General features: G+C 29.5%; 1 protein-coding gene and 1 long non-coding RNA gene across 3 annotated transcripts; both read left to right on the top strand.

Annotated features, from left to right (window-relative positions):
• Positions 1-13,836: 13,836 nt before the first annotated feature.
• On the top strand, positions 13,837-29,415 carry LOC147803305 (uncharacterized). 2 transcript variants are annotated; one of them, XR_015429026.1, is made up of 3 exons: positions 13,837-14,483; positions 22,007-22,249; positions 27,967-29,415. It is a non-coding gene; the product is annotated as an uncharacterized LOC147803305 (long non-coding RNA). The 2 variants fall into 2 exon arrangements; XR_015429025.1 differs by lacking the exon at positions 27,967-29,415 and having other exon boundaries at positions 22,007-22,670.
• Positions 29,416-41,364: 11,949 nt separating this feature from the next.
• eIF3m (eukaryotic translation initiation factor 3 subunit m) lies at positions 41,365-69,445 on the top strand. Its single transcript, XM_087150831.1, has 9 exons — positions 41,365-41,615; positions 43,268-43,403; positions 45,856-45,994; positions 48,110-48,233; positions 51,155-51,249; positions 57,000-57,083; positions 59,861-60,042; positions 67,869-68,012; positions 69,205-69,445. The coding sequence occupies exons 1-9, from the start codon at positions 41,574-41,576 to the stop codon at positions 69,414-69,416; spliced, it is 1,158 nt and encodes a 385-aa protein (XP_087006957.1). The 5' UTR covers positions 41,365-41,573; the 3' UTR covers positions 69,417-69,445.
• Positions 69,446-72,089: the final 2,644 nt, after the last annotated feature.

The following is a 72,089-nucleotide window of genomic DNA, read 5'->3' as shown; positions in this document are numbered from 1 at the left end:
TAAATTCTCCGATTTAACTTTTTGAAACCACTCATTTTGGACGAAATTATTTACATTTGTAAATTTTAAAATGCATCAAGGAGGTCATGTTTTATTTAAATCATGTTTTATTTAAATATCATGTTTTATTTAATGAATATCATGTTTTATGAATATCATGTTTTATTTAAATTCTTTGAATTTGGCACGAGCAGGAAAAAAATTACTTTCAGATACTCGAGAATTTTTTTTTTGTTTCTATAATTCCTAATAAGTCGATTTCTTTTTTTTTTCTTTTTTTTTGATAAAGTTGCGGCCCGCCATTTGACTGGTGTTTTTTATTGCTGGTCCCGGCCTCATATAAGTTTGAAACCCCTGCCCTCGAGCGAAGAGAAGCTACCCTCCCTGAAATGCGTTATTATTGTTTCCATAGCATCGGACGGCCACAGACATTGTGGTGAGGGGAGTTCTTACAGTAGACAAACTATAAGGAAGCTATCCGTATGTTGCATTTAAGTTCCAGAATATTGCAAAAACAAGGAATGATAATAGAAAGAATGAAGAAAGCATCTGACTGACAGCATTTCTAAATTTCAAATTCTAACGGAAACAAAAGGTGAATAAATAATGCGTCATTCATGCGTTATAAGTTCTTTAATGCGTCTTTAATGCGTATAACAAACTACATTGACTTTTTTTTTAATTTAGAAAATATATTTTCGAAACTGTATGTCAAATAATTTAATAATTATATACAGTGTGCGAAAAAATAATAATAATAGTAATCTGAATAACTTTCAATAATGATTGAATGATAATGGTCATGCTCAATTTTAATGGTTCAAGAGGGTGACTTTAAATATGCTAATTAATTAGTGCAGATGATATTTTAAAGCACAAAATTAGGCACAAAAAAATACTTTCTTTGAATAAAAATACCTTTTTTCTTTATCTTTTTTCCTCACCTTTTTTTTCCCTTACCTTTATTTCCTTATCCCAAAACTATAGGATAACCGCAATCTAAAAAATATGGCCCTAATAGTTAGTCAGGACAGCTGTCAATAGTTTTGTCCCCTTAATGTTAAAATTTCTTTTCGCGTATTTCGCCATATCTCAAAGACTAATCAAGCGAAATCAAAAAATTTTGTCCACAATTATAAAACTCATTTATCCAAAGATAATTCCAAGCAAAAAATAATTTTTGATAATTATTTATTATTTTATTTTATAATAGTCGAAATATGCTGAATTACAAGATATAGTACAAATTTGTACACCGTTTCAAACTGCGTAATTTCATGAGACAAAAAACACAATTTGAATAAAATTGGTCAAATAACTAAATAGAAATCAAATTTTAAATATACTACTTCTTTCGAATTAAATTTCTTATTAGAAACTATATATTTAAATACTATATATTATATTACATTCCAATTACTACACATTGTATTACTATATATTATATTAAAATTTTGTATTTCGCCTTTATATTGAACTGTTAAAAATAACGTAAAAATTTGTATCTTTTGCATTGGAGCAATTTTCGGCTATTATGAAATAAAATAATAACAAATAATTATCAAAAATATTTTTTGCAGGGAGTTATCTTTGAATAAATAAATACGGCAAGAACGCAAAAAGTAAAATTAACATCAAGGGGTTCAATCTTTCGACTCTAAAAATTCTAAAAAAAAAATCAAAAAAATAATAAAAAATACATAATACTCCAAAATATATATTAATCAAGATACATTTTTTCATTGTTAACAAGATATTTAAAAAAAAGTACGAATTTCTTGTACTTGCAAAATTTTGCCACGAGAAACTGTATTGATGGCGCTGGCATAGCTACTGACTTTGAAACACAAATAACTACAAACAGTAGTTTCGCATACTAACGTGTTTGTGCACGCTTAACAATGATATTTATTGTGTTGATGAAGTTTGTGTTATACACCTTTGTTAAACTAAATAACTAATAGAAAATAGAATAGTATTTATATTTTATTAAATGAAATTTAAAAATATAACTTAGATATCTGCCAAGTTTGTGCTTGCTCAGTGTGCATAAGAAAAGAATCAAAGATGACTCAGAATTCATTGATAAAGTTATAAGCAGATTTGGACAGCAAACAAGACGATTACAATTCTTGTTTGATTAAAAAAGTTTTTAATTGTTGTGTATCAATAATTACTTAATTATTTGTTTTTGAATAAAAATATTTTTAATAAAAATTTTTTATAACAAAATTGTTTTTCTGTATCTCTTTAATTGCTTAAAAAAACGCCAGGGGGTGCAAGTGCACCCCGCTGCCGGCGCCCTTGACTCCAATATAAAAAAAAAATCAATTAATTTAAGATTATCGATTACGTTATGCAATCACTCGTTTTTGTTTTATATCACATGTTTTTCGTCTCTCGTTCCAGTTTTACATTACAAGACTCCTCCTCACCAAGCCCGCAGCTGCTTCTGAAACATCAACGATTTTTTTCTTAAAATTTCATTAAAAAAAATATAAAAAATTCTATTGTATATTGAATATATTATTTTTACGTACTTTGTTCGTTTTAGTACTGTATTTTATTGCTAATAATGTATAACGAAAATCTTAAACAAATAACAGTCAAAATTTGAAACAGATAAATATATATATTATTATTTTTATTATTAATATATACTTTCGCCTCATGTTACACTTATCCAGTTTTTGTTGTCACTTTTGGTATCAATTCAGGCACGTGCTTATAAAATGTAGAATCGAAAGAGAGCAAATTACAACAAATTATTATTTACAAAAAATCTCTCTTTAGGTTTGAAGAAAGTCTTGCTTTAGGTTCTTACGAGAAAATCAACAACTTTTCTACACGTCGAATTTCAACACGTTGTTGCATTTTAGTAGGTTGTAAATCGGCTTGCATGGTTAATTTTTACTACAAGTTAAACAGTTGATAATTCTCAACATAATAATCCCACTACAATTATTAAACATCAATTCACTAGTATGTAAGACATGCTAACTCGATTCAATCTTGGAGTACCTATAGTTAGATAAAAGGTTGATATCGTCGACAACTATTGCTAACTCGATTCTATCTTTGGGTACCTATAAATAGATAAAAGGTTGATATCGTCGACAAATACTGCTAACTCGATTCAATCTTGGGGTACCTATAAACAGATAAAAGATTGATATCGTCGATAACTATTGCTAACTCGATTCAATCTTGGGGTACTTATGAATAGTTAAATGGTTGATATCGTCGATAACTATTGCTAACTCGATACAATCGTTGGGTACCTATAAATAGATAAAAGGTTGATATCGTCGATAACTATTGCTAACTCGATTCAATCTTGGTGTACTTATGAATAGATAAATGGTTGATATCGTCGATAACTATTGCTAACTCGATTCAATCTTGGGGTACCTCTAAATAGATAAAAGGTTGATATCGTCGATAACTATTGCTAACTCGATTCAATCTTGGGGTATTTATGAATAGTTAAATGGTTGATATCGTCGATAACTATTGCTAACTCGATACAATCGTTGGGTACCTATAAATAGATAAAAGGTTGATATCGTCGATAACTATTGCTAACTCGATTCAATCTTGGGGTATTTATGAATAGTTAAATGGTTGATATCGTCGATAACTATTGCTAACTCGATACAATCGTTGGGTACCTATAAATAGATAAAAGGTTGATATCGTCAGAAACTATGTCCACACAAAATTTCATCACAGCATGTTGAGTATATGACAAGCTCTTTCTTAATTATTAAAATCATCATTAGCATGTTTGCATTATTTTCGTTTATAGAAACATATTTTAATATCGCATTTATAAACAAAATAAACTCGTGTTTTGATACGGCTTTCAAGACACACATTCGGTGACGTTGACGCCACATACATAGTTTTTACTTAAGATGACGTAAGATTTAAAAAAAAAATTAAAGATATATAAGCATGCACTTGAGTCACGACGTTAGTTCTTGGTCAATCGTTTAACAATTAAACATTTGTTTAAGATATCGTCTGGTGAGATTATCACGACTCTCGTAGTGACAATGTTATCAGATATTATCAGACAATATGCACGGCAAACAACATGGTTTTCTACCATTTCTTTCGAAACCACTGTAAAGGTGTGAAACATGGAATGACAAAATATACTTGCGCCCGAATTGAATTCCATTCCTCTCCAACGAAATGTGCACCTGTTATCAATTGTTTAATTCTAACCTGCTATTCTCAGCAACAGCTCAACTTCATTAAAAAATGTATACATTGTTGACAATATATATGTATGCCATGCTTTTTTTTTCCGTGTATTTGTAGTAGTTTTGAGCCGAATAGTGCTTTTATTTTAACTTAATACTGTGAAAGTTCATTTTTAATTCATATCCCTCAGATTGTCTTTTCGCAGTCGTGTTTTTGCAAGGATAAATCCATAATATTTTTTATGACTCGTTCATTGAGGAAAATAGTTAAGAATAATCTATTTACAAATTATATACATGGATCAGAGCTCCTGGAAATCAATTTACTAGGCCATTTCCAGAAGACAAGGGCGCGCTTTTTTCACAGGTATCGTCTATTTACTTTTATGTCATGTGATATATAATATCCAGACTTCTTTGTTAGAATTGACGCCATAAGATCATAAGACCGGATGAAGATGAATTAATATATCAAATATTTATTATTTTGAATGATTTTTGGCGTCATAAAGATATTTTACTGCGCAGTATGGACTCATTTTATAAATAAAGATTACATTGCTGTTCAATGAAAGTTAATATATATGCGAAGAGCTAAGTTAATTATGTGAAAGAGATTATTTAAAGTTCTCATCAGTCAGAAAGGCTTGTCAGCAAATAAAATATAATTCTTTTTAAGTTAAGTTTTAAGATCCTTTTAATTCTATTCAGATATTATTTTAGATGTAACATACATACATATATATATGTAAAATGATGCAGTCGGACCGAGCAGGAAAACAGACACAGGATTTTAATTAAATCAGAGTAACTTTTATTTGATCATTCTTAGTTGAGTGGGAGCGAAAAAGTGATGTTTACTCCATCAGCAAACAGTCTTTCTGGTAGGGAAAATCTTGCAAAAAATCCTAAAATGTCTCTATTTAGGGAAAAGAGGGAAATCTCAGAAATTATTATTGGTTAATTAAATAGATCACGCGATTCTCACAAGGCTTAAAAGGAAAAATATCTTTATTTAAATTTATGTATAGTTGGCTAAAAATAGATTTAGAAACAGGATGTGGTTTTTTAAAAGTATCATTAAGTGCTTCGATTTGAAGAATTAAGTAGTAATAAATTAGGAGTTGTTTTATAACGAAGAAACTAACATAAAAAGATTAATTGAAGCTTTTTATGTTACATATATATATATGTATATATATATATATATATATATATATATATATATATATATATATATATATATATATATATATTTTATATATATATATATAAACAGAGAGAGAATAAATGTTATGATGATATCGAGTAGTTTGCTGCATTGTCAACCTCTGAATTATAAATAATGTTTTGGTTGAAGTTGATTATTGAGATATGTGATATAATCAATTTCAAATCATAAGATACTGAAAAAGGCTATTTCTTTGATTTGATGGCTATTTTTTCAAGAAATTGTGCCCTCTTCAAACTGAGCGTAGTTACGCAAAGTAGTGAAGTCTTACGTGCAGTAAGAAGGCCTTTTTAGAGCTAAGATTTTGGTTGGCTTTTGAGAAACTTTTTAACACTGGTTGTCGGTGGCTTAGGGAATAGAGCGTTCGCCTTCCAATGAGGTGAACCGGGTTCGAATCAAAGCGATGGCTGGTCGATACGAATTCCTGAGCCCGGCTCGCACTGCCCACAGTGCTGACGAAAATTATCATCAGTTAGACGGATCGTGGGTTAGAGTACCCTTGCCATCAGGCTAACCGAGGAAGTTTTTCCTCTCCATATAACGCAAATGTGAGTTAGTTTCATCAAAAAAGTCCTCCGCGGAGGCAAATTTCCTCCCAATACTTGATCCAGGAGTTCCCTGTCTTCTGGATCGAGTTCAAAATTACAAGGTTACGGCGTTGAAGATTGGTATTCGTTATTCCGAAAATGTGTCGGCTGTTCAGTGACGACGATTATCAAGACTGGCTGTCAAAGGTGTTTAATCTCTCCCATTGTTGTTATCTAAAAGAAAACAATATTTAACTTGAAAACGACGAGGTATAAGATAATTTTATTTTTCGTGGTTTTTAATTTTCGTGAAATAATTCACTAGTTGAATTTAAATAATTTTTGAGTCATTTTAATGAAATCTATCAAATAAAACTAAATTTAAAAATAAGTTACTTCCCATTTCATTTTATAGTGAAAAATATATATACTCGTATATTACTGTGAATGGCCGAAATTGGTCTTTTATGGTTCTTGACTTCCGCCGGTGAATCTTGACAATCACCTAGTTATTTTGGTAAATGTCCGAAATATATACCAGGTCTAGTTTAGTGCCACTGCCCGGTATGCCCTACAGCAATGTTTTGTTTTTAGGTTCAGTACCACTGAATTCAGTACTACGAACACTGATGTTTCTCCTGAGCTATCCCAAGCAGATATTAAAATATCGAATAAATATAATAATATCAAAGAATAAATTAATAACAAATAGGATATAACAAATATTTCGGACATTCACCAAAGCGACTATTTGATTGTTGACATTCACCAGTGAAAGTCAACATTCTCTTAATTTCGGCCATTCACAGTAACTTATATATTACTCATTCATGTTCAAGGTCGTCCTTTTTTGGATATTTCGATTAATTTTTAAGAACGTCTTCTTAGCGCCTCTATAACGTCTTCACACTGTTTTTCAAGTTTAATATTGTTGCATAACAATTTCCAACTCCAAAAGAGGTTGAATAACGAATAAATCATCGAGACGGACCAGTCAAACCCACAGCTTAATCTTGAAGCAATAAAAAAATGTTTGAGACAGTTTAGCCTTAACAAATTTTTTTGCTTTGAATGCATTCATGAAAATTGAGACAACCTACACGAAAAAAAGGAAAATAATTTTATTAATTGTTTATCGTATTGCAATTTTGTAATTGGAGTAATATGAACAAAAGTAGGATAATATGACTTGAGTTATACTTTGAACTTTCCCTCTCTTTTTCAACTTTTCTCGTCCCACAGTGGACTGATCGTAAAGACACGGTTCCCAGCAGAACACTGAAGTCAAGCATCACTGGCTGCTGTCAGTAAATGGGTGGGTGGCCTCTTTGATCAGTCTGCGTAGGGACCGAGGGTGCGCTGTATCGGTCCTCGTTAAACTGTTCTACCGTAAAGTGCTCGACTTCACGCGCAGGTCGTCGGACTACCAAAACAGTGGTGTCATCCCCTCTGCAGTGGATCAAAATTGCGATGGCATGTCTTTGGATCATCCTCAGTTATGTTTCCCACACAGTCGGCAATAGTCCATTGTGCAGCTCTAGTGCGACGTAAATGAAGTACTGCCCACCAACCTTCAACATTTCTCTTGAGTTAACTAAATTTTTCGTCTGTGCTTATCTTATAACTCCAGAATCGCTGACGCTAGTTCTGAAATTTTGACACTGACTGCGAGGCGCAATTTCAGATCTCGATCCGAAAAACTGTAAAAAAAACTTTTAATTAATCCATGCAGTAAAAATTATTTTATTTTTTTAATTATTTTTATTTATTTGCATGCGTTTAACATTAGCCATTGTTATAAATAAAACTGTAAGTGATACTGTTTAAGATTTTACCACAAGTTCTTTAATAATTAATTATTTTTTACCAAGTTCAGTGAATGGCGTGTGGATCGATGCTACGTCACCAAACTAGCATTCCTGAAGTTATCTGAAACCAAGTATTTGTTTTGTTTATAGTCGTGTTTTTCAAAACGTGTTTCAGGAGGAAAAAAATAAGGAGCAATTATTTTCAAAATATTAATGAATCCTAAGACGAAAAAGTATGAAATGAAATAGTTTAAAAAATAACATAACTTTTCTTTTTATGAAAATGTTGGTGCTTGAAGAAATTACTATGTGTTGAAGATGTTAATGTTCTAGCATTACATTTTTATATTAAAAAAAAACAATTATATTTGCAGAAAATTAAATACTTTTAATTATTAGAGTTCATTCAAAAAATACTTTTTCATTAAAAAAAACACACTTATTCTAAGAAATTTTCCCTTTTATCAATAATTGATTTAGCAAATATATATATATATAACTATATATCTCTCTCTCTATATATATATATTATGAAAAGTGATTACTCAAATTCAAAATACATGCATCGTAATCTCGAATTAAAAATTGGGCCTTTAAAATCATGCAGAATTTCGTAGCAAAAACCGCTGTAAAGGCGATCGAGAAACGAAATAGGCTTACGATAGAATCTGTGCAAATTGAACGCATTAAAAAGTGATGACTCAAATTTTGCAATCTAGAATTTTTCATTTTTAATGTTTTAATTGTTTATTTAATGTTTTAATTGTTTATTTAATGTTTTAATTGTTTATTTAATTCTTTTAAAATTTTATTATTTTTATTTTACACTTTTTATTTTTTAAGAAAAGAAATTCAGTGTGTTCAGAAGATTTCGCAGGCTGCAGGTTTTCAACCCAATTTATGTTAAAAAGAACATTGCTAAGAGTACTGAAAAATTTCCTTTTCCTGAAAGTAGTTGCTTTTTTAGCCTTTCAGGCAAAAAAAAAGTTGCCATAGTCGCCTCATGATGAAAATAGTTGCATTTTAGTCGCCCGTGGCAACCTTGATTTGATACATTATCAAATTATAAATATGGAAAATGGCCCGGATAGTGTGGCTGCAGAGCTAAGCCCCAGAAGACACATCCGTCCACCAAGAAATCAAAAATGCGAGTGATGTGTATTTTACGTTAGCATAGTTTTCGCCAAGGAATCCATGCATTGGCTATTAATTGATTAAATTTAATGCCAAGCCTCTTTTTCTTACCATTACGCATTCAAATGTGTTGGCGGAAAAAAAAATCGTGAGAAATAAGAAAGAATTTTAATGAAATCAAAACATCAGAATTCCAGTCCTATTCTAATGTATTAGGCAGATGTAAAGGTTATCTCTAAAAATAGATTTTATTCTACACTCAATTCAAGGTTGAGGATTATATTAATGATCATTTAATTATTGAAAAAGGATTGAACAAGATAATAATTTGGTTTTTGAAATCTTAGGAAATATGTTACGCATATTTCAGCATGACATTTGTATTGGTCTGCATAAAAAAGTTTTTAAAAAATTATATATTGCGTGTAACTTATGAAAATCGAGTTTATGCAGTCATGGCTAATTTTCTATATATTATGTTAATTTTGTATATAAAGTTTATCTTAAAATGTGTTGCAAAAATTTCTAAATAAAATTATTAACAAAAGCAGTAGAAAAATGGGTGGTTTTCAAATAACAATAATAACACGAAATAATTAATGACATTTCATTTGCTTTTTAAAAAAAAAATTATATAAGAAATTCTTGCAACAGATTTTAAGATAAAATGATAAATAAAATTAAGATAAATAATAAGATAAAATGAAAATTAACATGTGGAAAATTAGCCGATACTGTATAAACTCGAACTTTGTAAGTTATACGCAATATTTTTATTTATTACTTGTTCATGCAGATCCATAGAAAAGTTGTTGTTATTTTTTAAATCATTTTATTTTTAATTAAAATTAATAAAGTTATCTTTAGTGAGGGGTTTTCGTTTTTTAGTAATAACTAAGGCCCGGAATTTGATGACATTTGCATTTTTTTGCATTTTTTGCATTTTTGGACGTTTTTTGTCCTTTAGAGCATTTTTTGAGATTTATAGGGCATTTTCTTTAATTTTTGGGGCGTATTTTGCATTTTAAAGCATTTTTTTAATTTTTTTGTTAATTTTTTGTAAATTTTATTATTTTTCCATACTTCCATACAATGAAGAAAATCTCAAGGATATTAACAGGTGAAGCAACATCTTTTCAAATTGAAGAAGAATTGTAAGTGTGACCGTCCTTTTCAAGTACGCACCAATAACATCAGTAGACGTTGAAAGAAGCTTCTCCTGGTATAAAAATTTGTTTTCAGACAAGAGACGCTCGTTTACATTTCAAAATATTAAAAAAAAAATTTATAATCCACTGTAATTCTGCTATTTAGTAATATTATGAGATGGAAATTGTTATATTCATTTAAGTTTCTATACAAAATGAAAATGTTTTGGAGTCAATATATTTTCCTCTTTTTTGTTATTTTAGGATATAAAACATATTTTTCGAACTTTAATGAACGTAGGACAAGTATTGCATTGCTTTATACTTTTTAAAACCACTCATAATAATTTTAAATAGTAAAACATTGTTTTAGTTCAATATTTTTTCTTCTATTTAAGTCATGTCATAAGGCATTTTTAGAGCAATTTTCGCATTTTAAGGGCATTTTTTGCAGTTTGTAAGGGCATTTTTTGCACTTTTTAAGGGCATTAATTGAGATTTTTTAGGTCATCAAACTCCGGGCTCTAGTAATAACCTTTAACGTTAGTTTTCACTTTCGTTACATTTTTTGTTAAATATACTTAATTGAGAAACAAATAATGTTAGGTATATTGCAAAACAATATTATTACAACTTTTATGAGAGAAAATATAAATAAATTTAAATTATTTAAAATCGAACAATATTTGTGTGAGGCTATAATTTTGAGAAGCGCTTTTTTTTTACATAGTAAGAAATTTTAATTTCCGATAATCTGTAGACAGATTGCAGGACATCACCATCTTGTAGACCTAAAATAAAATTATCCTTTCTTCTGGAAAAAGATTTATTATAATCAGAAGTTAGATAGGAAATTTTTAGGTCCTTACTACAATATGATCTAAAACCTTCAAATTGCCAAATTCAAAGTAGATCTCATAATTCTCTAAACCAGAATAATTAAATACTTTACTGAGGAATACTGATATGCCGCATTTTCTTTGAAGAAATAAAATTAAAAAAGTTTGAAATCTTTTATTCCAGGAGGCGTAGCCAAATTTTTCAACAAAAATTAAGCACCTTTAAAGTACTTTTTAAGCACTCAAAAATATTTCTAATCATTTTCAAAAAAAATAATCATAATTAGGATCTGCGCAGTAATAAAAATTATTTTTTTCTATCGCTTAAAGTTCTGAATTTATAAACATAAAATCAATAAAATTTATAAACATTTTCAGAAACTTTACATAATCATGATAAAATAACTAGTTTCGATAAATATTGCAAAGAAAATTGTAAAAATCATGCAGTTTTTGTAATTTTAGAACGACAATCGATACGGCAAAGAAAAAAATCTCTTTTTAAAATACAGAGAATTAAGCCCTTTTTACAAATCCCGAATAAAAAAAGCACCTTTAAGGGTTTTTATTAAAAAACGTGAATCAAAAATAAGCACCTTTAAGCACTTTTTAAAAACGCCACGCACCCTATTATTGTTTTTAATTACAGTATGTATTTGAATGAGGTAAAATCGCATCACACAATAATAGGAGCACTAAATCATAAATTTACACTTACCTTTACAGTTGCAGTTAAAGAAGATTCATTTTGTTGAACATTTTAAGCTGAGTTTTGAAAAGAATTTGCAGACCTTTTAAACTACAACTTCATAATCGATGTTCTCAAAAACGAGCTGAATAAGAACAAGCTTGTCGCCTCACTTCTAAAATGGAAGAGACTACAAAACACATCAGGCACCGCAAAACCGGGGGACAGAGCTCCCTCTTCTCAGAATAAAATTTTACAATGAATATTTGTGTAATTAAATTTACAACTAAAAAAAATTGATAGTTTTTAGTGTCTGAATTCTAAAAAAATATGTCTCTATTTCAAGCGAGCTTTAACATTTCCTTGGGGAAAACTGCTACTAAATTTTCCCTTACTCATTCCCCTGCTGAAGAAATATACGGCCCTATTGCTGGCCGATGGGGAAAATTTCTATTTTTTTAATATCACAGTGAACAGAATAAAAAAAAAATACCTAACGCTTGTGGTGAGAGCTGTATTAAGTTCACCGAGTTTTGAGTGTTTGTCGTGAGAGTTGTATTAAGTACACGGTTGTGTGTGTGGTCTCTCCTGTGTTGCTATTAGCTGTCGAGTGCGTGTATTATCGCAAAATTACATTTTACAAAATCTTTCTTTACATTTCATAATAGTTTTATTATTTTTTACGGTTATTTTTAACAAACGTAATAATTACTATCGAAAAAGAGTTCTGCATGCAATATTTTAAAATATAAAATATGACTGAAAACAAATTCATCTTTTAATCCTTTAGACCAGTGGTGCGCAAACTTTTTTCGACTGCGACCCCTTTTGTAGAGAGAAAATTTTTGGCGACCCCTAGAGATAAATGTTCACAAATACGATGTATATTTCGCGCATTTCTTTCGTTGCATCGAATGAGAACATCATCATATTTGACTCATATTAATTTTATTTATAATTTTAAGAAAATACTTTTTGTATGACACAAAAATCAGTAATTGCCCTTTAATGAGATGTATGTGGCTACAAGTATCTAATTATCTCATCGATGTTTGAATGTATGTTGCTAATTGCAATTCGCATATCATCTTCAGGGTTTAAACGCGAGCGGTATTTAGTTTTTATTGAAACTAGTTTGCTAAATCCAGTTTCACATAAATACGTTGATGCAAATTGTATTAACACTCTGATAGCATTCTTGCATAAAACGGGATATTGTTTTTCCTCGGATAGCCAGATAGAGTATACATTACGCATTACGGTCAAAGAAAGAGTGGACAGCATGAAATTGCAATTAAACAGTGAGTGACGGCGCTTCACTCTTTATATGTACACAGTATAGTGTGCTGCATGCAGGGATAATGCATTTCATAAAAATTTAGCGACCCCCAAAAAGCTTCTGGCGACCCCCACAGGGGTCGCGACCCCTAGTTTGCGCACCACTGCTTTAGACAATTCTTTTTTTATTACAAAATTTTTTAACTTAACTTAAATCAGTGATAACTTTATAACAAATCATTTGTCCACCACGAATCAAAAACTTACTTATTCTTTGTATCTTTTGGTGAAATTAATGCTTGAAAAAAAAAAACAGTCAATACACTCTATATAAATGATAATGAAAAAGATCAATTTCTAGATTTATATAGAATAATTTGAGACAGTGAGTGAATTTCTTTTTTTAGATCATAAGTTACAATTGTCTGTCTGAATTTAAAAATCTTTAAAGATTATCTGGTGGTACCATATAATGGTCCCCTATCAAGCAACATTTGCGACAGAGTGTCCTTCCTTTCAGTGCATAGCTCAGTTTTTTTTTATTATTATTATTGACTTTAATCACAGTTGAATTATTTTCATTATTTAAGGTTATTGAAGCACATTTTTTTATTTGTATCGATTTGCAAAATGAACACGTGATTTCGGACAGATTTCAAAATGCTAATTCGGTGACGTAGCTTCCACGTTATTTTTTTCGTTATTTTAATCACCGTCGAAATATTTGAAACGCAATTTTTATGTGTATGGCTAAACAAACTAAACACGTGATTTCAGACAGCTTTCAACTTCAGTCACGTTGCTTCTACATTATTTTTTTTTTATCACTGTTGAAATCTTTGCATTCGTCAAGATTATAGAAACACATTTTTTATTTAAATCGTTGAACAAAATAAACACGTGATTTCAGACAGCTATCAAAGTACTAATTCGGTGACGTTGCTTCCACGTTATTTTTTATTTAATTTTGTTTATTTTATCACTGTTGAAATCTTTATATTCTTTAACATTTGTTAACGCTAAATAAGATTTGTTCAATTCGGAGAAAAATACTAACACCCACGCATGATCTTCTAAAGCGTCATGAGTGGGTGGAGGTGGCGTTCATCACGCTCCACTTGAAATTACCATTTTATTCTCGCTCTCTCTCTCTCTGAGCAGCGAATCGCGCTGGTCAGCCACTCCGCTCCAATCCGCCAAGGACGCTTTGCTGTTTCTTATATTAAATAAAAATTTTGTTTATATCTTGCAGTCCGCTGCTGCAGTCATTAGCACACACATAAAACACCTCCATGTTTTTGGTCCTATAGCGACCCGGAGGTAAAATCAGCTAATAATTGATTAGTACAAGTCAAACAATGACACCGAATCATCGTCTCAAAGAAGTAGGGACATTGCCTTTTCAAATCGCAAGCGTGGTAAGTTAAGAGGACAACTGACAAAAATATCAAATGCTCTCACGGAAGCTGCCCAACAATCTGAAATGAATATTTATGAACTTGAAGCCCGCCTGGATACTGTGACTAATATCCAGGAGAAATTTGTTGCTCTGAAAAATGAGTATTACAAAATGCTCAATGCTACTATCTCTAATTGATGAGGAGATTCAAAAGCAAGAGGTAAGCCTAAAAACCTCCATTAATAAACTCAATTTAAAACTGTATCGGTTACAAATCAAAACATAGATAGTTCAATGCGTGAAAATCGTCCTATACTAAGTGATCAAACCAAAAGAGCTTCTATAAAGTTACCGAAAATTCCATTTCCCATTTTTAAAGGTAAAATAGGAAGAGTGGAATTAATTTAAAGTCCAACTCACTAGTATAAGAAATCAAAATTCGGAACTTTTAGAAAATGAAAAACTTTATTACCTACGTGGATCTTTAACTTTCGTACGTGGATCCTATCAAGCACTTTTTTAAAAATACCCAGAGAAAAAAGCACCATTAAAGGCTTTCAAAAAATGAAAATCGAAAATAAGCACCTTTAAGCACTTTTTAAAAACGCTGCGCACCATGCATTAAACAAGAATCAGCCAGGGAGCTTCGCAACAATTTGGACAATATCAGGAAAAATCTAAAATCATAAAAAATACTAGATTTCGCTAGAGATAAGCTTTTTAATGTTTTATTATTAAATATCATTCTGGATAAATTAGACTGCAAAACTTGTAAACAATTTGAATAAACCCTTAAAAATAATGAAGTGCCCAGATTTTGATAAATTTTTTTGAATTTTTAGAAAGAAGAAACCAAATTTTAAATAGTATTAATGCTAACATCCCATGTAAACTTGAATTCTGATAGATCGAAGTCCTTTTTTGGTTAAATCCAACAAATTTCGAAAATTATGTTTCACTTGTAAATCTCCATCACATGCATTGTGTCACTGAGATGAATTTAAAAAGATGAAATTATCAGAACGAATAAATTTGGCGAAGAAAACTAAGCTCTGCTATAATTGTTTAAGCTATTCACATCCTTTCAATCAATGTAATTCGAAAAGTACTTGTTTTGTGTGTAAAAAAATGATTTAATCATCACATATTATTACACGAATATTCATCCCCATTAAACAGCAGATCTCTTATCTCTGCAGTCAAAACAACCTTGGGTGGGGCGCCATCGCATCTTCCAGCTTTAAACTATAATTCAATTGAATCACAATGCTTCGAAATCCTTGCTTCTCAAATGGAAATAACTGTCTTGCCATCAGAGCCTGACTAAGGCAGGGACATCAGAGAGGGCCCCCAATTCAAAAAGAAAGTTTATTTTAATTTTCCTTCTTTAATGAGTTTTTTTTTTTTTCAAACAAAGTAATAGTACAGAGTAAAATCCGTCAGTTTTATGTTAGCTTCTTCATTAATCTATCGTATGAACACAAAAAATCTATATTTCTTAAATCCATGACCTTCTAGTGCGGAATTCAGCAAAATTTTTGGAATTACTATGGACAAATTTGACCAATCTAAAGCCTATGTTTTTACATATCGCAAAATGCGATATGTTTACAAATTGAATTGCTGATTGTTATTGATCGACTTGATTGAGCCATCATAATTGTAAACATTTAGCTGAATTCCGCCCTAATATCAGCAAGTAGGGGAGAGTCGGGTAGCCCCGCCCAGCGGGTACCCCGCCCACTGTCAATTTCATATGTATAGAATATTTTTTCAAGTCAATGGGCCATCGGACATTAATTGTTATATTGAAAAAAGATTATTTTCAAAGTTTCAAGTATTTATGCAGCTGTTAACATGGTAAACAATAGTTTTGAAAATATGTTGAATACAGTAGTCATGAAATTAAGAAAAATTGGTTGAATGTTTCGGTTAAACTTCATTTTAATACTAAAAAAACAATTTTTTCTATACATACAGCATTAAAGTATGTAGTCTTAAGTTTAATTTGCACAAAGAAAGAAGTTTGTATGTGAAAAATTGTTCAAGTAATTACAAATTTACAAAAAAATTGGATTTCGGGTATCCCTGCTCACATAATTCTCGGGTATCCCCGTCCAATTTTATTTCGTCGAAAAATATACCGTTGCAAAGATTATTATTTTATTGCTTCAAATTTGAATGTTTTATGCATTTTTAACAACAAATATTGTTGTTATTAAATGATAGAATTCACTAAAAATATATAAATATGTAATAAATAAAATAATTTTGTGATAGAAATGATAAATGAGGTTTATCTATTGTCAATACATTGGTCATTTTCATTTACACCTGAAAAAACCGTCAAGAAACATAATTTTTGTAACTGGGCGGGACTACCCGAAACATTTTAAAAAGAGCTGAAAAACATATTTTTTCAAATTTCATTTTTAAATTAAACTATTCTTTTTTTGGTTCATTCTTTTTGCATTATTTAATTAGATGATAAAATAATAGGAACATACAAAAATATTGATTATTACTCAATATTATACAGAAATATAAGCAATACTCCTTAAGTGGGCGGGGCTACCCGACTCTCCCCTATATGAATTTTTTGCAGCCAGATGACGAAGTTAACAATCAGAAAACTGCATTCGGCATGATTGACATAAAATTGTCAGAAAATCAGTAAAATGGACAGAACGATATTTCATCTGACCATTGGAGGGATGGGGGAGCTTTACAGCTATTTTAAGTTCTAGTCAATTTTCGTGTTATCTATAATTAGGAGAAGAATTTAAATATCTCCATATAGTTCGGTTCTTCATTACTGAAGTAATAAGGCAGAGGGGGGACCCCCAAAGAAGTTTTTGCCCCGGAACCCAATTAGGCTAAGTCGGGCCCTTCTTACCGTAACTAATAGGAAATTAATCTTGCTCAACTCATTAAAAGTGTTATCAGGTTATGCGAGTCAATCTAGTTTTATTGTATAACCTATACATTCAATGTATACTATTGTCTACTTCTGTTTCAGGCATTGCTCTCCATTGCTTTGAATTATTATTAATAGCTGCTTTTGAGGGGATGATTTGGTGAACACTTTAATAATTTTTTTAATGATTTTTGGGTTCAAATGAGAACTTCGATCCTCAAAGGAAAGGTGTCGAAATTTCGAAAAACATGTACATATGCTATAAAGTTCCACGGTGGACTAATCGTAAAGACACGATTCCCAGTAGAACAACGAAGTCAAGAGTGATTGGTTGCTTTCAGTGAGCGGTTGGGTGACCACTTTGATCTTCCTGCGTAGGGACCGAAGGTGCACGGTATCGGTTCTCGTTAAACTGTTCTACTGTAAAGTGCTCCACTTCACGCGCAGGTCTTCGGGCTACGAAAGCAGGGGAGCCATCCCCTCTGCAGAGGATCAAAATTGCAATTTAATGGTTTCGAATCATTCTCAGGGATGTTTCCCACACCGTCGCCAATAGCCCATTGTGCAGCTCTAGTGCGACGTAAATAAAGTACGTACCTACCATATGCTGAGAAATATTTATAAAACACTTTTTAAAAATATTTTATTTTGTACTTGTTACTCTATATAGTTCGCACACGTGTCTCTAAAATCGGTGATGTTGCAAATACAATACGAGAAGGGGTTAAAAAAATTCTGTTTAGCCTACATTTAATTATATTTATTCCATTATTTCATTTTATACTATTCATTGTGCGTAGCGTTTTTAAAAAGTGCTTAAAGGTGCTTATTTTCGATTTTCGTTTTTTGAAAGCCCAACGGTGCTTTTTTCATTAGATGTTTTTAAAAAGTGCCTCATTTTACATTTTCGAAAATGAGATTTTTTTCTTTACCCTGTCTATTTTCGCCACATTTTATGCTAAAGCCTGCCTTTCGCATTGTTCTATTCAACGTTTTAGCAATTCATTTAACCACAATCTATTTCGGCGTACCGTCGGTCCATGGCGGCGTATGAAAGCGCCAATCATTTTACATGTTTAATGAAATACTTGCTAGTCCGAATGTGCGTCTACTGAGCTGGGCTCGGTGAGATTTATTGCCTTCTCACGTGCAACTCTGCTGCATTTTGCAAGATATTCTCAATTTCAGGCCTCATTTTCCACCCTCTGATATCGAACCGAAAAATCTCTCCATCATTTTATAACGGTTAATATACTCAAGAAAAGAGTTCTTTGTCAGAAACTAGTTATTTTATCATGATCATGTAAAGTCTTTGAAAATTATTTTGCATTTTGTTAATGTATATAGCGCTTAAAAATATCTTTTGAGTGCTTAAAAAGTACTTAAAAGGTGCTTATTTTTTGTTGAAAGATTTGGCTACGCACCTTGCTATTGTCTACTTCGGTTATAGGCATTCATCTCCATTGCTTTCTAATTATTGTTAATAGCTGTTTTTGAGGGGATCATTTGGTGGAGACTTTAAAGATTTTTTTTGTTGATTTTTTTTGTTTGAAAGAGAAATTTGATATTAAGGTTATGTGAAAGAATATGTGTCAAAATTTTACAAAATATATGGATATGCGTAAAAATATTTATAGAAGATTTTAAATTTTTTTCTTCATTTGTCCTTGTCTCTCTACATTTTTAATACAGATATCTCTAAAATCGGAGATGCTGAAAATTAGATGTAAGATGGGACAAAACTTTTTTGTGGCCTATTATCCAGGGTTCGTGAATTTTTTGATTTTTTTTAAAAATCGGATTTTTTTTGTTTTAAATCGGTTTTTTTTTTATTTAAATACACTGTAAGAACTTTGATTTATGACTAAAAAAACTTTATAAATGTTTAATCAAAATTAAATTAATATTAAAACTATGTAATAAGAATATTTTAGAAGCTCTAACTACCTAAAACAATTTTTCATTATAATACATAGCTTTGAATGCATAGCAACTATTTTGAAACAAATGCATGATTGAAATTTAACGACTAGTTGAAATAGAGAATTTAAGGAATACTTTAACTATAAAAACGAAGTTTCAATTACCAAACCATAACTTTAATTTAAAATTGTGATTTATTATTTTTTCTCCTGATTTTTAAAATGACAAAATAAATGTAACAGATTGTGTTTATAAATGTAGTCATTCATCAAAAAATAATTCAATGTTTAATCTATATATTTTTATATTAAAATATTCATTTTTAATCCTGTATCACAGATTTTTTCAAAATTTTTTTTAAAAAATCTATGTACTCACTGTAATTTTTTTTCATTAAATTTCTTTGCAGAAAATCTGATAATGCTAAAGATACTGTAAACATATTATGAGAAAAAAAAAATTAAATGTTTACTTTAATCTGCACTTTCAATCTCAAGAATCAAAAGATTTTTAAAAACGTAATTTCAAATGTGTTGGAAATTAACACATACCACGAAAAAAAATAATTTCGTTAGCTAAAATTAATTAATGCAGCAATAATAAATTTTAAAACAATTTATTCAAAATAAATTTTAAAACTAAGAAAAGAAATAATAAAAGTGTCAATAATTTAAAACACTGTTTTTTAACTTTTTAAATCAATATACATATTAAAAAAAATCAGTTGATTTAAGTCAATGATGTTTTCAAAAAAATCATCTGATTTCAATCATGATTTAAATCAGATGATTTAAATCATGATTTAAATCAAGCTGATTTAAATAAACAAACCTTACTATTATCCACATTAAAATAAATTATAGGACACTTTTAAGAAGAAAAAAGGTGAGGAGTATTTTCCACATGCATTATGCTGTAAAATATAAAGTTATAAACAAATGTCTTGGAGTTCAACTACTTCTTAAAAATTCATGTGTATTTAACCAATCATTTAAAAATATGCGTGGCATGTAATTACATCAATAAAAATCCAATTCATTTTTTATGTGGTTATTTATGCTTTAAGATTTAAAAGGAAACTGATTAATAAACAATACTCAGAAAACGTATATTTTATATTTAACAGCAAAAACTTCAAAATATTTACAGTTGATTACGTTATTGCCAGTTGACTAATTGAAGACTTTTAACATACAGTTACAAAAGTGTAAAGTAAAAATTGCAAAGTAATAAGTAAATGTAATATCATTTTAAAAACACATTAATTAATTCATTAATCTTGAAAGTTATGAATAAAATTAAAAATAACATTCAGAAACATCGAAAAATGTGCAATTTTGAGGAAAACTTTCAACTGAAAATAACGTAAAAGATAGTTTTAATTTAAATTATTTAAAAATGAAATTACAATTTGAAATACTAACTTCATTTTAGTCCTTCATTGTTTTATTTTAAATTAAGATTGTGATTCAAACATTGTAAAAAAAAATTTCTTTTCAAAATTGAATTCGATAAATATTTGTAAAACTCGACAATATATAACATAAAGATTACATAATTTTTCTCTTCTTATCTACGTTAACATTTAAATACAATTTAAAACTGATGTCTCTGCATCGATTACAATCTGTTACAAAAAGTCAGAAATAAAACTAAAATTAAACAATTAATTCTGACAGATAAAATGAAAACAAACTTCCTTATTTATATTTGGATGTCTGTGAAATGTTGGAGTTTTTAATTTATGCTAATAAGAGTTATTGAAATTAAAACAAATGGGAGGGACTTTTCAAGCATATAAATAAGGTAATCTGTAGATAGAAGATTTCATTTGTAGAACAGAAAAAATAATTACGATAAGAAAAACCAAGTAGATCTAAGATGGTTTGACTTTTGATTGTATACAATCCCTTGAGAAACTTTTGAAAATTCTTTTTCGAGTATCGTATCTTGTATTTCGATTTACCCACCATGGCAAATGTTCAGGTGTAGTTTTTTCCGTATATTCTATGCCGCTAGGAAAATGGAATTTAATTCTTTCTTAAAGCAATTCTCTCTTAATTTGCCCATCTTTCTTAAAGCAATAGAGGTAGGAAGGTAAATACTTAATTTACGTCGTGCTAGAATTGCACAATGGGCTATTGGCGACGGTCTGGAAAACATCCCGGAGGATGATCCGAAGAAGACATGCCATCGCAATTTTGATACTCTGCAGAGAGGATGGCTACCCTGTTTTGGTAGCTCGACAACCTGAGTGCGAAGTCTAGCAATTTACGGTAGAAGAGTTTATACCGAGACCGCGCCCCCTCAATCCCTACGCAGGCTGATCAAAGTGGTCACCCACCCGCTTACTGACAGCAGCCAGTGATGCTTGACTTCTGTGTTCTACTGGGAACCTTGTCTTTACGATCAGTCCTCTGCGGGACTAAAGCAATAGAGAACACGAGTAAAATGTTCTTTATCGCCAATTTTCGAGGAATCGCCAAAGGGGTTTGATTTATTTCGCATGATGATTTCAAATGACTGACCTGGGAATGTTATGCTATAGCGTTGAGCTTTAGCTCGTTTTCTGGTGGTAGTAAATCATAAGCCGGGAGAGTGAAACAGGGATGCCCATGCATTGTATCGGATTGTACAACAGTCCACTAACTAAACATAAAATCGATGTAAAAAAAATAACTTATGTATTTTTTTATTATTTATACTTGTTTAAATGATTTTATGATATGAGGGCTTTTAGATTATGTATTAATATGTTGTTGTTTTTTTTTTTGGTAAAGTATTATCAAAGGAATATTTTATGACTATTCTGTTATTATTTAACCAATCCTTTTTTCTTCTTACAGGAAGAGGTTTGTTATTAATTTTTTTTTTTTTTTTTTTGGTTTCATTCATACTACTAGGGTAGAAAGTTGAATAGGATGAAACCGACTGGGGGAGGTGTTAGGACTCCCATGCGTGCGAACGACCCCTGGCCTGAAGGTCTGAGGGAAGTGTCGTTCTTGAAGAGGAAAAGAGAAGGACACTCTTTGGATATGGACAGATACTCACTGACCTAGACGTACAAATAGTAGTCATAGACTCTATATGAAGTGAGAAGAACCGGAGCGACGTGGCTCCATGAGTAAAAATCTGAATTCTTTCAAGTAATCTATATTTATATACCTATATATATTTTATGACTGTCGTTGAACAGTAGAAACAAATTTGAGTTTACGACTGCCTTTGTTCAACTTTTGTAATTTTGAACCAAATCCAGACTCCTCCTGGATCAAGTATTGAGAGAAATTTGCTTTCGTGTAGGACTTTTTGATGGGACTAATCCGCTTTTGCGTTACATGAAGAGGAAAACCACGAAAATCTTCCACGATTAACCTGAAGGCAAGTTGATTCCAACCCATGATCAGTATACCACTGAGAATATTTTACGTCAGCACAGCTGTCGTCACGAGCCGGGTGGGGAATTTGAATCCACGGGTCATCGTTGGGATTTGAATTCGGATCACATCATCCGGCCACTATCCACAGAGCCACCACTACTCATATATATATATATATATATATATATATATATATATATATATATATATATATATATATATATATATATATATATATATATATATATATATATATATATATATATATATATATATATATATATATATATATATCAGGGCTCGTAAAACAGCCCGTTCGCCCGTCCTCGGCGGTCAAAAATTTCCCGCGGACAACGAATTTCTTGAATCAGACGTCCGCGCGGACGGCCATTTTCTCGTTAATGTTTGTGATATACTTTCAATTTTTGATATCTTACAAGAGTCTAGCGCCTTACTTCTAAAATGACCCTCTAATCTAGAAATCCCGTACAGCAACATACTGGTGGATTGATGTTTTTTCCGTCTGGGAGTACTGCGGCAGTTAAAAGGGACTTTTCAGCAATGAACTTACAAAAAAACATATTACGTAAGCGTTAAATGCAATTATGAACATCCACCTAAATGGAAAACCTCTTTCAGATTTCTGTGCAGAAACCTCTGTAAATCATTGGCTTGATTGTGGAACTGGCAAACGTCATATTTGATTCATTTAAAAAATGCAGTACCCTCGGATAAATTGACATTCCAGATAACTTGAACTTTGTCATTTAAATTATTTCATAAAAGAAATAAATTATTTCATAAAAAAAAACACTAGGTTTTACTATTAGTAACCTAGTATTTCTTTTATTACTGTACAATGTAATCCTAGTAGCTACTAATTCATTGTGTAATTTATATAAATGTTTGTAATAAATAAGAGAAAATAATATTTTTATTTATTTAGAAGCGACGGGTGAATTTCAAAGGAGGACGGGTACACTGTTGGACAAGCCGTCCTTGGGGACGGGTAAAATTTCTGAGTTTTTTCGAGTCCTGATATATATATATATATATATATATATATATATATATATATATATACAGGGTGTCTCAGTTAAGCGTTTCAGAACTTCTGAGAGGGGTAGGGGGCATCCTGACGACTCGAAATCATATAGCAATGTGGGGTCGGAAATGCTTTCCTGAAGCAGTGACGTACACAGAAGCACCATAAAGAAAAGAGACCGTAAGTGAAAAATCGTTTTAATAATGCATTGAAAAAAGCATAAGGCACATGGGTCAAAGTAAGTGTTCGAAGTTTCTGCCACCCGCGACAATGCACACCTCACATCTCCGGTACATGGGCATCCGAACATTCTGCAATACTCCAGGCATACCTCGAATTTCCCCGGCAGCTACTGAGATTCTTGTAACCAGCTCCTCAGCATTGTCAACGGGGGTGTCATAAACCAGTGTTTTCATATGACCCCAGAAATAAAAATCAAGACATGATATGTCGGGTGACTGAGGAGGCCAACGCACTGGAAAGCTCGGTTGGAACTTACGAACAACGCCATCTACCGCGTCAGGAAAGCATTTCCGACCCCGCATTGCTATATGATTTCGAGTCGTCAGGATGTCCCCCTTTGAAGTTCTGAAACGCTTAACTGAGACACCCTATATATATATATATATATATATATATATATATATATATATATATATATATATATATATATATATATATATATATATATATATATATATATATATATATATATATATATACCACGGTGGTAGTAGGTTCGAAGAGGAGACATAATGTGAATCATCTGTGTAGGTGGAAAGGTGATGAATTTTACTGGATTTTTTGGTAAGCTGCATATGGTATATTTGACAAATCATCTTTCTAAACTACGCCGAAGGCTGGCAAATTTTTGATGAACAAGAAAAAACCACAGGATTTCGTAGAAAAAGTTTATCAATCTTTTGTTTATTTTAGTTCTTAGATCATATGCATTTCTAGTACACAACTCACCAATTTACAAAAAGGTGAAAATCCACCACGTGGATGCTGGGTCCTCCCTGTGTGCTCCAGGGAGTAGATAGGAATTTAATTTAACATATTGAAATAATTGTTTTTTGTAGAATTAAATGATGCATCAAATAATTAGAAGATAAGGTTGCAGAAACTTATAAAGGTAACAATCAAAGATTAAACTCTAGAGCACACAGGGGGAAAACACAAAAAAGACGCTGCTCTAAAAAAGGCAACCACTCACTTGAGATCAACGGGGAATACTGGTCTATCTTCAAAAGATAGCGTCCCCTCCCTAGCGGTTGCGAGAATCTCTAAAGACGAGCTAGGGGTCGAGCCCTAGAGATCCTGCAAAGGCAATGAAGAGGGCGCTCCTGTTGGAGACAGCCCAGTAAGAAAAGTAAACATTGTGGTGATCCCATGATCACACCACAATATATAAGTTCAAAATGTAGAATAAAACAAAGAGAAATTATAGACATATGAAAAGAAAAAAAAAGGGGGGGGGAATAATAAGTAAAAAAATAACAAACAGTTTAAACAAAAAAAACAAAGAAAAGGATGAAATTTTATTTAAAAAACCGGAAAAAAAGATATAATCTTTTCTTCAGCCCACACGATTATATCCGCAAAACAGAGTGCTTTCTGATATTGTATCAATAAAGCCAAAGCAAAATATATTAATACAATAGTGTGAGGAGCACTCAAAAAACTTTTCATAAAAATTACAACAAATAAAATAGAACACAAAAAGGAAAAATAAGTAAAAATAACATGTAAAACCAGAAAATAAAAGAAAAGAAAAAGAAAAAGCAGTATAAAATGGACTATAAAGCGAGTAACGATATCAGATCAACTTACATGGACGGGAATTTTTCAAGAATGATTTAAAAATGTTTTCGCAGAAAGATTGCCAGATTACAAAATATGAAAACAAAAGCGCAAATTGAGTGTAACAAGAGCGTTTTAAAGTGTCGTTCGTTATTCTGTGCATTGATTTGTTAGTTACCAAGGATGGGCCCGAAATGGATGTGCACAAGGTAATATTATACAGGATAATTTTAAAAATTGACCATAAAAAGTTTTAGAAAATAGATGTTTATTTAAGAAAAAATATAAAATAGAAGAGAGAAACATAAATTGCCTGTTTTGCAAATAATTTTAGCCACGGATTTGCACGGATTAGCACATGGAAAAATTATAAAAATTATCAAAGAAAAAACTTTTTAATAGATAATTTTAACACGGATTTGCCCGAAATGGATTTGCACATGGAAAAATTAACAAAGAAAAAAAGAATTTAGTAGATAATTTTAGCCACGGATTTGCCCGAAATGGATTTGCACATGGAAAAATTGTATAAATTAATAAAGAAATTTTTAGCAAACAATTTTACCCACAGATTTGCCCGAAATGGATTTGCACATGGAAAAATTGTATAGATTAACAAAGGAAATTATTTAGTAAAGGAATTTTTAGTAAATAATTTTAACCACGGATTTACCCGAAATAGATTTGCACATGGAAAAATTATACAAATTAACAAAGAAATTATTTAGCAAATAATTTTGGCAATGGATTTACCCGAAATGGATTTACACTTGGGAAAATTATAAAATTAACAAAAACAATTTTCAGTAAATATATCCACAAAAATATACGATTAATTCAACGATTTGATATAAAATTTTATTACTTTAGTTGGATATCCATTGTTATTTGTCAAATTTTGAAAGAGTTTATCGATTTGTTTTTTGGATAAATAAATATTACTATATATATATATATATATATATATATATATATATATATATATATATATATATATATATAAATATATATATATATATATATAAATATATATATATATATATATATATATATATATATATATATATATATATATATATATATATATATATATATATATATATATATATATATATATATATATATATATATATATATAATCAAGAACACGTAATAAAAATATAAAAATATGGGATTTAAATCCTCCCAATCATTGAGTCACACCGACAAAAAAACTTTCACACATAGTATTATTATATTGTTAAAAGAGCCGGCCTGGTGGCCGAGCGGTTAGCGTGCCTGACTGCGAAGCCATAGGCTGCGGGTTCGAATCCCGCTCTGGGCATGGATGTCTCTCTCTCTCTTTGTGCTGTCCTCTGTTGTGTGTGTGTATGATGTGTGAATGTGACCCACCCTATAAACGGGTTTGTGGCAGTGTGGCGTGGGCAATGTTGCTCGCCTCCGTGACTTTGGTTCACAGGTGCCCACTGGGTAACGCGAAATGAGCAACAATTCTGGCATAGTATAGGCAAAAGATTCAAATTCAGTGCCTGCCATTAGAAGAAGAAAAAAAATATTGTTAAAAGATAGTGACGAATTTTATTTTGGAAAATTTTCGGACAATTCTTGCACTTTATGATACTCGGAAGCTGGTTGTTAAAGAACTTTTTGCAGTCGATAAATGAATAACTTTTATTCAAAAAAATTTCTTCATTCTAATTTTTTAACATGTGTGAAATGTAACCCTTAGTCACAAAGTCACTTTCTCCCATACCTTGTCACATGTTACGCGATTCTACACAAACGAATGTCCGGAAACATGTTAATTTTAAAACATTTTTTAACACTTAGCATACCATAACCGCCCAAATGACCGTTTAAGAACTTAGTCAATAGTCATCGAAAATGCACTTATCATCTTATCGTCTTTTCACATTTGACTTCTTGACTTTTTCTAACAATTATATACACTTAATATACTATTAGTATTATTTAATTTTTTTTGTATTTTGTTTGTTTCGAATAATACTTGTCGTATACCTATTTCCACCGCAACCGGTCATTTGACCGGGAGAACAATTTATTGTTTATAAGGTTATCGGATCAGAAATCACGATGTAACACGCGTTCAATGTATTGCATTCAATGAGTTGCACATTTCTGCAGAGACTGTTGCGTCGTTAGTTCAATCAGAATAACCGTGAATTCAAATTTCAAGAAAGTACCTAACATTTTAGATTGGCATTTTTGTGTCAGAAAAAGTGACAAAAACTAAATGTTTTAGTCAGTAGCTTATATTTTATTTTGATAGCTTTACTTCAATTCTAACTAACGGTTAATTTTTACCCCGAAAAACGTTGAAACAATCAAGACAGCTCAAGTTCTTAGAAGAAATCATATTAATTATAAGAATAATTATAATTCTTATATATTCTTATAATTATAAGAATAATTATAAGAAGTATAGAAATAATATTAATTAGAAGAAATATGCTGGCGGAAAATGCACAATGGAAACACCCTGTATATGTAAAAAATGTGTTGAGCAATTAATTAAAAATTCTTATTCTTTGTGTTCGTAATACATAAAAATTGACAATATACAATTTTCTTTAATTATAAAGTTTATTTCCTTCCTAAAGGCTTGGTTTCTTAGGACAGGACGCCGTCAGCTGGAAATCAGCGCTAACCTCTGATTGGTCCATTTGTGAGTTTGATAGTATACGTCATCGAACGCTCATCTTGAACTACAATTGCCGTCCAACTCAACTGCAGTTGGATTACAACGTGACGTTAACCACAGAAGCAATGGCGGACAACATCCAACAGCACATTAAAAGCAGCCAAGATTTTGATTTTGACATAGCTTCTTCATTAAACATAGCACTCTTCATTTAGCTCAGCTATAATGTGTTTTTTCGTGGACAAAGTCATTATTTGTTCTCTAAAACACTGGTCGACAATAACAAAATCAATACAAATTCAAAATAAATATTTGTTTACGCTATTAACGCATGCGCAATGAGCGATAATGTCTGCGTTGGACCGACTGCTCACGCTGAGCTAACAAAAAAGTCTTTTTTTGGCGTCAGATCTACGTCAACTTTCCGCTGACGCCCAGATAAGGCGCTAGTTCTAAGAAACCAGGCCTTGAGCTAACAAACCAGTATTTTGTTGGCGTCAGCGTGACGTTGACGTCCCGCTGACGCCCAGATAAGGCGATTGTCCTAAGAAACCAGACCTTAACATCCATATTTCATACATTCAATCAAGAAACATAAAGTCCGCTCACTTGACCGGCTATGGTAGAAATAGATTAAGTGTTGGTATGTTTAGTGTTAATTAAAGTATAATGACTGTTACGTTCCGTTCTCGCTGTCACTAATCAACTGCTTGCGCAGTTTTTGTTAAGTAATTTAAAATAAAATTATTATATGCAAGAAACTGAAAATTGAAATTCCCCGAAAAAAAAGCATTATTACGATTTCTTATTCATTTATTTATTCTTTCACTTTTTCTTAGGCACTAATAAAATTAAAAATTTTAAAAGCGACGTGAAAGAAAATAAAATTAAAAACATTTCGAGTTCGGAATAAAAAGTAAAAATTATAATCGGAAAGCATGGAAACTAAATTCGAAAAGGGTCAACTAATGAATTTTCTTTTTAATCTTTTTTTCTGGTTAGAAAATGTTAAAATTATCGAATTCAACCTGAAATGAAATTTAAATTTAACTAACGCATGTATGTTTACAAACTCGAAATTTAGAGATTGAAATTAAATCTCCACATTTAGTAAATAAATAATAACATCGAGAGAAAAAGAGAGAAAATGATAGTTTGAAATCAAATTATATGAGCGAGACGGAAAAAGAATGCGCGATAGTGGAAGACAAAGAACGAAACGAAAGAACTCTCTTAGTTGTTATATGTAGATATTAACATCCAACAACGAATTAAGATACTTTTCTTTAATGAGCAGAAAATTTTTGGTTTTACCAAAAACAAAAACTTTTGCTCATTTTTTTTAACATTTCGAGTTCATTTAAACATTTTTATAATTTTTTAATTACCCCTGAAGCTATGCAAAATTTTTTAAAAAATATTAAAAGCTTTTTTTAAATATATATATATATATATATATATATATATATATATATATATATATATATATATATATATATATATATATATATATATATATATATATATATATATAATTAGAGTACGTGGCTGCAAATGATTATCAGCTTACAAAGATTAGTTTTTATTTTACATTGAAAAATCTAAAAAAGCCGACAATATAAACTATTTTATTATTCCAAAAGTGTTTCCAAATTTAAAGTGAGACCAGCGACACATTTGTTGACAAAATGGTAAGTGACTTCAAGAAAAAATCACAATTCTCCTGTTGAGGCCGAGATATCTTGGGTGGCGGGACGCTGGATTCACGTTCGTGAGAATGAGAGTTGCAATCCAGCCAGCCGAAGAGTCCCCGTGTAATAAATGGTGACTGGTGCACGTTAAATATGTCAAGTCATTAAGTCCTCCATGTTCCCATAACAAAGTATACCTCTGGGGGTACTGAATTGGAGATGGATCGTTCTCTGGTTCAGGTCAAAACTACGATCTGTTAATGAATGAATGGATGTATGAATGGGTCCACCCTGTAAACGGGTGTGACATATGGGCTTGGCAAAAGTCAAATTCTTGGACATGGATAGTGCACTAGAAAACAAGACCAATCGCACCCCTTCTGCCAACAACAATTCTTCTGTTAGTAGTTTTATCGAAACTATTAACAGACTGCGTCGGAAAGAACAAATTTTTGACGTAAAATAAATTTAAATGTAATAACCACAGCAATATAATTTTTATATCAGTGTGTTCTTTAGACATTAAATTACTTAAAAACATAATGCATATTGTATATAAATAAAACTTACACTCGATCCTTCAGCAGTTTTATATTAAATGAAATATAGAAGAAAAAATGAAGGTTTTAAATCATTCATACTTTTTTTTTCGTAAAGGTATATTATACAAAGAGGTAGTTACTAAATATTGTTTCCAGACAGATATTTAAAAACACTAATAGAAACATGTGTGCTGAAGTCTCAAAAGTAGTTCTGAACTAGTTTCCATTTCGATATTTGAGAGGCAATTTTATTTTACCAAAATCGAACACAATCTCGGCTGAGAAACATAAATTTATAAAGTCTTCCAAAATCTGACTTTCTATTAATTGATAGTTATGCAAATAAAGAGGAACTATTTTGTTATCACAAATTCAGGATTTAGCTCAAGAATATGCGAAGAGAAGCGTACTTTAACGTCACTTAGAAATGAATGGACCAATCGGAATAAAAGCAGTTGTGTGTTTATTACGATAGCGTTCTCGTTTATTTCGCGCTAAAACGCTTCACAATTTCATTATAAGTTCTTCAACTTTTTTCAATTATACTTACTTCAAGATCTTACAAACTTTTTTTTTCCATCCTTAATCATGATGACCATGATCACATGACTTGATAATTCATTACGAAAAGGTAAAAGGTCCCTTCGGAGCCTAAAAAACTTGAACTATCTCAGACTATGACAGCTATAGTTTTATTGTGAGAGGACATAATACTTCATCTATAATAATTTGTGAGTTTTTATTCGTATAGTTTTAATAGAAATACTTAAAATTTGAATTCTATAGAAAATATAAATCTTTCCTCCTCTCTGTGAAGTTATAAATTTGTATAAGATTTTTGAGATTTGCTTGCTAACCTACAGAAAATAATCTGATTTTCTTTAAAAATGTAGATATATTTCCTCCTCATTTATTCAAACGATATTTTCCTTTTATTATAGATATCACTTTTATTTTGTTAGTAAACAAAATAACCACTTCATACAATTGACTATTTTGAAATTTAGTTTGACATAAAAAATGAAAAATTTCATTTGTATAAGATTCAAAGATTTTTTTGGTACACTTAGTCTTAAATCTTTTTCTAAAAATTATATAAAACAGTGCATTTTACACACATTGAACATACTATTTTGTTACATAATTTATTTTAGAAATTCAACAGTTTTGTTTTTGGTTATTTACAATTTTTATGATTTGGTACAACATTAATTTTTTTAAAAAATGCAATAGAATTGGAGAAAATGTATTTAAATTGAAAAATTTGTTTTTATTAAATAAAAAAGTGTTTTTATATGTAATTTCAAGTAGTTTTTGCATAAATTGTAGCAAAAGGCAAATACAGAGCTACCCTAAAACAAGTATTGTTCGATATTTTTTTATTATTCAAGAGAAAATAATTCTAGATGATTATACATCAATATATTTAAAATCCTAATTTATTTTATTTATTTAATTTAATAATAAATTCAATAATTTATTTACAGTTGACTATAGAGAAATTCCTCAAGTAACTTGCCCAAACAGTGCCCATTAAAAAATTCATTGAAACATTTTTTTTAACCAATATCTACAGAGATGTTCAATGTTTAAATACAAAATTGTCAAAGTTCTTGTCACAGATTCTACAGAGAAAAACTGCATAAATTATCTTAAATTTCATGATTTATTTTTAGTTCAGTTAATTGTTTTTTAATAGCTTGAAATACTATGTTAATGTACAATCAAGAACAAAAAAAAATTTCTTTCTTCCGAATAAGCACATATTAATGAAAAAAAATTCATTTTCGAAATTTATGCACCATTTAATGTACAAAAAAAAAGGTACTGGTTTTGTAAAATTAAAATAACAGCAGTATAAAATCTGCACTATGGTCTTCAGAAATGATCTGAGCTCAACGCTTTATTTTACTTATGTTGATGTGCAGTAAGTGTTCTCAGTAAGTATACTTTCTTTTATATTTGTCTACAAGAAATTATGAGTGTAGAGACCTTTGTTAATGAAACGAAAATATTTTTAATTTTCAATGGAAAGGCAAAAAGGACAGATATTTGAAAAGATAAAAATACAAAAATTTATAAAATACCAAAGTGATCTATACAGAAATATTTTCTTTACTATCTGAGATCTATATCTAAGATAATATTATTAAATAGGGAAAACAATTCACACTCATTTTAAAGCTAAGTCTATGTTTTTGTATTTTATAATCGGAGTCGAATTCTTAGTTGCGTCAGAGAAGCATTACAATGTAACTGCCTGCACAATTCGAATTTCGAAACGAAAATCAAATGTAGACCAACAAAGCGGTAAAATTACATTTTATAAATATTTAGTTGGCTTTTGAATGAGCTCTTTAATTAATTTTAAAAAAATTTCAAAGGATTAAAGTAAAATCGAGAAAATTAGCGTCAATGCAACGGTTTGCTTATAAACATTGCTGCAAGCGAATGTAAGAAGAAAATGTGTGATTGCTTAGATTGGCGGAGGAAAAAAATAATTCGAGGATTCCATTGTATGAGAGTACGAAAACCTCCAGAAAAAAAGCGCGCAGTTTTATTCTACTATTTGATTAAACTATTTTATCATATCTATTAAATTATGATCAAATAGTTTTTGGAAAACTTCATAAAATTGAAAATTCTAAAACATTCTTAATCGTGTAATGCTAAAATGAAAAATTGCCCCTTAATTATCGGACTATAATCACGGACTATACATTTTTCTCCTTTAAAAACCTCCGAGACAATTTGAAAATGGGCGTTATATTGCCTTCAATTGAAAATAAATGCCAATAACAAACTAAACCCAAATCCATCTTCCATTATAAATTCTTACTTGTAATAATAATAAATGAATCATTCTTATCTTGCATTTACTTCTAATGATATTCTTTCTTGTCTGCATATAAAACATATTTATACAGACACATGAATATTATAAGCATTGGCGCAATTGTAAGCGTAAAACTTAGAACTAATACTATTTTTCATGGATTTTATGTATAAAACTTTGGAACTTAATGAGAGGCTATGGAACACTCTTCAAAAATGCACTAGTAACCCCGACGCAGGTTAGTGTATATTGATATTTATAAGGTATGTTGATTCACTTTTCTAGAAGGATGAAACTATGCATGAAATTTTATTATATAAACGTAAATTTGATCAATTTCAGGCAAGAAAATATACATATAGTTTAGAATAAAATACCCCTCTTAATCATTTTACTTTAAGAATAAAAATTTCTGAAATAAAAAATTTGAATGTATGCGCCTATTCGCTATATTACCCAAAAGAAACAATGAAAAAATTAATAAATATGACAACAGAAGCTGACGTCTTCAGGGGGTACCAGCTCCGGAAGTCATAAATGCAAAACCTTTTCTATCGAGAGAGCATGACAAATGTTTAAATTGCTCTCTATGTACCCCAAAGGTTTTACCAAAGTCCAGGAAGAGAACACAATACAAAATATAAAATACATAAAGCAAATACAGAAGTATAAAATCAAGACAAATACATAAGTATACCAAACTCTTACCACTAAGAAATTTAGATATTTCAATAATTTCCTTTAGTTACCACCCCCCTCTAAATTGTCAATAATTTTGAAATTTATTGCAGTACATTTAGCATGTTTTATTAATGTTAACAATTTCAAAATTATACATTGATATTTATGAAAAATACTGACCATTGCATATTGCCATAAATGAGGTTTGGTCATTCAAATTTCCGAGGGGGGAAATTATGATCCATTTTGGCGATATAAATGGATGGTGACACAACAATTGAATCAAAACTAAATTAGATTTATTTACACTTCAATTAGACCCCTTACTCACCCTCGAATAAGTCTATTTATTACATCCTATTTGATATTAATTTATTCGTGGATATAATTACATTTATTCGATATTTTAATACTTACTGACGATAGATCAGAACAAACATCAGTGTTTGGAGTATCGGGCAAATGTATACCGGGCAATGGCACTTGACTTAAAAAAACAAAAGTGTAGGGTATACCGGGCAGTGGCACTTGACCCTAAAAAAACATCAGTGAAGGATTACCGGGCAATGGCACTTAACCAGACCTAGTATGACTAGACCTTTGGTAAATGTCCGAAATATATACTAGGTCTAGTGCCACTTTTGCTATAGCTTAAATATTTAAAATAAAAATTAAACAAAACGTTTGAATCAATTTTAAACTGATAATGAAATTATTGCTTTAAAATTAAAAAAATAATAATAAAAACTGCTCCAGATAAGAGTAATTGAAGTAGTTGCTTTATACAGCGCATGTGCGAAAAAAATTTTAAAAAAATTTTCCAGGTGCGTCTAAAAGTGGATGAATATCCCAAGACACCCACACGAAAGGATCAAATTTTTAATTAAATAATTACCATTTTTGAAGAAGATAATTTTGTTGTTCCCTAATTCTGGCTGTTAATATATATTTTACGAATCCTTATAAGAAATGGAATAAGAAAGTATTTGTAGGGATCAAATTAATATTTAGTTGAGAAAGAACAAACATGCTATTGAACTCTGATCAAAAACATTATATAACGAGGTTAATAAGAGATGGAGGATTAAAATCATCTGAAATTTATTTAATCGAGAACAAAGATTTAAGGTGTTTGTGATTGAAAGCGAAGTATATTTCAAAAAATCAATTGTTTTTTTGTTTTTTTTTTTTGCTTTTCCAGACTCTAAGAAGATATGGCTAGAATTTTTTTTTCTTACTTAAATTTATCAGAATTATATAAGTTATTATTTAAATAATAACTTATATTATTCTGATATGAGTTATTATTTAAATTTCATCTCATTTTTCACTTAAAAATAAAATTGTAGGAAGGGAAGCAGAAAAGAAACCAGTTTATTGAATCAAAGCATAGAGGCAAGTTCTTCATAATTCCAAATTCTTACTACTAAACTATTCAAGTATTTTCGGAGTGCCTATTCGAGGCGGATATCTGCTCCTTCATCGAGTTTAGGAAGGGAAGGGAGGTGCGGTACTTAACATTTGTTAAATCACATAAAATTACGATTGGGAAATCAAATCTGGGTTAAATATAATATAAGTCGCAAATAGTACATAAGATAATAAAAACAATAAGATATATACAAAAGAAAAGATATTTACAAATGTAGAGGACTCCCTCGCCTCTCCCCGGTAGCCGGGCTTCATTGGTGCAGAGTGCAGAGTTTGTCCAGAAAGATTAACTGAAATGCCTAGATAGAACACAGTCGCTCAGGATTCCAAATTCTTGGCGTATCAGTTTTATAATAAAGCATTTACTTTGAGTTTTGGAGTGGTTAGTAGTGGTATAAATGGGTCATTCTCACTGAAAAGGTATAAATAGACTAAAAAAATTTCTTAAATTAAAGTAATTAAAAAAGTGATAAAAATTACATAAATGCCTTTATTTATTTTTGTTATATGTCCTTATAATAATAGTCAAGTTTTCTATTTTATTTTTTACACGATTTAAAATATTTTAAATTCTACCTTGTCCACGGAGGAGATGTAATAGTCAACGGAGGAAACATTTTATGTTATAAAATGTCAATGAAGACTAATTCATTAATTACTGGGGACAACTGATATGAGTTTAACATTAATAAGTAAATAATAAAATATTTCATTATTAGAGATAGAGCTACTTCCGATTAATCATGCTGCTATGAAAGGAAACATCCATTTTTTAACCTAGGTGTACAATTTTTTAAGTAACTCTTACTGAATATTAATAAATTAAAATCTAAAGACTATTGAAATAAAAATTCAGACTCCGCATGAAAGTTGAGTGCTGGGGGTACTCTTTTATGAACATTTTATGCAAGTTAAACATACTGTCAGCCAAATAACGTTTTTGTTTTTTCTCTTTTCTTCTTGTTATTGTTTCTTTTTTCCTTGGGCACAAACGGCTTGCTCTATCAATTTCTGGAAATTTAAGTACATTTAATCACGATTTTTCTGTTAAATCTTTTTCTGATACAGATTTTAACGTTTCTTGCTCTTTTTTTTTTTTTTTTACTTTCTTCAAACAATATAGGGTTTTCTTTTAATTTCTGTCTAGCTTGTCTCATATTAAGTTTTTTCTGTTCCCTTCTCTTTTGCATTCGAACATTTGATTGCTTTCTTTTCTTAAATTTTGGTTTTGACAATTTTTTCCTAAAATTTGAAGAGAAAAAAAATGTTAAACATCACAGAAATTATTTAGAAAAATTGACAATATTTGCTTCTCCGATAAGAAAAATTAAATTTAATTGATTTTCTTTAAAAAATACAAGCAAATTAACAAATTTGTTCCATTTAAAAAAATATCAATTAGAAGAAAATAGTTTTTTAATTATTAAAATTGTATTATGGTTATCTAACACATTGTCTCTTCCATTGACTGTGTCTTCTCCTCCGTGGACTTGTTATGTCCACGGAGGAGACAAAAACTAGTTCTTGAATTTTTCTGATTTTTAATTTTAAAGTTACAAAAATGGGGCAGTTCTTTTTATTAAATATACTATTTTTTCAATCTAAAATTCATCTATCAAAAATAAAATAATTTTTTCTTGCCTTCTTTATGATGTCCACGGAGTATACGGTGAGAACTTTGCCAAACCCCAGTTGAACACAACAATCCAAAACTGACACCAAAGAGAACAAAAACAACTGATAGTTAACATTAGAAAATGGAATGGTTACCCCTCCCAGCAGCTGTCTTATGGGGATTTTGCATATGCTGCCCTTTATTGCATATTTACAGAACTATATTAATTGTCCATGGAGGGAGATTTCATTTTTGATGGACAAAGTTTACTAGTCATTTATTTTGCAAAAATAATTTTTTTTTAAAAAGATATTAAATAAAATGTTACTATAAGCATTTAACTAGGTAAAACTACAAAAATCACTAAAATAACATTTAAATTGTTTAACAACCATTAAAAATTACTTTGTGCCACAGACGTAGGGACGTCCACAGAGAGGATTTTGAAGTCATGTTTATTAAAATATAAGAATGAAATATTAAATACATGTAGCAGAAATGCATATGATTTGTTAGTTAAGAACTTCACGAAAAATGATGAAGAAAAATATTAAGAAATCTGCTGTATTTTCTAATATTATTACTCAGGGACTTAAAAAATCACCTTTTTGTGAGAATGACAGAAATGTTTCTTTTTTTTTCTTCTTCCTTTTTTAAGAAAACAATCGTATTTTGCATTACGTGCAAAGGGAAACCACGAAAATATCTTTCATATTGCTTGACGTTTAAAGAATTACAGCTAAATGCTCAGTAATCGCAATGCATTTCTTTCAAAAAAAATTTTTTTATAATGAATCACTTTTTTTAGCATCTCATCTTTGTGAATATAACGAGATGCTCTTTATATTTTTGTAATTTTTAACTCAATTCAAAAATCAAAGTAACTCGCTACGTAAGTATTGGAGAAAAACCATAATTATGAAAGTTATAAAAATAATTCATTTTAATCAAGATTAAATTAAAATTATCAAATTTCGCGTAACACGCTTAAAAGAAACCATGGAAATGTTTTTCCATGAAATGATTGCTTTTGATGGTATATTAAATTAAATAACTTGCTATTTAAGTATCGGAGTACAATCATGTTTATGAAAGTTAAAAAAAATAATTTATTTCAATTAAGATTAAATTAAAATAATCAAATTTTGTGTTACACGCAAAGGAAAACAAGTGCGACGTAAATGAACAACAACAATCGAGCTAAATGTTCATCCTCATCTTAATGAAATTATTTTTTGTAAACAACCATTCTTTTTTATTATTATTTTCCTTAATAGATAGGATACCATCTTTCTGAATATTCACCTTATCTGTAGGCGGGGCTTATTTTCGCTTGCAGGCGTAATGGACCGCACAAACTTCCGGAGCAACCGGAACTTATTTCTTTTCTAATGTTTTTACTTAGGCTGATTCAATCATCGTTGATTAATATGAAAAATTCATTTTTAGGAAAAATACATAGAAGTTAAATAAAGGGTCTTTGAATACATAAAAGTTAAGAAAGAAAGAAAGGTTCTTTGAATACATAAAAGTTTTAAAAAAATAAAGGTTCTTTGAAGTGTTTTTGTTTTTAAAATCTCTAAATAACTCAATATAAAGATCTATACGCAAATATTACCTGGAATTAATACAGAATAAAGCTCTACACTATTTTTTTTTATTTTTAACATGGGCTATATATTTGTTTCTACTCAGTGATGAAGCAAAGGGCCCATGCTATCCCTCTCCTGAAATTTTGAGTTTAAAAAAAAATATATGATCTGAACAAAATGTCTCGTCTGTATATATTTCTTAAAATTTTTCCGAAAATAATTTTTTATCTAATATATACAGTATTCTTATTCCTTAAATTTCAAGATTTCATCAAGCGTAATTTAAAATAAAATTGGTATGTTCCCATTATGTAATGCAACATTTAAGGTAATATCTGAATAGAGAAACATGACTTTTAACACTAAATAATTCAGATTCGTGTGTGCTATATTTAACATATAAAAAACCAGAGGAGGCATTTTATGTGGCACACAAACTTAATTTAAATTGAAAAAAAAATAATTTTCAAAAAAAATTTTTAAATATAAAAGAATTAGTAAAAATTAAAACAATACAGAAATCACATTAGTGTTTGTATCCTTGTAAGTTTTCTCCTTATTATTTGTAATTGTAAAATTATTTCATTTAAAAAAAAATAATTAAATGTAATTTTCTGTTTATTATTTTCTTGCTTATTTAAATACATAAAAATTATGAGCAGAGAATTGTGATTGGTTAAATGTTAGCCATTGTTTAAATTTCACTAGAAACAATTCAAGATTTTAAAGATAACATCTTTGATATTTACTAACATATAGCTTTATTTGATCTAGAAAAAAAAGTTACTGCACGTGTAATAATTCAATGAACAACATTAATACGGTAGCACTTATTGACTTGACATAAAATTTATATTAATAATTGCCATGTTCAGGATTTTTTACACTAAAAGTGGTGCACAAGATGCTTCAGTTTTGACCACCCCTGCTTTAAACAATTAAACTCCCTAAAGAAAAATAAAATAAATGCATTTTAAGAAAATTTGATGAAGTAACATACCTCTTGTTTTTTTCTTTTTTTGTTGTTTTTGTTTTGTTAGAACGCGGGAATTGAGGATATTGCTTTTATTTAAGAAAGAAAAAAAATATTTCCATTATGAAGCGTAATTTTTTGAAGAAAATAAAATTTCTGTTACAAACTGACAATTAAGCCACTTCTTGTACTTCTTTTAATGTCATATCTAAAAGTTACAAGTTTTAAGCTGTGCATGTTTTTAGAATGCCATGAATAATTATAGTATATCTGCTAGGTAAATATATCTTAACTTAATATTTAGCTGCTAGAGAGCAGTGTCTTTTAAAAACTTAATTGTATTTCATATTTTAAGCATTAGAATAACTCTCCAGAAAAAGGATCAGACAACTGAATATTATTTTTTCTATAATATATATTTTATATTATTTTTAATGACAATTTTTTCTTGCCATCATCATTCAACTTGTGATAATAGAAAAAGCTTATTTCGATTTAATGAAACAGATTTTTAACTCTCCAAACAACAATCGTTATCAAGATAAGAGAAACACCAACGATGTTTGGAAATCTAATGCAAAACATAATAATAAGAAGGTTATAGCGATGTAGCGGAAGTTCGTTCGGACCGGGTGAAGTTACTTCCTCTTAACTAGCTGTTTGTTTGTTTATTTAGTAAACGAGGTGAATAACGAAAAGCTCTTCTTAGTAACTCAACCCTGAAATCAAAGTAAGTCGTAATTTAAATATGGAAGAACAATTATATTTATGAAAGCTATAAAAATAACCTATTTTAAATAACATTACCAAACCTTGCGTTACACGCTAAGGTAAACCACGAAAATGTTTTTAGATTGCTTTCATCGGTAATAGGATTATAGCTAAAAGTTTATTATCTAAAAGAAATTACTTTTTAATAATTTTATTATCCTTGATAGACGGCTTAGCATTGTGAATATAACGAAACGCCCTTATTATTTTTAATTCAATCCAGAAATCACAGTAATTAACAATTTAAGTATCAGAGTACAATCATATTCATGAAAGTTATAAGGATAGCTTATTTTAATGAAGATTAAATTAAAATAATCAATTTTACGTTAGATGCGAAGGAAAACCACGAAAAAGTTACTTGTAATTACGAAAAAGTTACGAGGTTACTTGTAACTTTAATACAGGAATGAAATTATATTTTGAAAGAATTTTAGAGTGAAAATAAATAGAACTTACATCATCCACAAATGAAAACCATGAACACGTTTTAATAACAAACTAATTGAAAGCTAGCAGACAATTATGAGACTCTATCTCAGCAATTATGAACATTTTCCAGTTTATTGTTCTTCATGAAATTTATTGTTTTGGCCAGCTTAGATTGCCTCCAAAAATTTTCTTTATTTTATTTTATTTTTTAAAGTTATTTTTAAACTTTTTTATTTATTTTTTATAAGCACTTAAATTTTTTTTCCTTCTATTTCTAGCATTTGAATTTCAGGACGGTATACAAATCAATTTTTAAGAATGTATTAGTTTTTTCTTTTTGAATTTTAAGATTTACAAATTCTTCAAAAAATTGAGAAAAAAAATGTGTTATAAAATTTGCGAAATTCAGATTTTTTTGGCACAGAGACAAAATGTTATTATTAATCATTACAATTTACATAAATCAAATAAAAAAATAAAGTAGAGACCAGTGATGTCAAAGTTCACCGCGATGTCCGTTTGGTATAGTGATTGATCTTTCTGCCTTTATGTCTTTGTCAGAGTACACACAAACAAATGAGGGGATACTAGCATCTATATTCTTCGTCTACGAAGTACTTCGATTGGTTTGAATAAATTATCAAACCGAGCATGCGTATTAGTAAAATTGCGCCAGATAAAAACGTTAAAAGTGCCATTCTAGTAAACCTGAAAAAACGAGATAAAAGTGATGGTGCTATCGACTAATCAAATGCCTCTATTTATTAAAAAGTCGGGCAGCCAAGCAACAGCCAAAACACTTACCTACCTACACCACCTGTAGCTGCGCTACTTCTTTCACAAAGCGTTGAAAGTTCAAAGCTTATTTAAAATCACACAGACATAGGCAGCAGCAAGCTTGCTTAGCAAAACAAAAAATCGGATCTTTTTCTGATTCATGGTTTTTGTTATTATTTAGTCTTTCTGAAATAAATCGGATACATTAACTTTTCTAATAAATATAGTTCAGAATTACGATGAGTGCACCTACTTTTAATGATGCAACTGATGAAGAACAGGTTTGGGTTTAATTTTTAATATATTTTGTGATCAGCATGTGGGTATGGAACAGGTTTTCTCATATATCTTTTAATTATGGTATCCGAGTGATTTTTATTGATGCACTGTATATTATTAATCAGATTTCGTATTAAAATCGAAGAAATGGGAATTGTTTGTAACAATTGTTACGAACCTTACTATTATTATTATTTTTTTTTTATAGAAAATGATATAGAGTAACACGTCAAACTGCAACTCGTAGCTTTTGAGTGGAAGCTTTTGAGAAGTTCTAATAGAACTATCGATTTTTACTAAATTTTGCGTTAATTAATTAAAATTAAGTGCTGAAGCATTAAAATTAAATTTTTTTGAAAAAACTTCGTTTTAAAACAATTGTTGTGATGAATCTATCTTCAAAACAAAATATTGGTGTAGAATTACTTGGGGATATTTTCATATTGGTGCTAGTCAGTTTCCTTAGTTTATGTCAGCAGTAAAAAAATTTGTAATTTGAAAAATTTTTCTTTTCTAAACAATTAGTTTTATAATCATGCAATTAATGATTAGTTGCTTGCATGTAGTATATGGGTTATTCCCTGCCAATTAGCCATTTTCAGGTAGTGACAACACAAAAAAAATTGGCAGAAATTTCTAATTTTCTGTAATAAGCTACATGATATGGTACTAAACAAAAAAAATAGCTGCCTTGATTAATATGGAAAAAATGCTAAAATTTTTATTTATTATAGTGAGTTTATGATGAAATGGCAAAGGAATAATAATTTTACTTACAAAAATTTTTAAAATAATATTTTTAATGAACATATTTAAGTACATCTGTAGTCCTTAATTGCTTTTTTAATCATATATTTTCCGTTACTGCCAAGTATTAACTATAAAATATATATCTATTATTTAGTTGTATCAGATATAAGTAGTAAACATGCAAATAAATTATAGGCTGTTAGTTTTTGTCTAGTTTTCATTATTTTACTCTTATTTTTTACCACTAAAAACCTTCTTTTTATCATGTTATGGTAAATCTGGTTAGTAAAATCTAACCTTAACCATATAATTCCAGATGTTAAATTGCATGTTCCAGCTATTGAGAAAGGGCTTGATTCTAAAAACATCAATTTTAGAAAACAACTCTAAGCCGGGGGCGTAGCATTTATAAAAAAAGTGCTTAAAGGTGCTTTTTTTATTTGGAGTTTGTAAAAAGGACTTAATTTTCTATCTTTTAAAAAGAGATTTTTTTCTATGGCGTGTAAAAAAGATTTTTTGTTTGGCATCATTCTAAATTACAAAAACTGCATGATTTTTACAATTTTTTCTGCAATATTAATCAGAAACTAGTTATTTTATCAAGATTATGTAAAGTTTTTAAAAATGTTTCTAAGTTTTATTGATTTTATGCTTAAAAATTATGAACTTTAAATGATGGGGGAAAAAAATAACTTTTATTGCTGCTCAGATCCTAATTATGATTTTTTTTCTTGGAGAGTGATTAAAAATATTTTTTAAATGCTTAAAAAGTACTTAAAAGGTGCTTATTTTTAGTTGAAAAATATGACTACGCATCCTGTCTAAGAGTAGAAAAGTAAAACTGAATTAAAAAATTAAGTCACTTTTTCTGCCCATTATTGAGATTTATCATTTTATTCTTTAGTATCAAGATCTTCGCAGCTATTTGAAAAGTCTTGGAGGCAGTATTTCAGAGGAGAATTCAGATGAAGGATTTCTAGCTGATTTGGAAGATGTGATTGGCTGTTGCGAATTATGCCTTCATGAAGCAAATGAAGCTGGTAGAGTAGCTGTTTTATTTTTCTGGAAGTGCCAGAGGTTCACAAACACATTTAAATAAGGAAGACACGGATACATAGACAATTAAAATAACCGATAAAACTTCGAGTGCTCTTCACTCTTTAAAATCATAAAGCCATCTTCATGTTCAAGGTTAAAGCATAACTCAGAGTAAAAAGTAAAGCCACTGTCCACACATGGTTCTATTTTTCTGAAATTACAAATGATTGTATGATAGTGTTTTCTTTAAAGAAATAGTTTAAATAGGTTCAAATTAAATTTTAATTTAAAATATATTCTTAAAAATATTTTTTCTCATTGAAGTGAAAAGATTTCATTTATAATTATCCTTACGATTGCATCTTATTATTTTTACTTTCTACAAACTATTATTTTCTTCTTTTTATAAGGTTTTATGGTGCGTTAACATTAATTTTGGTCTCTTCTGTTTTGAAAAAAAAAATTTTTTTTATGGATAGTATTATTGTTTTTAAAGCGTTACGAAGCTTTTTTTTTTTTTTAAAAAAGAGAAGGAAATCATGAACGTGGTATAAGTTTTAAAAAATATTGTAATGTAAAAATAAGTGATTGGTATTAATTTCTTTGAACTCACTAATTCTATCAAATTGTTTCAATGATTAACCACTGCATGTTATGAAAAATAATGTGGAAAGAAGTAAATGAAAGTTTTTAAAAACTGGAATTGAAACCATTACATTAATGAATAAAAATTTTCACATCGCTTATTTGAAAGTTTTTAAATTTTAATTCAAAAATTAATTTAGTTTGCATAGAATGCCAGATTTTCTGGATTTTCGGATTTTTCTCTTACCGCGAACCGGAAATCCAAGGTCTAGAACAGGGGTGGCTAACCTTTATACACCAACGTTCCATTTTTTCTAAAAAATTGTTTAATGAGGTCATAGACGTGCTGTCAAATAATTTTGTGATTATTGGGGAAATAATAATGATTATCGTTATTATTGGGAAAATAATACTAAATACTATCAACTCGAAACTCTTTACTTACATTGAAAAAAAATTTTTTTTGCCATATCTTACAACAATTTAAAGTAACATCAGTGTGACTTCTGTTGCTGCAGATTCGATGACAAGTAACTTATATTAGTTGTAAGATGTTAGTTTAAGCAGGACTGTTAATTTTTTTTTGTTGCTAGTTATTTATTGTTAGCTTGCTTTTTATGGTTATTAATTGTTTTTTTAGCATTAATTGTTAATTTTTTTATTAATAATTGTCTATTATTTTGTTTGCTTTTTGTGAATTTTAATTTAATTTACACACAATCACGTTTACATATAAAAAATTCTTGTATATTTTATTTAAAAATATTAGAGCAAGAGTTTATATTTAGCATCTCTTTCATTTGTAAATATTTTTTCTGGTGGAATAATATATAATAAGAGAGATAAAAGTAAACTAATATGCATAATTATTAATTTAAATTAGGCTGCATATAATTTATTTAGAATTTCACGTTGTGGAAATATCAATGATTTAAATTTATAGACATTAATTTTTTGAAATTTGTCATTTATGATTTTACTCAAGAAATTTTCAGGATTTTCGAGCCGAGCTCATAATCACCCCTGCATTACACTTATTATTTTGGGCTGTTTTGCATTTATATTTTGTTTTGAAAAATAACTTAAAGGAACGTCATACCACGAAGGAAACTTTTCATTACAAGTTCTCTTTCATCTCCATAACTAATTTAAAGTGAAGTAAAATTGAGTTCAGACAAACCTAGAGTCGTGAAGTTTCAATCGCTGAATTTTTTTTCTTCTAAATTTCAAAATGCAAGCAAAATTATTGGAAGAGAACGTCTCCATTGCGTAATCATAAGTTGTCTTCTCATAGTTTATTTTCATTTTGATACTTTAATAATTTATTACCAGTATTTGAAACTTTATGGCTTACTCTAGGTTTGTCTGAACTCACCTTCTCTTTAATTTAAATTAGTTTTTAAGGTGAAAGAGAATTTGCTATGAAAAGTTTCCCATGTGGTATGGTGTCCTCATAAGCGTAATTATGTATTTAATAGTATGTTAATTATCTTCATCTTTAAAAATAATTCTAGATCTTCTCAACACTTAGAAATATTTGGACCAAAGCTTAACGTTTCCTTTTACGTTTAATCACGAAGCATGTGAAGTATGCACACATAACATTTAAGTTGTATTTACATATGCAATTACTGTTAAGGAGATATTTAGACAAAAATTTTCTTTACAATGGCAATTTAATGAACATAATATAGCTTTAATTATGGTAAATTAAAATAATATCTTTGAAGAAATTATCCAGAAAAAAAAGCAAAAACAGTTAGGTTCATTTTCTGCTAACCTTATATTTCTACTTATCAAATTCTTTCCTGGTAGCCTTTTAAGTTTGAGCCTATGTCAGTGATCAATTTTATTGTTTTTTTTTTTCAGATGCAGAATGTACTTTAAACAGCATTGTTTCCCTCCTTATAATGGTTCCACAAACTGAGAGTGAACCACTTGTTCACACATTTTGCGAAAAGCTTACTAAAGCACCTTCCTCAAAAATGGCTGCAGTATGTCTGAAAGTGTAAGTTTTATTTTAATGCTGAGCTCTGAATATGTATGGATATGCAGGGATCTGTCCAGGCTGAATTTACTACCATTAGCGGTACCTGCACAAATTCAATTTTAGGAAAAACGGTAGTTTCACAAATTCAACTTTAGGAAAAACGGTAGTTTCATGAAAGACTTTTTCTTAAAATTTTATTTTTGTATTCTTAAGAAACGATAAATCTATATTTTTATTATGTTTTTGTGTTGATTTTTTAATATAATTTTTTATCACAAAATAGGTACTTCTCAGAAAAACCTAGACAGATCTCTGATATGTATATGAATCTGAATGTTTATGTATCGCTGCTAAGTATAGGGCTCAAAGGATTTCCCATGGCAAGACCATTGGTCTTACGGTAAAATTTGTTGTCCAACACGAAAGTTTACTTTCGCGTTGGACAACAGTGACATCTATATGCATTATTTTGAAAGTAAACTATTCAAAATCTTAACTTTCCCCTTTTATAAAAGATATGTTGATGACAGTTTTGCTTTGCTAGATGAAAATAATTTTAATTTAGACCGAATTCTTAATGCAGGGTTCCCACGACCTAGAAAACACCTTGAAAAGTACTTGAATTTCATTTTGATTTTTAAAGGCCCCTAGAAGTACTTGAAAATGATATTAAATCCTTGAAAAATTCAAAATGACCTTTAAAAGTATCGTAAACTCAGGAAAATTTTATTACAGCATTTCTGTGTTTAACTTTTTGACATGCGTAAGTCTGAGAGAATGACTTTCCCACCTTTCAGATGATGTACTGTTTGATTTTATGTATGTTTGGCTGATTTTAGGAATTTTAAATATTGGGAACTGCGCCAAATTCTGACAAAATCTCGATTCTTATTCAGGCGATTTTAATGTTAATCATGGATCTTCGTATTAAACTGATTTAAAAGTTATGTGATGCGATTCCTTTTCGTGTGATTCAAAAATCGTACTCGCAATTCCCAAGTTTAAAATCCAATGTCGCTATTTGTATTCACGCATTTTGCAATATCAAACATCGATGTTGTAATATCAAACACCGATTTTCGTATTTATGCGCGATTTGAAAACTACTCGTTGCGATTCTTATTCACGTGACCATGTCAAGTGCGTATGGTCGATGCTACTGAAAAAAAATTTATTCACGTATGAGTGATTAATTTAAACAGTCAAAGTGACCAAAATTGTTAGTAAGAATCTATCAGCAGATATTGAGGTGAAAGTTGGCAACTGTTTCAATTTAAAATGGTTGACCGGCAATAAATTTAAAATGATAATTAAGTCCCAACATCCAATAATTGATTAATTTTCTTAAAAGTGATCAAAATTTCAAAATTATATTTAAGAACAATTTAAATTTCACTGTCTAAATGCTTCTGCCACTTTAAATATTAATAAAAACTGAAGTAACTGAAACTGATGTTATGCCCTTCAAAACTGTTAATACATTTTTCAGTTATTTTGTATTTTCAATTTAAACTAATATATTTATATTCAAAAAAAATTTTTTTTTTTAAAAAGATGTCTTTTTTACCATCCTGTAATGCAGAAATTATAACATTTTTTTAAAAATATATTGTGAAAAATGAAAGATTAATTTTTAAACAAATTTAGTATTTTTTTTAAAAAAAAAAAAACTATTTTTTAATATTGCATTATTTGTCCTTACGCAAAAATATTATTTATCAGTATTAAAAGCATATTTATATTTCAAGGATTAGGTATTCACTTTTGTTGTTCAATGAATTATGGAGGCTCAAAAATTATAAACCTTTTCCTATTATATTATATTATTTTCTTTTGATAAGTTAAGGTAAATTGTATAAAAAATATCAAATATTTATTGATACATGTAATTATTATGTGTACAATGGTTACACCTATAGAATTTTTACCTTTTACCAAAGTTCAAGGTTTTGGACAGTTTTACCTAGTTTAAGACAGTAAAACCTATGTGTCCTGTCCAAAACCAGTTAAGGATGTCCAAAACCCCAACCCTGGTGGGAACCCTGTAAGACCATCACAAAATGCCATAGACATGTAACAATTGAATGTTGCTTTGTGAAATAATGATGGATTAAGTTGATAATCTTCCCACAGATTGCAAAATTTATTTGCTGGTATAGGAGAAAATTCTCTCCTGTGTTATGATGTCTATTGCAGCTTGGTTCAAGTAGCTGGACAAACTGATAGCATTCACATGGTGTTTAAAGATTTAAGTAAAGTATGCATTTCTTTTCTACATGTTCACTGATTAGCTAATTTTTTGCTCTTTTTTCATATATAATAATAAAAATATCATAGCTGTCCCTTGCTTTATTTGATAAGGATAATAAAAAACCAAGAAATAGTTTTATTTTCATTTATAAGAGACGAATGTAAAATGCGCTCATAGATAGGATGGGAAATCTAAACTCTGAGAGGGGTGGTAGGAAGAGCACCTTTTGGAGCAAAGCATATGGTTACATTTAAATTATATCACAAACATAAATTAATTTTAATAATGTAATATAGTTGTTATTTTTTATTTACATTTATTGATAGCAAATCCCTGTAATCATTACATAAAACTTTCCATTTAAAATTTTATTCTCCTGAATTTTGTGGTTTTTGTCTTGGTAGCTATGTACAGTGGGCGATAAAAAAAAAAGGCCTACTCTGAATAAATTTTGATCTAATGATCAGATTTTCACGTTTTAGGATTCGTTCTTGATTGTTTGAGATTTTGTACTCAAATATGCTAATTAATTAGTGCAGGTGATGTTTTTCGTTCTGTAATCAGACACAAATACATACTTTCTCTGAATACATACCTTTTTTTCCAACAGATTTGGATTTCTGACCCATAAAATATAGGAAGCAACCACAATAGTTTGGTCAGCAGAACGATCCAAAATTTGAACCTCTTAATGATAATTTTCCTTTTTCACCTCTTAATATTAATCTATTTCGAGAACTTTTCAGATTTCTGAGACCCATGAAATATAGGGAGCAGCCTCAATAGTTAGGTCAGCGGAACGATCCAAAATTTGAACCTCTTATTGTTACATGGATGAGATTTTTCCGCTTTTTAGCGGATTTCCGCTTTTTTCACTTATCTCTTGAATTGCAGCTTTTTTTTTTTAATTAAAAATTCAGATTTTTCTAAAAATGTCACTTTTTTTAATAAGTGTTCTGCTTTTTCAGAAAATTCACCGGTTTTCAAAGAGAAACAGAAAATTCAAACTACATAGCTACCAATCCTTTCTCATTTGTACTTATTTTAGCTATTTTCTCCCCTTTTACTCGCAGCAAATAAGATTTTCCGAATTTTTTACCCGCCCTCCAGATATATCCGATTTGTGTAATTCAAACGACGCTATTTCTGACGAGCCTTTTAGAGGTCCCAAGCCTGGAATCTGCTAATATCTCGATTTTATTTGCACGATTTTAATATCAAACATAACTTTTCATATTTGCGTGTTGCGATTCTTATTCACATGATTTTAATATTGTGCTTTGCGATTCTTATTTACAAGATTTAGAAATCCAATATTGTGATTCGTATTTACGCCTTTTTAAAAACCTATGTAGCGATTCGTATTCACGCAAGTTTCAAATTCAATGTCTTGATTTGCTCATACGGTTTTTAATATGATACATTGATTTTCGTATTTATACGTGATTTTAAAATAAGGCATTGGGATTCGCATTCACACATTCTAAAAATTTATAATTCTTATTTATGCAATCTAAAAATTATGCATCATGATTCGTCTTTACGCTATTTAAAAATTATGAATCGTGATTTGTATTTACGCGTTTTAAAAATTCTATATCCCAGTTTGTATTTTCTCATTTTCTAAATCGTATATCTAGTTTCATATTCATGTGATTTCAAAATCCATAATTGTTATTCATATTCACGCAATTTTAAGATCAACTATCGCGATTCTTGTAAGAGGTAAATTATTATTCTTAATTAGTTACTATAAAGGTGACTGTTTTTCTAACGACGATTATTAGTATATGTAAGTGTTACAACATCAGAGAAACTGGAAGGGAATATATTCAAAACTTACATTCTGTGCTTGCGAAGAAGAAAAAATAGGATTTGTCACAAGATGTTTGAAGATGGACTAACGACTAAATATAGCAAACATAAAAGATATAGCAAACAAAAGCAATAACTTGAAAAGGTTACTTGTATGTAATACTTGTATGTATGTATGATAACTTGTATGTTAAGGAGTTACTATATATTTCTACTTTACTGTTATTGATATGTTTCAAAGGGCTCTAGTTAGATTAGACTATAATATGAACATAATGATTCCGTCCATTGTTAAAGTTTTTTTTCCAATATAATTCAAAGTGTAATATTACTGATATATTTGCTATAAATCACATAACAGTATTTATTAAAAGAAATGAAGTATTAATGTATATTCTCAGTAGTTTTAATTTTCAAAACCAGGTAGTTTTTCAAGTAATAATTGTCTCTTATGTGAACTGAGGAAAAATATAATTTCCAGTTTTATTTTTTCAATTGGTAATTTTTATTTTCACAGAATGTTAAGTAGCAATGTAATCATTTATATAATAATAGATTAGTACACAATTGTATGTCAACACATTATTTATTACCTTAAACTGTCTGGAATTTATTATTAAAAGGTTGCGCTTGCGTAAAATTTACGATCGTGGAAATTCAGCTTTTTTGCCTTTTGGCTAATCTCATCCCTGTTGTTAGTAATCCGTCTTATTTTGATAACTTTTCATGCTAATTGAACATTTTTTGCTCACAATTGTACAATTTGTGCGTCGTAAGATAATCGCATGCACAAAAAAAGAAAAAATTTGTAAACATTTATTTTTAATATTCTATTTAATAATAGTCAAAGAAATTTTGAGTATCTAATTTTACATAGCGTTTTTATATCTGATTTCGTTTCTTAAAACATCGCCTGCACTGATTAATTAGCGCATTGGAGGTCAGTCGTTTGAACCATTAAGAACCGTGAAGATCTAATCATTAGATCAAAAGTTATTCTCATAGTAGTCTTTTTTTTGCGCACTGTACATTTATTGAATTAAAATTTTTATCTACCTTTCATCAATTGCAATTTTTGTCACTAAAAGGCTTTAAATTTCTTTTTCTTCTAGTTAAAGTCATGGTTAACTGACCTGAATGTGAGTACTGAGAAACTCCAGAAACTGCTACGTCTTTTGCATGAAGTATTGGTAGAGGGTAAACAAAGGTTGTGTAACTATTTACCTTCATTGAATAGGGAAAGTACTAGATTCAAATATGTGACTTTTATTTAATGGGTTTAAAAATTATGATCATATATTGTTTATAATTGGAAATTTACAATTTGTTGATAACAACATTAATGATGAAATAATTATTCTATTAAATGGGGTTGAATTAAAAAAAAACATGTATTCCTTCATTTTTCTTTTCCTGAATAGTTCACAACATATGTGTTTAATGAATTTTATTATTTTTATAAAATAATATGTAACAAGTGGTTAGAAAAAAATCAGAATGCTTTTTGTTTGTCTTTTTTTTTTCAATTTAAGTTTAATTTTTTGAAGTTGAATTATTAAATGTTTTAAAGTTTTTAAATCTTCAATAGTTCATTTTCAGAAACAGACAAAAAAAAAACAAAAAAAAAGACTACTAATTAATAAAATTTTTTTAAGGCAAATGTTGTCATCTGCATTTATTTATCATGTACCTTTGCTTTGCTTTTTTTAAAGTTTCCAGGTTTTTTTTAAAATTAATAAATGCACTGCTTTTATAAAAAAAATTAAATATTACTCAAGAAAGTTTATTAATTCATGCTTCCACTTTTCTAAGTTCATGCTTCTACTTTCCTTTGTTTATAATACATAATTTTACTTTTTTTTTTACCTAAATAATTTAATTTTATGATTTTTTTTAAATATCATATGATTAAAATCATGATTTACAGTGCAGATTTTAATAATTTGATTCACTTACTGATTGTGTTGATTTACCCGGGTGCGAAACTTTTTTAAAGGTGTTCATTTTCGTTTTTTAAAAGCCTTAAAGGTGCTTTTTCCAATGGGTGTTTTTAACAAGTGCTTATTTTCCCTTTTCCAGAATGAGATATTTTTTCTTTACCATGTTGATTTTCACCATGAATTCTGCAAAAAGACGTTGTCCTATTCAACGTTTTCACGATTAATTCAACCCCAATTTATATTGGCGTACCATCTGTCCATAGTGTATGAAAGCACCATTCGTTTGACATGTTTGATGAAATACTTGCGTATCCGCATTTGCGTATACTGAGCTGGATTCAGTGGGAAGGATTTTTGTCTCTTGTGCAACTCTGCTGCATTTTGCAAGAGATTCTCATTTTCAGACTTAATTTTCCGACCTTTGGAATCGGATCCAAAAATCTCTCAAATTTTCTCAAGCAAATTAAACCATCAATTGTCAAAAACTTTCCAACCCTGTCTATTTATGATATTTTTTCAAAGTTCTTAAAAATATTTGAGTCCTTGAATTGTGCTTAAAAGGAGCTTATTTTTTGTTCAAAAATTTGGCTATGCACCCTGTTTACGGAACATATTTTATGTTAAAATTTATTAAATCAATTTTTCTCATACTTTTTATGGTAAATATATTCTTTAGTGTAAACAATGTCTGGTGAATTAAGTGTCATACTTTACTAAACATAGTTCAAGTAAAAAAAAATTTTTAATTCTTCTTATGTTTTTCTTTTCTTTTTTTCTTTACTAAAAATATTCTTCATAAACAAAGTCTGGTGAAGTAAGTTTTATACTTTTCTGAGCATAATTTAAGTTAAATTTATTCAAAAATTTTCTGACTTACCAGGGCTCCCTAAGGTGATAAGGTGAAGGTCAGAAAATTTTATTTTAACTCCGAAATTAAGGGAAAGTTGCAAGTTTTTGCAGAAACCTGGAAAATTCCAATATCATACCTGGAAATAACCGGTCCTTGAACTGTCAATAAAAGTAATAAGTTTTTAAGATTGGAGAGTTAGAATCGATTACAGTTATTTGTTGTAAAAATTTCGCATTTGAGTCAAAATGACATGTTCCCATCCTCATGCAATGGTTTTTTTTTATTATCACAAAGTCTAATATTTGGCATAAGAAATTAAGTTTTCTGATGTAAATTTTGCATGGTATAGATAAAATATTGTAGGGATTTTCATTGAAATATACCAGGAAAAGTCATGGAATTTTTTTTTTTCTGAAATTGAAAACCCTTTATAATTTATTTCTGTTTTTGTTCTTTACTAAATATGGCCAATTCCCGCTCTAGCAAATTCCTAGCGACCGAAACAAGCGCTACACAATAATGAAAATTTGTTATACTAATATTATGAATTCCAATATTAGCCAAAATTGTTTTGTAACCTTGGAGGTTTTCGCATAAAGAAAATAAATATTGCATTTAATTACAGTTTTGCTCTACACGTAAAAGAATATCAATAAATTTTAAAGGCTCAAGAAAACAATTAAATTAATAGGAATAATGAATTTATTATCACGTACCTATCAGAAATTGCATAATCTGTAATTTTTTTCTGTACAAATTATTTAGAACCATTAGAAATTTCAAATTTCTCAAAATTATGCACATTTGCAAACAATTAAACTGGTCATCTTTCTTATGATGTATTTTTACCACATATATTTTTACTTCTTCAAACATGAGTCGATTGGAGCTTAGTCTTTTTAGGGTGGTCCCTTCCAAGGGATTTGTCTATTTTGACATGTCCCTTTAATATCTGAACCTTTTTTTGGGGGGGAGATGCAAAAATATTTTAACTCTGAGATCATTGTGTACTTTTGAAGAATGGAAAAAAGTTTTTATCATGATAAAAAAATGAGAAGCGTTGCTTATTTTTGCCTTTGTTAAATCGGATTACAAATGTTGTAATATCAGTATTTTTAATTCATTGTTTCTATGGAGATTCATTTGGGAATTCGGAAAATATTCGTTGCATTGAAATTTTTGCTGAAACGGGATTTGACTGTATCGACATTGATGTAAACAATCTCTGGTTAACTAAGCTTTATCAGGGGTTTGTCCAGGCCGAATTTACTACCGTTTAGCGGTACCTTCACAAATTCAACTTTAGGAGAAACGATCAACTTTTTCTGAAATTTTTTTTTTTTATCCCTTTCAGGGATGCTACGCCTGCGCCATTTGCGACAAACTGAGACAAAACGGCATAACTGCGCCATTTTGCGACATTCAGCTCAGTTTCTGCCAAAGCTGCGCCATTCTGAGACAAAACGTCCAAAATTTGGCAAACCTGAATTCAGTTTCAAATATTAATCCGATTGCCGTGAGTCATTGGAGATCATTTTGCCGTTCACGTCTCCAAGGGATGAAAGACTTCCACGAAAAAGCGGAAATCCGCTTTTTTCTCCCAATTTTTAAAATTTTCGACCATGTTCCAAAAACTATAATTTTTAGGAAGTCCAATTAGAGAAACCCAAGCCGCCGGAACGATAGTCGGATTCCCGCGACTTCCGCTATAGAGTGGAAAGGAGTCTAAGTGTTTCGTTTCAACCACCGATATATGATTTTTTTTTTCGTTTGGCTGATTTTCGGAATTTTAAATATTAGGAATTGCGCTGGAATATGCTAAAATCGTGATTTTTAATCAGACGATTTTAATATCAATCATCGATTTTCGTATTTAACTTATTTAAAACTTATGTGTTGCGACTTTTTTACACTGTTTAAAAATCGTACTAGCAATTCCTATTCACTCAATTTAAAAATTCAATATCGCGATCTGTATTCTCGCGAGTTTAAAATCCAACGTCGCGATTCGTATTCACGCATTTTTAAATCCAATATTGCGATGCGTTATCACGCAGTTGTAATATCAGATCTCGTTTTTCGTATTTGTACGCTATTTAAAAATTACTCATTGTGATTCGTATTCACGTGATCTAAAAATTATTCATCGTGATTCTTATTTACGCAATTTAAAAATTCAATATCGCTATTTGTATTTTCGCGTTTTTAAAATCCAACAGCGATATTCTTATTCACGTGTTTTTAAAATTCAAAATCGTGATTCATATTCACGAGATTTTAAAATCCGAAATAGTGATTCATATTGACGCGATTTTAAAATCCAATATCGTGATTTGTGTTTTTTAAATCCAGCTGCGCGATTCATATTCACGCGATTTTAAAATCCAATATCGTGATTTGTATTTTCGTGTTTTTAAAATCCAACAGCGTGATTCATATTCATATAATTTTTTAATCCAAAATCGCGATTCATATTCACGCGATTTTAAAATCCAACCGCACGATTCATATTCACGTGATTTTAAAATCCGATATCGTGATTCATATTCACTTGATTTTAAAATCAAAAATCGCGATTCATGTTCACTCGATTTTAAAATCCAATATCGTGATTCATATTCACGCGATTTTGAAATCCAATATCGCGATTCATATTCACTCGATTTTAAAATCCAAAATCGCGATTCATATTCACACGATTTTGTAATTCAATATCGCGATTCATATTCACGCGATTTTAAAACCCAAAATCGCAATTCATATTCACGCAATTTTAAAATCCAGTTTCACGATTCTAGAAAGAAGTAGAATTAAGTTTTTTCTCGAATTAGTTACTGTAAAGATGTGATATATTTTTCTACAGTTGTTGCATTTAAACAATTACTAAGTGCATTCATAATCACATTTTATGATTGTATATTTAGCTATATAAATTAAAAGAACATAGTCAACTAACTAATCTTGTGAATGCAAGAAAGTACAATCTACTAGTCAATGCCAATAAACTAAAAAGTTTACTTTTATACTTAATAAAGGATGCAAGTCATTTTAGAAAGAAAATTATATTTATATGTGTCTTTTTAAATTGTTTATAATAGTTTTTAAATATTTCTGTTTTGATATAAAAATGTATATATGCTAATTTTTGGCTATTAAGTGCTCCCTAAAATTTTCTTGAAAAATTCCTACCTAAAATATTTCAAAATTTCACTGCACCTCCTGAATTCTATCAAAGAGTGTTTTTTTGTGTTATTTGCATTTTCTTAAACTCTCATTATTTAATTACTGAATTTCTCTTTTAATTATTGAAATCTGTAGACCTTTCATTGTAACTGAATAGTTATATATTTTGAGATGAAATTTGAGCTCAAAATGAAATGGGTATTTTCCCTTTTGAATTACTGAAACTAAATAGATATTTCTTTTCAGAAAGTTAACACCATTATATTTTAAAAAATAAGAAAGTTAAAATTTACTTTGTAAAATTCTCGAACAGATACTATTCATTGGCATAAATGATAAATGCAATATATATGAAAACAACAGAGTTCATAAAACAATTTTGTGGACTCTTATAATCAATCATATGCAGGTTTTTTAAAATCCTAGCAATAGTGAATGTATGTATAATTGTAGTACTCCTAGTATGCTGTTAATGGTTTTATGGATCCTGAAAATTATTTTTATATTGTTATCAAACTGATTAATAATCATTTTAGCTGAGATAAACTGAGTGAAAAAAATAATTTTAGCTGAGACAAACTGAGCCAAAAAGAGATTTTAACTGAGACGAAATGCAATTTCTGGTGAGACAATTTGATATTTTGCGAGTAGCATCCCTGCCCTTTAGAAACGATAAATCTATATTTTTACCATGTTTTTGTGTTGATTTTTTAATATAATTTTTGATTTTTCACAAATTATGTTTAAATTTTCACAAAATAGGTACCTCTCAGAAAAACCTAGACAGACCCTTGTTTATACTTATTTGAATTGAAGTTAAAATTTATTCTCCTTTTTTAATATATATATGTTTGTATTAAGTGCATTCTTCAGTGAAAGCAGTTATTAACAAAATAACTAATGATTTAAGAAGAGTTGAGTATAGTATTTAAATAAAAATTAGTGATGAAAGAAAATATTTAATTAGTGTGTTTATTTTTGTAGTGAGTTGGCTGCCAAAGTAATGATTGAATTGCTTGGAACTTACACTGAAGACAATGCTTCTCAAGCTAGAGATGATGCTCATAAGTAAGCTATGTATATTCTTAAGTTTGTAGTGGTATGATAAAAATTCTCTTGGTTTTTGTACATTTATGAAAATTCCATTAATTGAGTAAGTTTATTTAAAAAAAATCTCTATTGGAATAGAATTTATTGCTTGCTTGAATATTTAAACATAATTGCTTGCTTGAATATTTAACTAATTTATTTTTTAAATTACTTGTTTATTACTATTAAAAATGAATTAGCATTTCTAGTTCATTTAATGTTCATCATAAACGGAAAATATTGCAGACCATTCATATAGTTGAGTGATAAAGTTTTTGTATTCTGATGACAATAAAATTCCCTACATGTAAAATATTTAGTATAACAACAGTTATCATGAGATTTATATTATTTCCTAAAATCTACTGGATTTTTTTCCTATCCTCTATTGGCAGCTATGAATTGTTATAACACTATTTAAGTTGATTGTGAGTTAGGTATTGTTTTAGATTTATATTTAGTTCTTAGACATGGTGTGTAGCAATTTTAAAAAGTGCTTATTTTCGATTTTAGTTTTTTAGAAGTCCTTAAAGGTTCTTTTTTTCATTGGGTATTTTTAAAAAGTGCTTAATTTTCCCTTTTTGAAAATTAGATTTTTCCTTTGCATTGTCTATTTTTTCCACTTATTATACAAAAACCTGGTTTTCACATTGTTCAATTCAACTTTTTCACAATCCATTCAAACACAATGCATTTTGGTGTGTCATCGGACAGTAGCGTTTGAAAGTGCCAATCATGTTACATGTTTAATGAACTACTTGTGATTCCGCATGTGCATATACTGAGTTGGATGCACTCTCATGTGCAACTCTGCTACATTTTTCAAGATAATCTCAATTTCAGGCTTCATTCCCCCCCCCCCTCTAATATCGAACCAAAAAATCTCTCGGTCTTTTTCTGGTGGCTAATGCAATTGAAGTAAGCCAGGATAGCTCCTTTGTAATACTAATATTTTATTGAACATATTTACATTATATACAAGTTGGTTTGAATTACAAGAAACATCATCACAGCAGGTGATGGGAGAAATACTGGGAGGCTGCCATATTCGTGCTGGTATTTATATAATTCTAAGAATATGATGACGTCAGAACTCTTAATTCAGTTCACTTCAAAAAAAGTAAAAACACGATTGATTAGAGATAAACAGATAATGAAATGAAATAAACTTGCTTTTACGATGAGCGGCGAACCCATCACCACACAATCAAGAAAAGAGGTTTTTTTTTTTTTTCAGTAACTAGTTATTTTATCCAGATCATGTAGTCTTTGAAAATTATTTTGCATTTTGTTAAAGTATATAGTGCTTAAAAATATTTTTTGAGAGCTTAAAAGGTGCTTATTCTTTGTTGAAAGATTTGGCTATCAACCCTGTAAAAGCAACCTTATATGAGATTCATGATGTCATCAATTTTTACAATTTAAAAATGACATTTTTATTGTAGTGCTGTGTTGCACAACCTGTGACCCACAAATGGTCAATGTGAAAAAATACTTAATTTCTCTACATAAATTAAAAAGCGTTGTCTCATATTGTAGTTGGACCTTTTTTGTAGACTTTTAGGGAATTAAAAAAAAGCATATCACACAACCAATCGGGCACTTGCATGTAACCGACCATTAAATTCAATCAACAGCGTTTTTGATATTTTATGCTGCAGTTTGTGACTACATCTCAACTTTACTCAATTCTTTTCCATTCTTTGTTTACTTGCGATACTCAGATACCTTCTTCATTTTTAATTATTAATTTAATTTTTTGTTCAAGTTATTTGTTTCTTTTATCATCTTTGTTATTATTTTTTGTTTTGTTATCAATAAGGAAAATTAATAACTCCCAAAAAAGTGTTGCTGGACTGCCATTACCTATTTGTGTCTCAAAGGTGCAATTGTCATGATAGTTAGATATTTATGCATAGCAGATGGTTTGTGTAATGGCACAAGACTAATTGCAAAAAGAAAAATGACTAAATCAGTTCTATTTTGTACCATCATGACAAACAATAAAGCTGGGAATACTGCACAAGGATAACATTAAACACTAATTATATCTTATGCACTTTGATTGTATCTTATGACAAATTTTGTATTTTCTGAGTTTGAAAATTGAAAAGTAGTTAGTTTAATTTAGGGGTGCACAACTTTTTTGAGTGAAGGGCCACTTGCACAGCAGGTTGACTAATAAAGGGCTGCACACATATTTAGTCATGTTGGTGGCAAATAAGATTATAAACTTAGTAACATATTTTCCAAAAATTAAATATTGTAATATTTTTCATTATTAAAATTCGTTCAATAAAAAAAACAAATATTTTTTTTTTACCTTTTTATTAATAATTGATGTGTATATATATATATATATAAGGAAAAGAGATACTATAAACTTAAACAAAAAAAAACTGCATGCATATTTATTTTATTGAGTAATATAAATTTGAACTAAATATTTTAATTAAAGAAAATTTGTAGTGTTTTAGCAAAAACCAAAAATTAAAACTGAACTATCATAGTACATATTAAGATTCAATATTTTGTGAAAAGAAATTCAAAAGATTAATTTTTTTTTTTTTTCGAAAAAAAAAGTTCTATATGTTGTGTTTCGAAGCTCTCGCTGGCCGCACATCAACAGTTGGTGGGCCGCATGTGGCCCGAAGGCCGCAGATTGTGCACCTCTAGTTTAATTAGTTTGTAATTTATTAAATTATTCAAAATTGTTAATTCATGAGATAAGTTAAAAAGCCTTTGTTTCAATATAGGTGTATTGTGACCTCCCTTGGTGATCCCAATACATTTTTAATGGACCACCTACTGGCCCTGAAACCTGTGCGTTTCCTGGAAGGTGAATTAATTCATGATTTGCTCACCATATTTGTGTCAGAAAAACTTTCATCCTACCTGACTTTTTATTCTGTCAACAAAGATTTTGTGAACTCTTTAGGTAAGAATTTTCTTTGTTCAAATTGATTAATGGAAATTATGACATGGTTTTTTTTGTCATCTTAATACAATTACAAAAACAATAATAAATGCCTTTTTCAATGTGGATAGTAATTTATGTTGTTATAATGTTTATAATATTATTTCCTACAGTGAAAATGCTTTAAGGGGATTTTAAGCAGAGTTTGCTGAATTAAATCAGGATTTAAAGTGACTTGCTTGTTTTTAAGATCCAAATGAAATGTTTTCTTTTTTTTGTAAAATATGATTTAAAAATTTATATATTATTATAAAATTAGATATTTTAAGTTTTCTGTTTGTTTCCATAGTTATAAAGTTATTTTAACTAATTAAGTTGAGTTATTCTCTCTAAAAATATTTGTAAACCCTAATACAATACAAGTAAGATTTAAAGAAACATTATTTGTTTCCGCATATAAAATTTTTAAAAATAATGAAATAGTGTACAGATTTAGATTATTTGAAATTTATTATTTGAAGGCAATGATTTACTATCATAATATTTATAAAATTCGACTAGTTATAGCAGGGTGTGTAGTGTTTTTAAAAAGTGCTTAAACATGCTTATTTTTGATTTTTGTTTTTTAAAAGTCCTTTAAGGTGCTTTTTAGGATGGGTGTTTTTAAAGAGTGCTTAATTTAATTTGCTTGAATTCTTTTAAATTTTCAATATATTCAAATCAAACTTTTTTCATTAGTTACTAAAACAATCAACAAAGTTAAGAGAATTTTTTTAAGCATTTTTTCTGCTCAATTGCAGTAATAAAAGCACAACTTCAAATGCTCAATTTTTAACAAACTTTTAAAATGATAATTTTGTTATTAACAGGGATGTGATTCTTCCGCGGATCCGCTGTTTCCGCTCTTTTTTCATAAATTTCCGCGCGGAAAAATTTTTTATGCAGTAAATGATATTTTGCTGAAAATTTTTTGCTTTTGTTGAAAATCAATTCCCATTCACGCAATTTAAAAATTTAATATCGCGATTTGTATTTAAGCGTTTTTAAAACCCAATACAGGGTTCCCACGGTCCTTGAGAGTCCTTGAAAGTCCTTGAAATTTTTTTTGCTAAATTTAGGTCCTTGAAAGTGCTTGAAAAACGTCTTAGGTCCTTGAAAAACTTGATAGGTCCTTGAATTTGTCCTATACTGCCGACGGCCCTTTTTATAAAACACCCGCGGATCTTTCTGTTTTGTTCCCGAGCTCTCTCACGTGGTTTTTAACGCCACCGTTTCTAACCGGGCCTAGCATCTTGGTGTCTGTCAAGCGCACGGAGCATAGCAGGCAATCAATGCGTTCGGGGCGAGACTCCACTTCATCTTCTGTGGCATATGCTTAGATCTTCTTTTTTCTTATCGAAACTGGAATACTCTCGAATTTCGTAACAATATGTACCTTGTAGTTTTCAATAAATTTGCCGTTTTACCATCCGCACTTGTCCTTACGTTTGCATCATTTCAAAACTTTATTGTAAAGCGTATTCGCAAAGGCACGGTTTCGTATTTGTGTTATGTAGTTTAGACTAGTTATGCCTGGGAAGTGCTATTTTAATCCCCAATGGATGGATAATCAAGCTTATAAAGAATGGATTTTATCGATGCCCGAAAAAAAGTTCAGAGCCAAGTGCCGATTATGCATGAAGGAGATCGATATCGCGAAAATGGAAGAATCTGCTCTGAAATCACACATCAAAGAAAGGTAAAACAAAAAAGCAGTCTCATGCCCTGAGTTCTCTTTTTCCAAAGACATGAACATCTAATTCATCTGGTGTAAATACTCCTTCAACATCGTGTGCCCCATGTGAAACAGAAACTTTAGTGGCCGAGGTAACATTGTCTTCTTATCTGGTCAAAAGAAATGTGCTTGATGCTGAAATTCTCTGGAGTCTGAAATGCATCACTAGTAATTATTCATGTAACTCCTGTGAAGGGATTAGTAAATTGTTCTTCAAAATGTTTGCTGATAGCTGTATAGCGAGACAATTTTTTTGTAGTGCCACAAAGTGAGCCTATTTGGGCTCCTTTGGATTGGCACTATACTTCAAAGGGATTCTTATAAATGAGCTGAAGAATGTTGATTGCTACACTGTACTCTTTGATGAGACGTTAAATCAGTCTCTACAATCTAAGCAGATGGACATTATGGTAAGGAATTGATAATAAAGTTTGCACTAAGTATCTTACCTCCCAATTTATGGGTCATGGAACTGCAGAAAATATTTTGTCCTCTTTTTACAAATGCATGGATGATATTTAAAAGCTCTCTAAAATATTTCAATTATCCATGGATGGACCCTATGTCAATTGAAAATTCTATTAGAAGCTTCAGTGTGAATTAAAAGAGAAATATTCCCACCAGGTCATATTCATTGGCAGTTGTGGATTACACATAACGAATAATGCTTTTAAACATGGTGAAAATGGGATATGTTCCTTCTAATTTTTATTTTCAGAAAGAATTGTTGCTGCATAACATTTAGAGAAGGTTGTGTAAATTATGGATGAATAATTTCAGAAACGATGTTTAATAGAGGAGAGGAGGGGGTTATGGAATAGTCATGGAATATGGAATACCTAAGACTTAGCTCTGTCTTTCATGCAGCCTTCACATGGAAATACACAGGATTAAAGGATTTCACCATTAACACCTCATTACCATTAGTTATAGATTGTGCTGAAAATGATTTTGTGAATTAATATGTAAAACCAGTAGGGTTGTTTTTAAAAATATATAAATTTTAGTCCATAACACATATACTCTCTATATAGGCAAAGCATTTAGGTATTATATTTGAAATTAATTATTGCCACAACAAGCATTGCTGCTTCTAGTAAAATAGAAGAGAATAATTTTTAAAATTGGTCTTAGATTAAGGTCCTTGAAAATTTTGTTGAGGTCCTTGAAAAGTCCTGGAAAGTCCTTGAATTTCAATCTCATCATAGAGTGGGAACCCTGCAATATCGCGATTTGTATTTAAACGTTTTTAAAACCCAATATCGCGATTCATATTCCCGCTAGTTTAAAATCCAATGTCGCGATTCGCATTCATATATATTTTTAAATTTCAATATTGCGATTCGTTATCATTATCACGCGGTTGTAATATCAAACATCGATATTCGAATTTATACGCGGTTTAAACATTCATTACTCGTTGCGATAAGTACTCACGGACTCTAAAAAATTATGCATCGTGAATCTTATTTACGCGATTTAAAAATTCAATACCGCGATTTGTATTTTCGTGCTTTTAAAATCCAACATCGCGATTCTTATTCACCCTATTTTAAAATCGAACATCGCGATTCTTATTCACGCAATCTTAAAATCCAACATCGCGATTTTAAAATCCGATAACGCCTTATTCACGCGATTTTAAAATCCGGCATCGCGATTCTTTTTCATGCGATTTTAAAATCAAACATCGCTATTCTTATTCACGGGATTTTAAAATCAAACATCGCTATTCTTATTCAAGCGATTTTAAAATCCAACATCGCGATTCTTATTCAAGCGATTTTAAAATCCAACATCGCGATTCTTATTCAAGCGATTTTAAAATCCAACATCGCGATTCTTATTCACCCTATTTTAAAATCCAACATCGCGATTCTTATTCACGCACTCTTAAAATCCAACATCGCGATTCTTATTCACGCAATCTTAAAATCCAACATCGCAATCTTAAAATCCGATATCGCCTTATTCACGCGATTTTAAAATCCGGTATCGCGATTCTTTTTCATGCGATTTTAAAATCAAACATCGCTATTCTTATTCACGGGATTTTAAAATCAAACATCGCTATTCTTATTCAAGCGATTTTAAAATCCAACATCGCGATTCTTATTCAAGCGATTTTAAAATCCAACATCGCGATTCTTATTCAAGCGATTTTAAAATCCAACATCGCGATTCTTATTCACCCTATTTTAAAATCCAACATCGCGATTCTTATTCACGCACTCTTAAAATCCAACATCGCGATTCTTATTCACGCAATCTTAAAATCCAACATCGCAATTTTAAAATCAGATATCGCCTTATTCACGCGATTTTAAAATCCGGTATCGCGATTCTTTTTCACGCGATTTTAAAATCCGGCATCGCAATTCTTTTTCACGCGATTTTGAAATCAAGCATCGCGATTCTTATTCACGTGATTTTGAAATCCAACATCGCGATTCTTAATCTAAGGCCTCTAAAAAGTGTGAGAAATGAACTTTCTTGTCCTATCAACACTGATGATCAAAAGTCTGCAAAACGCAGTCTACAGATCAGTCATGTTAATAAAAGACCATCGAAAAAACAAAGAACTGATGAGAAAGTCCATAAAGGTCCTTTAACCAATAAAGAAATGTTTTTTAAAATGATGTGATACATAAAATCCTGCTTGTGCATAATTACTCAAAGTTATCTAAATTACTAAAAAAAAATTTTTTTAATCAAGATTTTATTTAAGAACATAATTACCATTTATTTATATTTATTTGAATAGATAATAATGTAATCATTATCAGATTGGCTATTGAATTCATATCATTTTTTCTTTTGCACGTTTAATGCTACAGTTATAAACTTCCTCTTTTTTGTGTTTTTGTCAATCACATCCCTGTATTAATTAAAAATTGCTTCAAATTTTTTTAGAGTTATGGCAAAAGAAATGTATAACAACTAAATTAGTTTTTTTTTTATATAAAAAAGACCATATCTCCATTAATATTTGAGCTAGGTTTACGAAATTTTATGCAATTTTTGCATAAACTAATTTAAGTGTGTGTGTAAGTGTGACAAGTTACAAGTGTAATGCTATATTTTCTGATTTTGGGTGTCTAAAAAGCATTTTGCTTTTTTGCTTGTAATTTATTGCCAGCTCACCAAATCTCTGAAAATTTTTAACTTTTTATAACCTAAACACCTATAAAGTTATTAAATAATTCTATCAGTGTTTGTTGAGAAATTTTTAAAAAAAATGTCACAAACTTAGTGTCGTATAAATTTTTATGGGGTAGTGTATATATGAAAAAAACTTTAAACAATAGGAAAAAAGTACTTAGAAATATTTTTTCAGTGCTAAAAGGTGCTTTTTTTTTTTTTTTTTTTGTAAAAAAAAGACCATATTGAGACCATAAAAGATACATTTTCAAAGTATCTTTTTAAAAAAATTCTGATTTTAAGTGAGTTGATTATGTTCCCCCTTCACTTGTGATTTTGATGAATATTATATTGCTGATAACTATTATATAACTCGGGCGGCTTGAGGCAATTTTGAACCTCACAAAGGTCTCCCTGATTTATTCAAATGTTCTTAATAGTTAAATTTTTTTATATACTTTCATAGCTACCATCTCTTCTGGATTTTTCCAGTTTCTCTTTGTTTACTGGTTTAACTAAAATTCTCTTGGTTTTTCTACATTTTAGAAAATTTCCAAAAATTGTTTCCTAAAAAATTCCTATTGAAATAGAATTTTTTTACATATTATTGCTTGCTTGCTTGAATATTTAATTAAGTATTACTAATACATAATGAAGCGAACCTCATCAATCAGTTCAAAACTTTATTACTCTAAAATGTTCAATTTATTTTTATTCATCTTTTAACTATCTCTGATGAATTAAATGCCTTTTAATATTCAAAATTATGAATATGCATAATACATAACATTTGAAGCTTGCTTAATGTCAATTATAATTGGGTTGCGATTTGGATAATATTACGATTTTTCTAGTTTAATGCCTATGTGTAAAATATTTAGTACATTCTGCAACAATTATCATGAAATTTATATTATTTCGTAAAATTAATTGAATTTTTTTCCTATCCTTGTTGGCAGCTATGAAGTTTAAAATGTAGAAGGTGTAAAAAATGAAATTTTTACAGTTCCAGTGAAAAATGGGGGAATTTTTTTTTTTTTTTTTTTTTTTGTCTAACCATAAATAAACAAAGTTTTCCATAAGAACAAAAGAAGGCAGGTGCTGACTCTCAGAAAAAGGCACTTTGAGTTTTGAAATGGCACTCACCAGCACCTTAAATGCAATAACTTATAATGTTTTACTTAACTTATAGTGTGATTAACTTATTATGTAGTAACTTAATTTGAATCTCAAAAATTTTTTTAATTATCCTCTTAAACCATTATATGTGTATATTTCGAAAAATAGTTATGTTTCATTATTAAAACGAGAGGAAAATTTGTAGTTTATAAAAATAAAGACAATCTCTGTGCAAAGTTTTTCAATAAAAAGCATAAACTGAAAAAAAAAATAATAATAATGATTAACAACCTGAAAGCCTTTTTCTATAATTTGAACTGAAAATTATGAAAAAATGAACATTTGCAGGGCTTTTTTTTTTAAAAAAAAAAAAATTACTTACACCCCTCCCCGAAAAAAGAGATATTTATAAAAATTTTCACATGTAGATAATAATCTGAACAAAGTAAATATTTGTAATAGTAATCAGGATTTAACCTAAAAGCACATTTAATTTTACCAGTGTGTAATTATTATTTTATCAGAGAATTAATTTTTAAGTAACTGAAAAAACATAGTTTTTTAAAAAATTTTATTCAGAATTGTTTCTACTCCAAAAACCTGCAAAATTCTTCTTTTTTTTCTTTTTTTTTTTAAACTAGATTTACATATAACGTAATTAACAATTCTAAAATTGCAAAAATTTGATGTGTTAATTTGGGATCCATCCACAAATTATACCAAATTATCAAAGAAGTACATTATATTTTCTAATCAATTCATTACAAAATTTTTAGTATTCTTGAATGAAGTATTAAAAAAAATTTTATATCATGAAATTTTATAAAGAAGAATTGGGGATCGTATACTTATTTATTTATTTATTTTTTTTCAGTTGACAAAATCAAGTCTTTGTATTGAAAACCAGTTAAAAAGTTGGATTTGAAATTAATAAAACACTTGGGTTGAAAATATTAAATATTTGGTTTAAATATTTTTTTTATCAAATTATACTTTTTTAAACAGAATATTAAATCTTCAGGTTCTTGTAGTAAAAAAAGATTGCAATTGAGAGTAAAAAAAAAGAATTTATCTTTTTAATTGACTAGCAGAAGAGTCATATAACTTTTAAAAAAGAGCAAACTACTGAATATACAGTATTCTCTCATAGTCTCGAACTTCGATGTCTCTAAAACCTTGTTATTTCAGAAAAATATTTCCTTCTTTGGCATTATATATTTACTTAATGTTAATATGAATTCCAATGTCGAAGAACTTCTTCTCAAAATCTTGTTATTTGAACCTTAAATTTTTTTCGAATTAGAAATTAAATTTTATCCAAAAAATCACAGTGTGAGTTTACTGTGTTATTCTTTTCTATTTAATGCATAGTTATTTTTATCCTACTTTTAAAAACAAAATTATCAATCTTGTATTTTGACTTATAGTCGACTATCATTACATACATATTAAATAGTAGTTATTCTTATTTTTAGTTATTCTTATTACACATTTAGTTCTGAACTTGTTATCTCGATGTCTCGAAATTTTTTAGCGCCCTTTCAACTTTGAGATATCCAGAGTATGCTGTATTTGAAACAAAAAGATATTTTTAAATTTAACCTATATTTTATTTGATATAAAAAATTTAAATTGGAAGTTTTTTTTCCTTTCTTTTTTGAAAGTTTAGTGTTAATATACTATCTTCATCTTTTTTTTTTTATCAAACCAATCTCGGCTTGTCTGTTTTATTCTTAATGGTTTTTCTATATGTTAAATTTTTATATTTGTTGTTATTTCATACAGTTTGATTTATACGCCAAATGTTTTTCAGGTCTTTCTCACGAACAAAATTTACAGAAAATGAGACTTTTGACGTTCATGCAGATGGCTGAAAACAGGAAGGAGATACCATTTTCTATTATAGAATCAGAATTGCAGCTGAAACCAGTAGAAGTCGAGGGATTTATCATCGATGGTGAGACAGTGTTTTTAAATTTAATTTTTATTTGTTTATATTTATAATATCCTCCCCTCCCCCCAAAAAAGAGATACTCCTAGATAATCCTAACACAGTAAATATTTGTAATAGTAATCAGAATTAAACCTGTAAGCACAGATAATTTTACCAGTGTGTAATTATTATTTTTACTTATTTATTTCAAATGGCAGAGGTAATTGACATGAAAAAGCAAAAACATAGGAACAAAACAAGAAAGTAAAAAGTCGTAATTATTATTTAAACAGTGAATAAATCTTTTTTAAAATGGAACCTGAACAAAAAGGCAGTGTTACGGGAAAATAGGGGAATTTTGCAAAGAGGGCGGATTTATTGGGATCAATGGGCAAGCAGGGCAGACTGCTCTTAGGGACAACACTGATAAATTTTTAATCCATGTACTTCATAGATTCAAAGAAGATTAAAATGAAGTAGCTTGCCAATTTTAAATTTGGAGGCGACTGTGGCAATTTTTTTTTACCTGAAAACCCTTAAAAAGCAACTATTTTCAGGAAAAGGAGACTTTTCTGTACTCCTAGCGATGTTTTCTAGCATTAATTGGGTTGCATAATAACCTGTGGCCCGTGGCAGCTTCTGAATAAGAGAAAACAAATTCTTTTACTATCTTTATGTCTAAAATGACAAAGATTTAATTTTCCATTATATTTAATCAAATGTATTTTATTTCCCCCCTCTGATTTATAATTGTGTTTTCCTTCTATCAACATAGAAGGAAATGTCATTTTTTACTGTTTGCAACTTTAATCTAGGTAGGCATTTTCTGTCGTATACATTTTTTTTTTTTTCATTTGTATAAAACTTTTTTTTTTATGTAGATCATGGTATTTGACAATTAAGTCATTCAATAAAATTTAAGTCGTATTTTTGTCCTTAGTTAGGCAACTGTTTTCAAACCGCTAAAAGCAACTATTTTGTTTATTTTTTTCTGTGGCAACACTGTAAATTACAAAATAAATAAATGACAATACCTCATACTCTCAATTCATGAAAACTCAAAAAATATTAAGTGTCCAAAATCTATTAAAGCAATTTTGTTTTTTATCTGAGATACTTTGATGACTGAAATTCTTCGATACTTTTATAAAATAATCATGTATTATTAAATTGTATAATGTCTGTCTAAAAAGCTGAATTATATTTTTATTTGTAGTTTTACGTACAAAATTAGTCCGGGCAAAGATGGATGAACTTCAGCAGCGTGTTCTCGTCAGCTCTACAATGCACAGAACTTTTGGCAAACCCCAGTGGCAACAGTTGAGGGAGATTTTAATCCGATGGCAGAATGACCTCAGTTTAGTTCAGTCTCAGATGCATACAGTTGTGAGAGCTGCTTATGACAACTCAACCAATGTACAAGCTTAGAAATTTATAAATAAATATTCTCTCTCTTATGTCTTTTCATTTTATATGTTAAGACATGGTACTTAGCGTTTTTAAAAAGTGCTTAAATGCGCTTATTTTCGATTTACGTTTTTTAAAAACCCTTAAAGGTGCTTTTTTCATTGGGTGTTTTTAAGAAGTGCTTAATTTTCCATTTTCGAAAATATATTTTTTCTTTACCATGTCAATTTTCGTCACGTATTACGCAAAAGCGTGCTTTTCTCATTGTTCTGTTCAACATTATCATTCAACCAAAAGCTGCTTACCACGGGCTACAGTAGGCCCATAGCATATGATAGCGCCAATCATTTTACATGTTTGATGAAATACTTGCTAGTCTGTGTGTGTGTGTACTGAGCTGGGATCGGTGAGATTATTGCACTCTCGTGTGCAACTCTTCTCAGGGGTCTGTCTAGGCCAAATTTACTACCGTTTAACTCTACCTTCACAAATTGAACTTTAGGAAAAACGGTAGTTTAAAAAAAAAAATTTCTTAAAATTTTATTTTTTTATCTCATAAGAATTTCTATTAGAATCCATATTTTTGAGTTTATTTTTTAATTTTCACAAAATAGGTAACCTCTCAGAAAAACCTTGACATTACCCTGCTACTGCATTTTGCAAGATATTCTCAATTTCAGGCTTCATTTTCCACCCTCTGAAATCAAACTGAAAAATCTCTCAATCTTTTTATGGTAGCTAATATAATCAAGAACAGACTTCAAGAAGGAAATATCAATAACTAATTATTTTATCATGATCATGTGAAGAGTCATGATTATCATGATCGTGAAAATTATTTTGCCTTTTATTAATGTATATAGTAGTGCTTAAATTTTTTTTTTTTTGAGTGCTTAAAAGGTGCTTATTTTTTGTTGAAACATTCGGCTATGCACCCTGTTTTTTTCTTTACCATGTCTATTTTTGCCACATATTATGTAAAAGCGTGCTTTTTACATTGTTTTATTCAACATTTTCACAGTTCATTCAACCACAAAAAAGTACTTAAAAGGTGCTTATTTTTTGTTGAAAGTTTTGGCTACATTGCCTGTAAAAGTATGTTGAGATATTCAAGCTTCCTCAAAAGTGATTCCTCTGTCTTAGAATTTGAATTTTGTGATTTTTCAATAATATGTATAGTTTGTCTATGTTAAGAACTCTCCCCACCACAAAGTCTGAAGCCGCCTGATGCTATGGAAACAAGAATAGCTCATTTCAGGGAGGGTAGCTTCTCTTCACTCTAGGTCCCACACAACAGACCGAAGAAAAGGTTCCCTTCGACCTCAGCTAACACCTGTCTTAAACAATTACCCCACACCCCTACTTGAAATAGTTATACCATAGTCACCCCCTCTCCAGACGAATGGCTAGGGGAGTTCCTACTTTAGACAAACTATATTTTAGTGTGAGTTAGTCATTATTTTAGATAGAATGGCAAGTGTGGGTGAGATCAGTCGTGGGAACTGAAATCAGGCCTGAGAAAAAAATTCAGGAGACTAACTTTCACCAATTGATATCTCTTTTTCACTTGTTTTTTAAATTAAAATGTCCTTTTCTTCCTGAATAAATTATGAAATATTTTCAGTTAAAAAATAAAATATTACATTTTAATAAAGACATTGTTTTTCTTCATAATTATTGCGAAATGATCAAGTAATGATGTCCCACTGATTTGAAAAAAAAATGGGATTGATTCTTCTATTACACAAGTATTCAAAAACATTATAAAGTTACGCAAAAAATTAAGGCGATGCTTCAGTGCTTGCTTGCTTACACAAAATTCGTTCTATTGCTGTGTCTATATTTGCTTCAGTTTTGGTTTTACCCCCAATGTTTGGAAATGCTAATCAAAATAAAATTGAGTTTTTTTTTTTTTTTTTTAAGAAAAAGAAATTTTTTTTAAAAAAAGATAAGACAAAAAGTAAATAAAGATACATAGCATTTTTAAAAAGTGCTTATTTTGGATTTAAAATTTTTAAAAGCCCTTAAAGGTGATTTTTTTATTCGGAGTTTGTAAAAAGTGCTTAATATTCGATATTATAGAAAGAGATTGTTTTCTTTGCCCTGTCGATTGTCGTCAGAAATTACAACAAAAAGCAAGATTTTCACAATTTTCCCAAAAATATTAATCAGAAATTAGTTATTTTATCATGATTATGTCAAGTTTTTGCATTTTGTTTATTTTATGTTTATAAATGAAGAACTTTAAACAATAAAAAAATAATTTTTATTACTGCACATATCAATTTCTATTGGAAAGTGCTTAAAAATATTTTTTGAGTGCTTAAAAGGTGCTTATTTTTTGTTTAAAAATCTAGCTACGCACCCTGGAATAGCTTCATGAAAAAATGTGGGGTTTATTATTCAGTGCTTGGTGTAAAAAGATGTATAGAGTTAACTGTTTTTATCTCCATTGCTGTAAAAAATAAATACATTTTTTTAGAATAATAATCAACAGCGCCATTATTGTAGAAAGTTACATTTTCGAGTCAGTGTGCTATACCTTTTTAAAAATTCTGGTAAATAACGTTGAATTGAGTTAATTGGTTAAAAAAATTTATTCAGTTTTGAAGTTTTTTTAGAGTGGCACTCATGCATGTGTTGTTTTGAAGGTGGTGTTGTATATATATACAGTAGGGAACCGATTATCCGGAA

The sequence above is a fragment of the Parasteatoda tepidariorum genome, chromosome 9 (assembly GCF_982258835.1).
Source record: "Parasteatoda tepidariorum strain Cologne lab strain chromosome 9, Ptep-v5.0, whole genome shotgun sequence".
NCBI lineage: Eukaryota > Metazoa > Arthropoda > Arachnida > Araneae > Theridiidae > Parasteatoda > Parasteatoda tepidariorum.
This window is presented reverse-complemented; position numbering and strand designations above follow the sequence as displayed.

Excerpts from the sequence above, each read along its gene's own strand:
- eIF3m (XM_087150831.1), top strand. The coding sequence starts at position 41,574 with ATGAGTGCACCTACTTTTAATGATGCAACTGATGAAGAACAG. Across the intron at positions 51,250-56,999 it reads TTGGTAGAGGGTAAACAAAG|TGAGTTGGCTGCCAAAGTAA; the intron begins GTTGTGTAACTA and ends TTATTTTTGTAG. Across the intron at positions 60,043-67,868 it reads AGATTTTGTGAACTCTTTAG|GTCTTTCTCACGAACAAAAT; the intron begins GTAAGAATTTTC and ends AATGTTTTTCAG.